Source organism: Ovis canadensis, chromosome 16 (assembly GCF_042477335.2).
Source record: "Ovis canadensis isolate MfBH-ARS-UI-01 breed Bighorn chromosome 16, ARS-UI_OviCan_v2, whole genome shotgun sequence".
NCBI lineage: Eukaryota > Metazoa > Chordata > Mammalia > Artiodactyla > Bovidae > Ovis > Ovis canadensis.
In genome coordinates this window covers 23,606,879-23,678,967 of record NC_091260.1, presented here as the reverse complement: position 1 = coordinate 23,678,967, position 72,089 = coordinate 23,606,879, and the positions used below count along the sequence as shown (strand labels likewise).

Genomic DNA, 72,089 nt, shown 5'->3' with positions numbered 1-72,089 from the left:
TATTTTTGAAAGTGTAACTCAAAATCCATTAGAGGACGCTGAATTATATGTTTTTAATGAAATAAACTAGAATAGTGTAAAGTAGAAAATACTAAATTGTGTTATATACATAATCCATTTCTACTTCAGATATTATGTGTGTGGAAATATATGCTAATAATAATAAACTTATTATTTGCAAACACTCATACAATGCTTGATTTGTACCAGGGAGTATACCAGAGGAATTTACATGCATAAACTCATTTAATCTTCAAGATCATCAGATGAGATAGGACTATTTTTTACCCCAGTTTTACAGTTGAATAAACTAAGGCACAGAGAATTTAGGTGATGTACTCATGACGGTCCAGCTAGCAAGCAGCAGACAGGATTTGGACCTAAGTAACCCCACCCTGGAGAAGGAGATGGCAGCCCACTCCAGTACTCTTACCTGGGGAAGTCCTGTTGACAGAGGAGCCTTGGTAGGCCTCAGTTCATGGGGCTGCAAAAGAGTCAGACACAAAGACTAAAAACAGCAACAACAAACTCTGCCCTCGAGTCTTTGGCCTTCATACAGCCAGTGCAGTGGTAAAGGACTCGCCTGCCGAGGCAAGAGACAGAAGAGACTCAGGCTCATTCCCTGGACTGGAAGGATCCCCTGGAATAGGGAATGGCCACTCACTCCAGTATTCTTGCCTGGGAAATTCCATGGACAGTGGAACCCAGGAGGCAAAAGCCTGTGAGGTTACAAAGAGTCAGACATGACTGAGCACAGCACGTGTGCACACGCGCACACACACACACACACACACATACACACACACACACACACGGCATCAGCCTGCCTCTCCTAAATATATTTCTTGATATAGGTTTTAGTTGTTTTTTTTAATTTGATAAACAACAGTTTAAGGGGATTATGTATTATATAATTCCTAGGTTAGTTCCAATTTCAAACATTCTATACAATAGTCCTTATACCATAGGTCATATGATCTAATATTTTGCTCAAGAAATTTGGTCTTTATGTCATATATTCCAGTATCACAGATGACACCACTCTTGCCACCAATTAGAAACCAGAGAATTTCTGCCTTTGTTATCCAGTCCCTGGGATAGCTCTTATGTTCAAACCCCATGGTTTTGAACATAACCAAACCCCATGGTTAATAAAAAGAGAGAGAGAGAGAGAGAGAGAGAGAAAACACAGCTGTTTATATTCTGGCAAAACTATTATACCATAAGCAGTGAAACTTAAAAGTTTTGATAGGCCACTCAGCCTTGGGGTGGGAGAAGCTATAGAATTAAGTCATTAAAGCTATAAAATTACATCAAAAAATAACTACTGCGAAGTTTATTTTCCTTGTCCTAGCTTACAGAGAACTAACGATAAGGGGACCATATAATCCAAGGAAAACATCCTTAAACTTCCAGTCACAAAATCTGACCTCTGATCCATCAATATTATATAATTCAGGCAAACTGCTGATTCACAACAGCCAACCTTATTTAGGATTTTCTACTCTCCAGAGGATTTTCTACTCTTTAGACTGAGGCTGAAGCTGAAACTCCAATACCTTGGCCACCTGATGCAAAAAGCTGACTCATTAGAAAAGACCCTGATGCTGGGAAAGATTGAAGGCAGGAAGAGAAGGGGACAACAGAGAATGAGATGGTTGGACAGCATCACCAACTCAATGGACATGAGTTTGAGCAAGCTCTGGGAGCTGATGATGGACAGGGAAGCTTGGCATGCTGCAGCCCATGGTATTGCAAATTGTCAGACACAACTAAGTGACTGAACAACTCTCCAGAGCTAGTAAGCACTCCCTGAGGAAGGCAGAGATGGCTGTTGTAGAGGGGGCCTTCCACCCTCCTTGATGCATCTACCCTCTGCCGACCTCCCATCTTTCCCTCCCATCCATAGCGCTCCTTTCCCCAGAAGACGAGAAAGAGCAGGGCCTTCACCAAGGATGTTTCACCAGCAGGGAGAGGGAGGTCAGCACCCTGTGAGAGTCACTCTCTCACTTCCTGCACCTGTGCGGGGAGCCCAGCTCAGTTTTTAGATCCTTAGTCATGTCCTAAGGTTTGGGGTTTTTTAAATATCCTCTCCTCTCTTGCTCTCCAAGAAGATGCTATGAGAGCTCCACCCAGATCCCCTAGAAGCCCCTGTACCAGTTCTGTGCACCATCCTCCAGCTTCTGGGTGCTGCTTTGCCCCTCATGACCCAGGCTGGGTCCTTCTTCAGAGGATTAGCCAGTAACCACTTCACCTGGATGTACTTAGAGCTGTGGGTGCCCAGGAGTTCTTGACCCCTGCCTCTCCCCCCACCACAACCCCAACCTCAGGTGACTGAGGCATCAGCTTTACGTGGAGTGCCCCACAACATCTGGAGTCTGGGGTCCTCCTGGGATGGTTGCCTCGCTGGGCTGCATCTTCCCTGTTCTCTCTGCCCATTCCCTTGCAGCTTCCCCTGAGGGCACTTCACTAGCATCTGTATAACAGCCTCAGGGTCTGCTTCTGGGAACCCAAACTGAACTCTCCCTGTTGTGGGCCCAGGCCTGTCTGAGGAGATGAGCCTGACCAGGTTTTTTCTCTCTTTCTATGTGGGCTTCTTCTTACCTGACACTGGGCTGAGCCATGCCTGTTCCTCAGAGTGGCAGCCGTCTAGATTGAAGGAGGGCCTGGAAGCTTCCCATCAACCTCCAGGCCTTAGCTGGATTCCCCAACTCAGTTTCTATCTGAGCCACGCTTGGGTGGTCAGTACTCACTGGTCAGCTAATAATATCAATTTAGCTACTGTTCTTAAACTTCTGCCTGGAGGAGTGGTAAGCGATTCAACTATTCCTGGTCCCCTAGCCCTAAAACCGTCACAATAGCAACGGAAACCTCACCTCCAGTTTCCTTCAACTGTGTTAGCAGCCTTTTTAGACGGTAAAAGTCAACTCACGTAGCTTAAGAACTGGAAGAAACCTTTGAGATCTATCCCTTAGTAAACAGATGAAAGAACTAAAGACAAGACCAGGCATTTTCCCAAGGTCACATCATTTACAGTAAAGGTTTTCACTGAATTTAAGTCTCTGGATTCAGAGTAGGGTGGTGGGTATTGAACCAGGCTGCAGAGTGAGAAAAGGGCAGGGTAGGTGAGTTGCCTGCTGTCCGCCCAAATCCCACCCCCGAAAGAATCGCTGGATATCTCTAAACACATTCATGACAATTGATTGGTTTGAACTGCTTGATCTTTCCCCCATTAAGATAAACAGCATGAAATGTAGATTAACTCTCCTCACCCACCTTGAAGAAAACATAATCAATAGTTCCTTAAGGAGACTCTTAGTCACATCATGTTCCATCCACCCAGATCAAGCACAATTCCTGTCCTATAAAAAGCACTCAGATCATTTTTTTTAGGAAATTCATTGGACAAAAATTCATAGTGAGCACTCAACGATGGTTGCAATAATCCTCAGATTTATTCATGAGGAGACCTGTGATAGAGTTACAGCAACATATCATGAAAGATTGATATATTTAATTCTACCACACAAATTATAAATAATTTTACTAGCAGTAAAATGTGACTATAAGATACATATTTATATTTCTGCATTCAAGAAACAATAGTGCCATAAACTTTTAAGATATTACTTTTCAGGTTTGAGTTTTCTACTGTTTTTGCTTACTTTACTCACAAGCTAGTCCTTATTACCAGTGAAGCAAATTAATCCAATACAAGAAAAATTTTAATTGAAAAAATAATCCATTCATTAATTCACTTTTTCTTAAAAGCAGGATAACAATCACTATTATTTGACTTTTCCTTGAACCAATGGTCCTATTCATATAGCAACATTGTTCCTTAAGAACATTAGTTTGAAATTACCACAATAATGCAATCTTCCCAAGAATAAATTCCAGCACAGATTAGAATTAAGCAATCTTAAAACAGACAACTGAATCAAGATCTGGCCCAGACACATTTAACTGTTATTGATTTCAAAGTAGGGAAATTTCCATAGTCATAAACACATGGAAATGTTGAAATAAGAAACACTAAAAACTCAAGCAATGTTGACAAATTCAGGAATAGTAGATTAGACTGAGTTCTCTGTAGACAATAAACTTGCAAAACATCAAAAACAGGACCTATACAGTATATTCATGAATAGTGTGACTGATTACTCTCTAAGTGTTTTCAAACTTTAGATGTAATTCTATATGTGTCAGGAGGAAAGCAAAGTGTCTAACAGCACAAGTGAAGAGTTTAAAGGGAAGAAATTCTGGTATCTAGACTTTTCCCTTTATTGAGATGGTGCCCAAGGTCAGGCATGGGAGATTAGGAAGGGAAGAAGTCCAAGCTATGATACAATGGGAAGGTAACCCAACCCTGAGGGCAAGCTGTGCAGGGCCAAGGAAGTTGATTCAAGTTCAGTGGGCAATAACTGTCTCCCTTGTGTCAAGCTGGGTGCTACGTGCTGAAACTAAAGAGATGAATAAAACACTACCCCTGCCCCGATTCAAAACTAAATTGAATAACATTAAGAGCACTTAGAGGAGAGAAGGCATAATAGAAGTATAAGTGGGAGGCCCTTGAAAAGCCAGATGGGCATCCCTAGGCTTTATCTTGGTGGTGGGTAGGAAAGGAAGACGATCTGATTATGCTTCAACAAAAGGCTAGTCCTCAAGCTCACTTGCGCCAGCTGACAGAGCCACTGCTTTCCATGGTCTTCTACCACGTCATTAGTTAGCAGCCATTCCATGGAGCAGTATGAGGAGCAAGACCACGGACAAAATCACAGGCTATAAGAAAGTACTGCATTTCTGTGAGTCGTCGTCAGTTTCCTCTATCAATATTTTATAGTTCTCAGCATATAGATCTTTCACTTCCTTGGTTAGGTTTATTCCTAAGTTTTTTTATTTGTTGGTTTTTATGATACAATCTTAGCAGGATTCTTTTTTTTTTTTTTTTTTTTTTTGCTTTCATTTTCTGGCATTTCATTGTTAGTGTAAGAAATGCAACTGATTTCTCTATGTTAATCTTGCATTCTGCTACCTTGCTAAATCCATTTATCAGTCTGAGTAGTTTTTGTGTGGAGTCTTCAGAGTTTTGTATATATAGTATCATGTCATCTGAATATAATGACAGTTTTACCTCTTCCTTTCCAAGCTGGATACCTTTTATTTCTTTTTCTTGTTTGATTTCTGTGGCTAGGAGTTCCAATACTATGTTGAATAGAAGTGGTGAGAGTGGGCATCCTTGTCTTTTTCAAGATTTTAGCAGAAAGGCTTTTAGCATTGGGTACTGTATTGGCTGTGAGATTGTCATAAATAGCTTTTATTTATTGAGGTATGTTCCCTCTATCCATTTTGGTAAGAATTTTTATTATGAATGGATGTTGGATTTTATCAAATGCTTCTTTTGCATCTGTTAAGACTGCAAGGAGATCCAACCAGTCCATTCTGAAGGAGATCAACCCTGGGATTTCTTCGGAAGGAATGATGCTAAAGCTGAAACTCCAGTACTTTGGCCACCTCATGTGAAGAGTTGACTCATTGGAAAAGACTCTGATGCTGGGAGGGATTAGGGGCAGGAGGAGAAGGGGATGACAGAGGATGAGATGGCTGGATGGCATCACTGACTCGACGAACATGAGTCTGAGTGAACTCCAGGAGTTGGTGATGGACAGGGAGGCCTGGCGTGCTGCAATTCATGGGGTCGCAAATAGTCGGACACGGCTGAGCGATTGAACTGAACTGAACTGAAGATGATCATGTCTTTTTTTTTTTTTTTTTTGTCTTTCCTTTTGTTGACGTGGTGTATTACATTGATTGACTTGCAGTGTTGAACCATCCTTGTGACCCTGGGATGAATCCAGTTTAATCACAGTGTATGATCTCTTTTATGTGCTATTGAATTTGGTTTGCTAATATTTTGTTGAGAATTTTCGCCTCTGTATTCATCAAAGATATTAGCCTGTAATTTTCTTTTTTGGTAGAGTCTTTGTCTTCTTTTGCTATCAGGATGATGGTGGCTTCATAAAACGACTGAGAGTATTTCATCCTCTTCAAACTTTTGGAATCTCTGGGAAAATATCCCATGCTCTTGGACTAGAAGAACTAATATTGTTTAAATGATCATACTACCCAAAACAATGTACAAATTTAATGAGATCCCTATCAAACTCTCCATGATATTTTTCACAGAACTAGAATAATTCTAAAATTTATATGGAACCAGAAAAGAGCCAGAATTGCCAAAGCAAATCTGCAGAAAAAGAACAAAGTTGGAGGCATTACCTTTCCAGACTTTAGACAATACTAAAAAGCTACAATTAACAAAACAGCACGGTATTGGCACAAAAAGAGATATATGGGTCAACGTAGCAGACTAAAGAGCCCAGAAATAAACCCATGCACCTATGGTCAATTAATCTTCAACAAAGAAGACAAGAATAATGCAATGGAAAAAAGACAGTCTCTTTTAGCAAGTGGGAAAACTGGACAGCCACATGTAAATCAATGAAGTTAGAACACACCCTCACACCATATACAAAAATAAATGCAAAATGGCTTAAAGATTTAAAGACATGACACTATAAAACTCCAAGAACAGAACATAGGCAAAACATTCTTTGACATAAATCATAGCAACATTTTCTTACATCAGTCTCCCAGTTCAGTTCAGTCACTTAGTCGTGTCCAACTCTTTGCGACCCCATGAATTGCAGCACGCCAGGCCTCCCTGTCCATCACCAACTCCCGGAGTTCACTCAGACTCACGTCCATCAAGTCCGTGATGCCATCCAGCCATCTCATCCTTGGTCGTCCCCTTCTCCTCCTGCCCCCAATCCCTCCCAGCATCAGAGTCTTTTCCAATGAGTCAACTCTTCGCATGAGGTGGCCAAAGTACTGGAGCTTCAGCTTTAGCATCATTCCTTCCAAAGAAATCCCAGGGTTGATCTCCTTCAGAATGGAAGCCTCGGTAGCGTAGCGGTTAGACGGGCAGGTAGGCAGGCAGGCTAGGGTCTGTAGGTCAGGAGTTCAAGTCCCGCGTCAGTCTCCCAAGGCGATGGAAATAAAAGCAAAAACAAATGATACAAAAGCTTATATTCCAACATATAAGCTTTTGCACAGCAAAGGCAACCATAAGTAAAATGAAAAGACAACCTATGTACTGGGAGAAAATATTTACAAACAATATGACTAACAAAAGCTTAATTTCTAAAATATACAGACAGCTCATATAATTCAATAAAAACAAACAACCCAATCAAAAAATGGGCAGAAAACCTAAACAGACATTTCTCCAAAGAAGACATACAGATGATCAAAGGGCATGTGAAAAGATGCTCAACTTCATTAATTACTGCTGCTGCTGCTGCTAAGTCGCTTCAGTTGTGTCCAACTCTGTGCGACCCCATAGATGGCAGCCCACCAGGCTCCCCGTCCCTGGGATTCTCCAGGCAAGAACACTGGAGTGGGTTGCCATTTCCTTCTCCAATGTGTGAAAGTGAAAAGTGAAAGTGAAGTCGCTCAGTCGTGCCTGACTCTTAGCGACCCCATGGACTGCAGCCTACCAGGCTCCTCCGTCCATGGGATTTTCCAGGCAAGAGTACTGGAGTGGGGTGCCATTGCCTTCTCTGTCACTAATTACTAGAGAAATGCAAATCAAAACTATAATGAGATACCACCTCATACCAGTCAGAATGGCCATCATTTTAGATTATAATATGAGCTAAGTATGTATTTTTACCCAAAAAAGTTCACTAATTGTCCCAGTATTCATTAAATATTTTTCAATATATACCAATAGCTATTTATATCAGATGTTAAATTCGTTAACACCATAGAGATTCTTGCATATCCATGTGGTCATGTTGAACTGAATACTAATCTTGAGCCATGACTCTGCTACTATAACTTTATAATAACGGTTTGGGGACGTTTTTTACTACAGTAAAATATGTGTAACATTATAAAATTTATTTTAACTATTTAAGTGTACCATTCAGTGGCATTGAGCACGTTCACAATGTTGTACAACCCTAACCATCCTCCATCTCCAAATCGTTTTCAACTTCCCAAACTGAAATCCTGTACTCATTAAACTTCCTCTCCCTCCAGCTCCTGGCAATCACTGTTCTATTTTCTGCCTCTATGAATGTGACAGTTCTAGGTACCTCATGTTAAGTGGAATCATACAACATTTGTCCTTTTATATCCACCTTATTTTATCAAGGTTCATCCATATTGTAGCATGTATTGGAATTTCATTCCTTTTTTTTTTTTTTTTTTTTGGCTGATCCAGGTCTTAGTTGCAGCACACAGTATTTTTTTTTTTTTTCAGTTGCAGCATGCAAACTCTTAGCTGTGGCACATGGATCTAGTTCCCCGACCAGCAAGGATAGAACCCCAGGCCCCCTGCTTGGGAACATGGAGTCTTAGCTACTGGACCACTGGGGTAGTCCCTTCATTTCTTTTCAAGACTGAATGATATTCCCTTGGATGTATATACCACATTTTGTTTATTCATTCATCTTCTGATAACATTTGGGTTGTCTTGACCTTTTGGCTATTATGAATAATGCTGCTATGAACACTGGTGTACAAGTATTTGAGTCCCTACGTTCAATTCTTTTGTGTATACATCCAGAAGTGAAATTGCTAGATCAAATGATAATTTTATGTTTAATCTTTGAGGCGCTGCCATATTGTTTTCCATAGCTGCAACATCTGACATTCCCACCAGCAATCAACAAGGATTCTAATGTCTCTACAAGCACACTAACTCTTGTTTTCTTTCTTGATACTAGCCACCCTCCTGATGTGAAGTACTGTATTACATTTTAATACATGATAGTACAAGTATTCTCTCATTATGATTCTTTATCAAAGAAATCTTTGACCATTCTTTATTTTCCCTCCCAGAACAATTTTGGAATAATTTCTATGCCCCCAAAATATCTTACATGAATATAATTAGGATTCTAGTAAACTCATTTCAAAACAGCATAATTCATCTCTTTAAGATATCTAACCCCACCCCTACAAAGGAATAAAATCTTCTCTTATTTCCTTTAAAAATTTTAGTTTTCTTCATATTGAAACTAAACATTTCTTGTTAAGATTATCCCTATGTAATTCATGCTGCTGCTGCTGCTGCTAAGTTGCTTCAGTCGTGTCCGACTCTGTGCGACCCCAGAGACGGCAGCCCACCAGGCTCTGCTGTCCCTGGGATTCTCCAGGCAAGAACACTGGAGTGGGTCACCGTTTCCTTCTCCAATGCATTAAGGTGAAAAGTGAAAGTGAAGTCGCTCAGTCGTGTCCGACTCTTAGCGACCCCATGGACTGCAGCCCACCAGGCTCCTTTGTCCATGGGATTCTCCAGGCAAGAGTACTGGAGTGGGTTGCCATTGCCTTCTCCAGTGTAATTCATACTTTTGTGCTATTATGAATGGAATAATCAGCCTCCTTTTAGGAGATAATTTTTAGAGGAAGAAGAAGCCCCATAATTGACAATAACTCATTTTTGAAATACCTACTATTTTAAGATCAGTAATAAAGGTCAACAGTGCCTGTCTTCTACATGGAAACCTACTGTAACAGAAAAAGGAAACACTGGTTAAAACTACATTGGATTGCCTCTTTTAAAGGCCCAGAGCATCACTCCCAAGGAGGCATGTAAGTCAGTCCTACGTAGGCAAGAGAAATTGTGGGGAATTTAATGTTTAATCAATGTTTATAACAGCTATCTTTAATCTGGGGTCAAATTCATGATGCCTGAGTTGTTTCTGTGTTGTACGTGTACTTGACATTCATTGGCTGCTCCTTGGGGATTTAAACCCATTTTATTACTTCATTAATTTGCTATTTAAATTATTTCTGAAGTTTACTCCTGTGTCTCACCTCTACAATATACTTATATCTCTGTGATTTATTTGCTATCAACTCTTCAGTCAGAAAGATAATATTTAATATTACTATGGCTCCTAGGAGGAAATATGATACACTTTATAAAAGTTTAAGACATTCTACTCTACTATGCAGTTACCTGGCTTATTGCATAGAGAAGCTCCTATTGATAAAATTCTTCCCTTGCTAAGGGAAAATGTCAACTCTGTTCTGGGTGCTGAGTGCACCTAATAATAATACACATCAAAAATACATGGTTTATGAAATTGAATATCCATAGCCTGATCCCCTAGTAATGCATGAGTTTTCCTGTCCCCTTTCAGAAAAGGCCTACAAAGAACAAAGACACCACCTAATAAATCTTCCTCCCTGACGTTTTTTCCTTGACAAGGGAAGAATTTTGTCAACAGAAGCAAACATCACTTGGCGTCCTGATGAAGTAACACAGCAGCCTTGTTTACCCTCATCTTCCGCTCAGCATCACCATTTCATGGTCCATGGAAAGTACATGGTTTGTGGCTTCTCTAGTTTTTAAGATTCATACACTGAGCCAATAAAGAGGAACAAAGGGTATTTTTATATTAGAGGAAAAAAGAAAAGGAAACAGAAACCTACCCTGGTGAACAATGGACTTCAGTCAAGTCATTATAAACCCTCTGCCTCATGATACCTATTTTAATATACCTGCTCTCCTTCCCCAACCAATACTCTACTCTCTTTCCAAGCCTTTATTTATACACACAAAAAGGTCAAGTCACATAACTACTGTGGATGATTCATAGCATTTTTTTCCATGCTGCTACTGGGTCTCTTCTAACTATTAAAATCTCCATCTTGGGGAATATATTCCAATTTAGGACTGGCATATATTTTATCAGATATAACAGTACTATTATTTATTCTTCTGAGGAAGCAGATAGTATCAGTTATTATTGATTAGGGCAAGGAAAAAAGATTCAAATCAACTATTAACTTGCTTTTAGTGCTCAACTCTTTATAAAAATAGCTACCAAAGTTATATCTATTTTTGGCTTTGGGTTTGGAAAGGCAGTCTCAAACTAAGGACTACTCAATGGCATAAACGAGGGAGAAAAGTCATCTAAAAGAAGTGAACCCATCTCCTTAACTTCCAACAATTCTAGTTAACAGGAAATCTTATGTCTCCACTAAATGGCCTCAATGGTCTGTTTTTGCAACGTAAATCTAACCAGAGTATTTTCATGAAGTGATCTTAGCACTATATAATTTGATTTGTCTGGATCGTTTAAAAAGCAAGAGAGTTCCAGAAAAACATCTATTTCTGCTTTATTGACTATGCCAAAGCCTTTGACTGTGTGGACCACAATAAACTGTGGAAAATTCTTCAAGAGATGGGAATACCAGACCACCTGACCTGCCTCTTGAGAAACCTATATGCAGGTCAGGAAGCAACAGTTAGAAATGGACATGGAACAGCAGACTTGTTCCAAATAGGAAAGAGAATATGTCAAGGCTGTATATTGTCACCCTGCTTGTTTAACTTATGTGCAGAGTACATCATAAGAAACGCTGGACTGGAAGAAACACAAGCTGGAATCAAGATTGCCAGGAGAAATATCAGTACCCTCAGATATGCAGATGACACCACCCTTATGGCAGAAAGAGGAACTAAAAAGCCTCTTGATGAAAGAGGAGAGGGAAAAAGTTGGCTTAAAGCTCAACATTCATAAAACGAAGATCATGGCATCTGGTCCCATCACTTCATGGGAAATAGATGGGGAAACAGTGGAAACAGTGTCAGACTTTATTTTGGGGGGCTTCAAAATCACTGGAGATGGTGACTGCAGCCATGAAATTAAAAGACGCTTACTCCTTGGAAAGAAAGTTATGACCAACCTAGATAGCATATTCAAAAGCAGAGATATTACTTTGCCAACAAAGGTCCATCTGGTCAAGGCTATGGTTTTTCCAGTGGTCATGTATGGATGTGAGAGCTGGACTGTGAAGAAGGCTGAGCGCCGAAGAATTGATGCTTTTGAACTGTGGTGTTGGAGAAGACTCTCAAGAGTCCCTTGGACTGCAAGGAGATCCAACCAGTCCATTCTGAAGGAGATCAGTCCTGGGATTTCTTTAGAAGGAATGATGCTAAAGCTGAAGCTCCAGTACTTTGGCCACCTCATGCGAAGAGTTGACTCATTGGAAAAGACCCTGATGCTGGGAGGGACTGGGGGCAGGAGGAGAAGGGGACAACAGAGGATGAGATGGCTGGGTGGCATCACCACCTTGATGGACATGGGTTTGAGTGAACTCCAGGAGTTGGAGATGGACAGGGAGGCCTGGTGTTCTGCAATTCATGGGGTCGCAAAGAGTCAGACACAACTGAGCGACTGAACTAACTAACTAACTAAAGCATAAATTAAATAGCAAAAAAGAAAAAAAAAAAACCCTTGACTTCTAAAGAGAGAATGGCTGTTGTATAAGAACTAGCAAACAGCATAAATAAACCTTAAGGCTTAGGATCCCCCATGAGTTGTAACCACTTTTAAGTTAACGTATCTCTTACTTAACATTTTACACAGCCAAGGCCTCTTTCAAGTATCTTGCAACATTTCTGTATCAATCAGGATAGTCTAAGATCTGCTGAGGTAACAAGTAATCCCCACAATCTCAATGGCTGAAAAATATAAATTAATTTCTTACTCACACTGTATGCCTATCATGGGTCAGCTGCAGCTCTGCTCCCCGCTGTCTTCATAATGGGATCAAGGCTGACAGAACAGCCTTCACTTGAAACATTATTTCTTGTTGGGGAAACAAAGGCATTACAAGCCATTACTTTACAAACAGGGAAAGGAACTGGTTTTCAAAGCTTCTGCCCTAAAGTGACGTGTGTCACTTTGGACCATTTTTCATTGGCCAAAGCAAGTCACATAATGTCACCTGGGTTAAAGAGGACAAGGGTATATAATCATCTTCATATGGATGGCTGGTCTCCTTATCTCTAATCTACTTCCCATCAGAGCCATCTCCCCCATTGTTCCCTGGAGCCCTCTTCCAATCTGCCACATTTCTCCTATGCCCAGAAATTTCTACAGCTGTGCGTCTCCTGTTGTTGCATGTATCAGTACTGGAGTGTGTGGCAACAGGCCCAGGGAGTTCTGAGTAAACATTGTGACTTTTCCAGAATGCTGGTTTTACTTGTAGATTTAGAAATACATTTTTAATTAAAATAAACGAGTATATTATTGAGAAAATAAAAATCAGTAAGAGTCTCAAAAGTATAGGTGCTTGACCCAGTTGAAAAATAGGCGGAAAACCAACGGAAAAAAAAACAGGCAGAAGACCTATATAGACATTTCTCCAAAGAAGACATAAGATGTCCAATAAGAACATGAAAAGATGTTCAACTTCACTAATTATTAGAGAAATGCATACCAAAACTGCAATGAGGTATCACCTCACACCAGCCAGGATGGACGTTATGAAAAACTCTACAAATAATAAAAGCTGGAGAGGACATGAAGAAAAGGCCTACACTGGTGGTGGGAATAGAAATTGGTGCAACCATTATAGAACACAGTAGGGAGGTTCTTTACAAACCTAAAATTAGAGTTACCATGTGATCCAGAAATCCCACGCCTGGGCATATATTCAGAAAAATTCAGGGCATATAATTCAAAAAGGCACACATACCCTGGGAGTTTCCTGGTGGTCCAGTGTTTAAGAATCTGCCTTCCAATGCAAGGGACACAGATCTGATCCCTGATCAGAGAAATAAGATTCCATATGTCATAGGGCAACTAGAGAGCCCATGCTCTACAACAAGAGAAGCCCAAACCCTATACAGAGAAGGCCCACGTGCCACATCAAAGAGCCTACATGCCACAAACAAAGACCCAGGGCAGCCAAAAAACAGGGTACACACATCCCAAAGTTCACTGCAGCACTGTTCACAATAGCCAAGGTATGAAGTCCAAGCTGGAATCAAGACTGCCGGGAGAAATATCAGTAACCTCAGATATGCAGATGACACCACCCTTATGGCAGAAAGTGAAGAGGAACTAAAAAGTCTCTTGATGAAAGAGGAGAGGGAAAAAGTTGGCTTAAAGCTCAACATTCAGAAGACGAAGATCATGGCATCTGGTCCCATCACTTCATGGGAAATAGATGGGGAAACAGTGGAAACAGTGTCAGACTTTATTTTGGGGGGCTCCAAAATCACTGCAGATGGTGATTGCAGCCATGAAATTAAAAGACGCTACTCCTTGGAAAGAAAGTTATGACCAACCTAGATAGCATATTCAAAAGCAGAAAAACATTACTTTGCCAACAAAGGTCTGTCTAGTCAAGGCTGTGGTCTTTCCAGTGTCAGGTATGGATATGAGAGCTGGACTGTGAAGAAGGCTGAGTGCCGAAGAACTGATGCTTTTGAACTGTGGTGTTGGAGAAGACTCCTGAGAGTCCCTTGGACTGCAAGGAGATCCAACCAGCCCATTCTGAAGGAGATCAACCCTGGGATTTCTTTAGAAGGAATGATGCTAAAGCTGAAACTCCAGTACTTTGGCCACCTCATGCGAAGAGCTGACTCATTGGAAAAGACTCTAATGTTGGGAGGGATTGGGGGCAGGAGGAGAAGGGGACGACAGAGGATGAGTTGGCTGGATGGTATCACCAACTCGATAGACCTGAGTTTGAGTGAACTCTGGGAGTTGGTGATGGACAGGGAGGCCTGGCGTGCTGCGATTCATGGGGTTGCAAAGAGTCGGACACGGCTGAGTGACTGAACTGAACTGAACTGAAGGTATGAAAGCAAACTAAATGTCCATCAACAGATGAATAGATGAAGATGTGGTACTGTATCCATAAACAATGGAATATTATTCAGCCATAGAAAGAATGAAATAATGCCATTTGCAGCAAATGGATGAACCTATAGCTTATCATAATCAGAGAAAGAAAAATATCATATGATATCACTTATGTGCAAAATCTAAAAACTGACCCAAATGAACTTATTTATAAAATAGAAACAGACTCACAGACATAGAAAACAAATTTATGGTTACCAAAGGGGAAAGTGACTTGTGGAAGGGATAAATATGAGTTTGGGATTAGCAGATACAAACTATCATTTATAACATAGATTAACAGCAAGGGGACTATATTATATTCAACTTCTTTTTTAAAAAACTATAATGAAAAAGAATGTGTTTGTATGTGTGTGTATTGTTGGTATTGTTTAGTCAGTAAGTCGTGTCTGACTCTTTGCAACCCCATGGACTATAGCTTGTCAGACTTCTCTGTTCATAGGATTTCCCAGGCAAGAATACTGGAGTGGGTTGCCATTTCCTTCTCCAGGGGATCTTTCCAACTCAGGGAGTCATCTCCCTTCATCTCTACTGGCAGGAAGATTCTTTACTGCTGAGTCACTAGGGAAGCCCATAAGTTATATATATATATAACTTAATCATTTTGCTGTACACCAGAAACTAATACAACATTGTAAATTAACTCCTCTGTCCATGGAATTCTTCAGGCAAGAATACTGGAGTGGGTAGCCATTCCCTTCTCCAGGGGATCTTGCTGACCCAGGGATTGAGCCTGTGTCTCCCACACTGCAGGCAGATTCTTTATCATCTGAGCCACCAGAGAAGCCCCAAATTAACTACACTTCAATAGGTCAAATGAGAATAACATTTTTTTTAATGTTGGTATTTGAATTGGGTCTCATTGGGCTACCCCATGTCTCCTGTTGCACGGGTGCAGATTCATCCACTCTCAAGTGTTCTTCAGTGGAAGAGGCTGAGAAGTACCAGGACCTACGTTTGCTGGCACGTCCTGCCTCTCTAGAGTGGCACAGCCCATTGTGCTAACCAATGACTACATGAAGCTACTGAGAACTTGCCTCGCGGCTAACGTGACTGAGCAGGGTGAGCATGGCCCTTAGCAGGCAGCCATTGCTGTGCCTCGTTACCCGGCACCCTGTTACTAGGCAACAGGCCTTACTCAGCCATTGCTCAGTGCCTCAGTGGGCCCCGCCCACAAGCAACAAACCCTCAATGAGCAGCTGTTAGCTGTCCTGCTCGGCTACTGTTCAGCACCGCAGTGGGCCTTGCCTACGGTACCTGTCAGTGAGGGACCACTGGGGAAGTGATTCAGTCAAGGGTCGGTGGTATGGTGGTCATCAGGTGGAGAGTGAAATAAGAGGCAGATTCAGGCCTTCCCCGGGAGGCCCTCCAGCTTACCCAGCCTTGGGCCAGTGGGTGAGCTGGAGAGATGAGGGACTATCTCCTGCAGGGCTCCAGAGCCCTCACTAAGGCCCTCTATAGCCATGGCCCAGGCCTTGAGGAGCAGTGAACCTCTCCCCCATCCCTGTCTCTGCAACCCGCTAGGAGTGGCTGGCTGGCTGGTCACAGTCTATGAAACCTGGTCTCCCCATTTGGGCAGTCTGAGGAGACGGAGGGCCAGTTGAATTGGATGCCTGTCTCCCTTAGAGATGACTGAGCAGGATACGGGAACCTGGCCCTGAAAGAGCTGCCAGCTGAGATCTGCCTCATCTTAGCCAGGACTGGAACCTTGGAGGGTGAAAGTTGTACCTTGGGACTTGGCCCTTTCTGGTCAGGATAAAGAATAACATTCACCTGGTAGAGATTTACAGGAACATTGTTACCTAACTGACTGGACCTCAAGAACAAAGGATCTGATCCCGAGAAGTCTGCAACAATTAACCATGCCCATCCCTCACCTTTTGCTTTTAAAGGGACTTGCTGAAAGCTTTCAGTAACTTTGGGGTTTTTAGGGCATGAGCCACCCATCTCTTTGTATGAACTTGTAATAAACTTTCTCTGTTCCAAACTGTAATGTTTAGTATTGATGGACATGACTGTGTGTCAGGCACACGGACTTGTGATTTCGGTAACAGAACTAGACATTTTTCTTTTAATTAAATTTAAACAGCCACATGTGGCTAGCGGCTACGGGATTAGACAGCATTGACGCTGAACATTTCCATCATTGGTAGACAGAATAATGGCCTTCCAAAGATGCCCGTGTCTGCATCCCCAGAATATGTGCCTATGGCAAAGAATTAAGCTTGCTAATCAGTTGACCTGAAAATAGGAAAATAGTCCTGGATTACCCATATGAGCCCACTCTTCTCTGGGTCCCGGTCCAGAACCAATATTATTTTCTTGTTTCCCTTAGTACAATGGAGGTAAGCAGTTGGATTCAAACAGCATTTATTTTTTTAAAAAAATCTAAAGAGCTGGGGGAAATGAGTAAAGAAAATGCACATAGGATCAATCAGTTATATAAAGGAATCTTACCCCAAGATTCTCAACAAAAGTATGAACCCACATCTCCTCTCCTCCAGTTAACTGTTCTTGAACCACAGACCACTTAGTGCAATGTACCCTCATATTACTTACTTAGGGTTCTTCTCTATGGATTCCCCTGCCCCTGGATCAAAATTATAGCTTATTAGTATTCTTCATAATATGAGGGCTGTCTGTAGAGCTACATCACGTACATCTGGGTTATAAACCACAAGAACAAACCCAGTTCTGAGTTTCTCTCCCAGGATCTTTGCAACCTAAGGAATGATCCTATACCCTCTGGCCAGTTATTATCCCCACCCACTCACTCATTCGGCCCTGTGACTCAACCCTTAGGTCTTTACCACCCTCCGCCCCAATGGCCCCTGCTTCAGGAAACGGGTCTTTTATAATTAGAGTTTAATATTTAAAATTAGCTTATGCATTCAGTGACACATAACACAAATAGGGTGTAGTAGGTTATGCTCTCCCAAGGCCTTTCCTGGGTATTTATACAAGTCTTCCTAATATAGCAGGCTATTTAATAAGAGTGATCCAAATATGTTTTAACTCTTTAGGACCTACAAGTGTGCCTCATACAGCCAAATACATACTCTTACCCTTTATCTGTAGACACCTAACTGGCATTACTCCAAATGGAAAAAAAAAAAACCTTTAGCAAAAGCCAATAGCTAAATGTCATTAAGAACTATTCTTATCTTTCATATAAAAATGTTTATTTCACTTTTCTATTCCAAATTGACTAGTTTTCCTCCATAATGAGAAACATCAGACTATTAAATCATATAGATCTGACATGACTGGACTTAGAACACATAATTTTTAAAAGAACTGATAATACATACTGACCCTTAATGTCAAAGATTGAAATTCCCTGGGAACACATGTATCCATTAAGCAGCACTCATTCTCAATTATTAAGAAGCAAAGATCTGTATTCTTTATAGAAATTAGAAATGGCAGCAAATAACATCAACATTCATAACTGCTACAATTAGGACCAATAAAATTTTTAAATCAAATTAAAATCAGAGTGATGATAATAAGAGTAATGAAATTTATGTAGCACCATGTGGCTCTCTTTCCTCAAAGAAACCCCTGAGTCCATTATTTTACAGGATGAAGAAATCAGTAGTTACTACTCACATTTTCCAGTACCACTAGACTAAAGATTCATGTGTACCAACAGGGAAACACATCAAATATCATGGAACACCATGCCCTTGGCTACTGCCTCTCCAGCTCCACCAGAGCACCAGCCCCTCAGTTTCACCCTAATTGTTTGGTTCTGCCAGGACAGGTTGAGCCTAGGAAATGCCTGCCTTGCTACTGGTTCCTTATTTCCCCTGCATTCATTTGGCTCTCTTGGGTTCCTATTCTGAGTAACCTGAAACCAAAGGGAACAAGAGTAGGAGGAGGCTTTAGAAACAGTCAACCTTCTATAGTTTAGCACATCTGTGGTGGCTGCAAATATTTGTTTGTAAAGACTTAGTGAAGATCCCACCCTGTCCACATAATACACCTTTCTCATAATCCTAAATTCCAAAATCAGTAATGGTTACAGTAGTGGGCTTCCCAGGTGGCACTAATGGTAAAGAACCCACCTGCTAATGCAGGAGACATAAGAGACACAGGTTCGATCCCTGGGTCGGGAAGATTCCCTGGAGAAGGAAATGGCAACTCACTGTAGTATTCTTGCCTGGAAAATTCCATGGACAGAGAAGCCTGGCGAGCTGCAGTCCAAAGGGTCGCACAGTCAAAAATGACTGAAGTGATTTAGCATGCATGTGCGCTTACCCTTACCCTCTAACCCATTTAAGACCATAATCAGGCTTCCCTGGTAGGTCAGCTGGTAAAGAGTGTGCAAAATCTGCCTGCAATGCAGGAGACCCCAGTTTGATTCCTGGGTTAGGAAGATCCCCTGGAGAAGGGATAGGCTACCCACTCCAGTATTCTTGGGCTTCCCTGGTGGTTCAGTCGGTAAAGAAAGAACCCCCCCACAAAGTGGGAGACCTGGGTTTGATCCCTAGGTTGGGAAGATCCCCCAGAGGAGGCCATGGCAAGCCACCACAGTGTTCTTACTTGGAGAATCCCGTGGACAGAGGAGCATGGAAGGCTGCAGTCCATGGGGTTGCAAAGAGTCAGATATGACTGAGCAGCTAAGCACAGCACAAGGCCAGAATCACCACGAAAATCTAGTAGCTGCCTCAAACCTTCTATCCAAAAAGTGTGTTCAAAATTTGCTCTAATTTTTTTTTTCATTCAATTTCAAGAGGTATGCAAACCTATCAAAGCCCAGCCAGACCCTTAGTGGACCTACAAACTAATTTCAGACTAAAAAACCTGCTTTAAGGTCTTTTTGCTTTTCCTTGATGCTCAAGATTAACATTAATTGGCTTCTCAGGAATACAAATACTGTATGAGCTCACATATGTGTAGAATCTGAAATAGCTGAACTCATAGAAGCAGTGGATTGAATGGTGGCTGCCAGGGGTCGGAGGAAGAGCAACAGGGAGGTGATGGTCAAAGGTACAAGTTTCAGTTACACAAGATAAATTCTAGAGACCTACTATTCAGCACAGTGCCTCTAGCTAACAATTCTGTATTGTATATTTAAAATTTGCTAAAAGGATTGATTTTATGTTAAGCATTCTTACTGCCAAAAAAACTAATAAAAAGTGGGAGGAAACGTTGAGAGGAGAGGGATATGTTTATGACCTTGAAGATAGTGATGGTTTTCCTAGTATACACTTAACCCCAGATTCATCAGGTTGGATACACTGGATACATATGGCTTTTCACATGTCAATCCTACATCAATAAAATGGTTTTTTTTTTCCCTTCCATAGTTTAAGTGCTAAATCAATATAGGGTGTTGCTTATTAATGTTACTGTGTATACTGGGCAGGACAGATGGACACCTGGACCCTGGTATGAGTATCATTCTTGGGCAGTTATGAGCTTGATAAGAAATAATATAGTTCCATGGAATTATCACTAGTTCAGTTCAGTCACTCAGTCACATTCAGTTCTTTGTGACCCCATGAATCGCAGCACTCCAGGCCTCCCTGTCCACCAGCAACTCTCGGACTTCACTCAAACTCATGTCCATCGAGTCGGTGATGCCATCCAGCCATCTCATCCTCTGTCATCCCCTTCTCCTCCTGCCCCCAATCCCTCCCAGCATCAGGGTCTTTTCCAGTGAGTCAACTCTTGGCATGAGGTGGCCAAAGTATTGGAGTTTCAGCTTTAGCATCAGTCCTTCCAATGAACACCCAGGACTGATCTCCTTTAGGATGGACTGGTTGGATCTCCTTACACTAGACTCCTTATCACTAGACTGGGCATCTAGGTCTTACTCTGATGAACTAGTCTGTCCTGTCTCCTGTCCCTGTGCTGATAACGTGTCTTAAGCACAGCTGGCAGGGAGAGGCGACTCATATATCAAGAACCCAAGCTTTGGGTGCCCCTCCCCTAAGAACAGGGTGCACGGTTAGGGTATCTCCCCAAGGTTGTAGATGTCATAGGTGTTTAAAACACATTTTTAAGCCATATCTAATTTGACTGTTTAAGCACAAAGGAAATGGGTTTGTTTAATTGCACCTGAGGGTCATAGAGTCAAAGTGTACTCATCACACAAGGTGGGACTTCTCACCTTTAACCTTCTTCAGCATCAAAAACCATGGAAATCCATGAAAGGATTCTCCCTTCCTTTAGGGCCTTTGTTTCAGACCCTTTGTTTCAACTTTAAGCAGTTGACTTAGGTGTTTCTCCTCTTTCTGACTTAGATTTAAGTCAAATATGAAGAAATCATGGGTGATGAGGTCAGAGAAGCATAGAGGAAGAATTTGGGACTATGGTGCCCATTCCCTGCAGCGCTTTCTCGGCCCAGGATAAAATTACGCGGAGAGAGTGACAGCTTCCTCGGGGAAGCATCTGCACTGCGCGCTCAGTTGCTTCACTCGTGTCCAGCTCTTTGCAGCCCCACCGACCTCCGCCCGCCAGGCTCCTCTGTCCGTGGGATTCCCAGACAAGAATACTGGAGTGAATTACCACTCCCTTCTCCAGGGGATCTTCCCGACCCAGGAATTGCACCCACATCTCCTGCACTGCAGGCAGATTCTTCTCCTGTGAGCCACTGGGGAAGCCCCAGGAAAAGCATAGTTATCACCAACAAAATTCTTTACTATTATAACCACAGTAACATTTCCCTCCCACCTCTCTTTTCAGCTGTCAGATCTCTCTAAATGACTCTGGTTATTTGCATTATATTTTTATGGTATTTCAAGCCATTTGCAAGGAAACATTAGATAGACAGTCAAGAAATAAGATCTAAGCATAGAACAAGAGAAAAGGGGCAATAAGGGAGCCTAAAGGAAACAAGAAAGTGAAACTAACAGGTGTGCTGGAAGGAACCTGTCCTCCTAAGTCCATGAAGCATCAGAAAGTCCTGTGAATACTGCTTTGAGGGTGGAATTTAAAGTGAAGCCATTTGTGAAAGTGTAAGGCTTTGATGAGTCCCTGCCCAGAGTGGATAACCATTATATATGAACTCCAATTATTTCAAGGCTTTATACTAAGTTCCATTCCAAATTATTTAACTTTAAGAATTCATTTAAAAAGCTTCACATACACTCCATTAGGTGGTTATCATAAAAAATAAACCAAAAGATTTTAAAATCTAATCTATAAAGCAGTCAGCAGTTCTCAACCCTGGCTACAGTTGGAATCTCCTGGGATCTACTTTTCAAAAGTTTTATTTTGATGCCTGATACCCAGGCATCAGTATTATTTGTTTGAGAAACTCAGTTCGGGAAGTTTTGATAAAAAATGATTGCAGCCATGAAACTAAAAAACGCTTGTTCCTTGGAAGGAAAATTATGACCAACCTAGTCAGCATATTAAAAAGCAGAGACATTACTTTGCCAACAAAAGTCCGTCTATGGACTATTTGTCAAGGCTATGGTTTTTCCAATAGTCATGTATGGATGTGAGAGTTGGACTACAAAGAAAGCTGAGCGTAGAAGAACTGATGCTTTTGAACTGTGGTGTTGGAGAAGACTCTCGAGAGTCCCTTGGACTGCAAGGAGATCCATCCTAAAGGAAATCAGTCCTGAATATTCATTGGAAGGACTGATGCCAAAGCTGAAACTCCAATACTTTGGCCACCTGATGCGAAGAACTGACTCATTTGAAAATACCCTGATGTTGGGAAAGATTGAAGGCGAGAGAAGGGGATGACAGAGGATGAGATGGTTGTACGGCATCACTGACTCAATGGACATGAATTTGAGTGAGTTCTGGGTGTTGGTGATGGACAGGGAGGCCTGGCATGCTGCAGTTCATGGGGCTGCAAAGAGTCTGAGCGACTGAACTGAACGGATGTACATAAATGTATCCTTTTTAATTTCCCAAGGACCGTCCCCACATCTCTTTGCTCTTGACTTCTAACTTAAGGTTTCTGCATCCTAGAGTGATCAGGATGAGAGAAAAAAGTGAGTCTCTTGCTGGAAGCAGAATGTTTCCCACAGTGGTAGCAAGAGGCCTCACTGAGGCAAGGATGAGACACAAGGTCTGATTCCTCCCCAGTCTTACATCCCTGCTCACACCTGCTCATAGTCTCAAAAAAGTAAAAGGGATATGCCAAAACTCACTTACATCCCCCTTATTCCTGCTTTATCACTGTAAATGACATTTTTCTTTAATTACCTAAAAAGAGATGAAGACAAGAGAAGACTAAAAAGGCTAATGCAACATTCCAGAAGAATCACTAGAGCAGAGCATGGGATGGTCTTGTTAACTTCACTGTGGTTGATGTGTTATTGTATCAAATGCAAATTGCAGAAGGGGGCAGTAATTTGTTAATAAATATGCTAATTAGGCAGTGTAAATGCCATAATGCATGGAGCATGGGGAAAAAAGTCACTGAATGTAAACTCCATGCACAGCAGATTTCAGAGGGCAAAATGTAGTTAATAAAACTACCTTTATGTTTTATATTGCTGCTCCTTAGCATAAATAGCTAATAACCAATTTCCATTAATGGCGTGGGCACAGATGTAAATTAGCCCCTTTTTGGTTTACATTACTGTGATGGAATCCTAATGCTAAAGTGTTGCTTTTGGCGATTTCATTAAGGGGAACGATCTGAGAACCCAATACAGTCCTAAAGCCTGCTTCAAGGAATTGGAACATGAAACCAAAATTACACTGCACATCCTTGTTCACCACGTGGGAGTTTCCAGAAAGGGCTCTGCTATCAAATATTTTCCCCATCCTCGTCTATGTCCACAACCCCGGGGCTCCTGTGGGTGTTCAAAGTGTCCTGCTTGCCAAGAAAGGCCTCCCGAGCCTGAGGCTGCAACAATATGGCCTTGTGCCACCGCAGCCTGGACTTCGGCTTGACTTGCTTTGCTTGCCGACCGGTAGCAGCCCTGACTTGACAACCAACAAAGAGCCCCTTGTATCAGATGGACTTTCACGGGTCCAGGTGGCTGGAGGAAGGAAGAGAAAGGGACCTTCAGGGCCTTCTGAGTCTCTGTTCCCACTAGCCACAAAGACGGAATGCAAATGCGAACAACACGCATTTGTGCTGCCTGCACCGGTGGAAGTTTTCCATTTCTAGCCTCATTCATCTGCGACCTCTCCTGCTCACAGGGTCTTTCTTCAGTCATGCTGTGCAAGCAGCTACTGTATAGACCCAAAGTTAATTTTACTACACACTTCAGTGTGTCGCTGGAGGTGCAATAAATCACGAACCAATTTCCAATTTTGTTATGCCCTACTTGATAAGGACATGAAGCATTCTCTCCCCCAATATACATGTTTTTAAAACATAAGGATTAGAAGCAGGAACATGTCTCCTGATGCACGCTGAAACTATAACCTTACTTTTCAAGAGAAGTTGACCCCTGCAGGTCCTATTAGAATAAAATATCAACTTAAGCCTATTTGAGTTTGGATCTTGGGTCCAGAAGATACCGACAGGCCTTTCTGCTGTTGAACACCTCTGAAGATAAGTTTGTTTTTCTTTTTAACAACTTCAGCAAATAAATTCTTTCTGATGAAGTACAAGTTGTTGGAACAGTGTTATGCTGAACTATGCTGTGCTTTTTTTTTTAAGGTACAGAATAATAGACACATATCTTTAAATTCTCATACAGTCATATTCTTGAAGATGCAAAAAGAGACTTTAGTACCCCTTCTCCGACTTTTAGTCTTAATTTGAATATTTTCAGCATTAGCCCATTGCTATGGTGGATTAATCTAATTCCAGTAGATTGGGTTGTCTGATTTTAGGGATTTTTTTTGTATATTGAGTCAGGATTCAGAGGTTAGATGATAACAAATAGCCCTTCATGGTCACCAATTCCCCTTACTGCTTTGTTTATTCTCATAATGTTAATAATAGAGTGCATTTCTTGAGGTCTACATAAGAGTTTACATCACTAATTGGCAACCACTACAGTAATAACTGTTTTAGGCGGGAATCATCGATGAGATTAAAACTAGCAGGTGATAGTTGGGTGAGAAACAGAGTGTGGCATGGTCTCAAGGAATGTCTTCACAGGAAACTGGAAGGATGGCTACCCACATTTCATGGTAGTTAGTCTGAGGAGCAAATGAGTATGGGGTGCCAAGATTTGGATGGGGGACCTGTATTACTTGAGCCTCCAAAAAGTGGTATTAAGGTTTAGGAGGAGGAGGGAAAGGAGGAAGAGAAGAAGAAACATGGCATTGCAGCAAAGACTAAAGGAAACCAAAGAACTAGGTTCTTCATTACCACCCCATGAACACAGTACAGCCCAAGCTACCCACAGACTCATCTTCACGTTTAGGCTCAGATTTCTGCCATCGCAAGACATACATGCAAGGAGGTTATGTACCTCAGGTAAAGAGGAGACAGGACATAAAGCAACAGGAAGTGCACAGGTTTGAGATAGAAGTCCTAGCTTTAAATCTCAGCCCATCCTCTTGCTGAAAACACACATCCAGAAAAGAAACGGACGTCGATGAGTAAAGCAATACAATTCTAAAACCTATTGATTGCCTATTATATATATATACAACCCTGGGACAAGTTCTTTTTATTATTTAAAAATAAATGTTAAAAGGATACAGCCACTTTAAAAGGATATAGCCACTTTGAAGAACTATCTGGCAATATTTAGAAAAGTTTAAAATATGCATTTCCCATGACTGAGCAGTTTCATGCCAGGATATACATCAATGCCTTAGAGAAACTCACACAATTACATGAGGAGGCATGTACAAGATTGCTCATGATAGTCTGTGGTGACAAGAACTGAAAACAATCTATACATCAGAAAGAGAACTAATGTGCACATATGATATATTCATATAATGGAATATCAGACAGCTATGACAACGAATAAACTATAGTTATATGTATCCATATGAATGATTTTTACAAAACTGAGTGAAAACTCAGGACAGAAAAGCCTAGATGATATGATTTCACAAACATACCGTTTAAAAGCATTACTATGTCTTGCTTAGGATACATAAATATAATCATAAAGGTATAAAAAGTGGGCATGGGAACTAAATTTAGAAGAGCAGTTACCTCTTAGAAGGAGATGCAGTCCGGAGGAAGTATTAAAATACTTGCATGACGAGAGTAGTAAGAGGAAAGGTGCATAAGTATAAAGGGCGTTTATACTTATTCACTTTATTAAACTGAAGGGTGGGAACACGTATCTTTGTGACATTATTCATAAATGATATACTTTTTGTATGTCTTATTAATTACCTAATTACTAATTGCTTAATTTCAAACAAACGATCTACGTATATACAAATATACACATTGGAAATTTATGGACAGAATCAACAGAAACTATTGACAGCGTGTAACTTTGGAGAGTGGAACTGGGGGTGTGGGTGAGGGAGTAAGTTTTGCCTTTCACTACTGCTCCATTTCATTATTGCACAATTTCAATTGTACTGCTTGAAATTATGCCACGCGTAAATGCCATTCTCAGAACACTTTTTCTAACAACTTAACAAACATGGGTTAATTGGTACTACCTACACACAGCTTTTAGAGTTTCCCTGGTAGCTCAGCTGGTAAAGAACCCACCTGCAATGCAAGAGACCCTGGTTCAATTCCTGGGTCAGAAGATCCCCTGGAGAAGGGATAGGCTACCCACTCCAGTATTCTTGGGCTTCCCTAGTGGCTCAGACAGTAAAGAATCCACCTGCAATGCAGGAGACCTGGGTTCAATCCCTGGGTTAGGAAGATTCCCCCAGGAGGAGGGCATGGCAACCCACTCCAGTATTCTTGCCTGGAAAATCCCATGGACAGAGGAGCCTGGCAGGCTGCAGTCCACGGGGTCACAAAGAGTCGGACACAACTGAGCAACACAGCACAGCACACATAGCTTTTGCATTAACACTGGCCTAACTCATTGCTATGTGTGTTTAAGCAGTAGACAAGCTCAGCTCCCCTTCACAGGAAATGTGACATTACCCCTGTAGCATAAGTGCCACAGGTGTCATAAACTCAAGCCACACCATTACAGATTTCATTCTATGAGTGATGTTTCGTAATCCCTCCATTAAACCCTGTGTGTGATCTTATGAACCTTCAGGATAGTGGAAGAAATAGTCTCCATATATCACTTTGTGATAATGACAGTTGATATTTTGGGCCATGAAATAAAGCTTAGTGCCACTACAAATTCTGTTCAACTCAATTCAAGAAATGTTTATTGAATTCCTACTATGTTAGAGGTTACAGCAGAAATGTGAATAAGACGTAAGTTCACATTATTGAGGATGGAAACATATTCTAATGAAGTACAATTGACTCTGTTGTTTTTCAGTTGCTAAGTTGTGTCTGACATCTTTTGACTCCGTGGACTGTAGCCCGCCAGGCTCCTCTGTTCATAAAGTTCTCCAGGCAAGAATACTGGACTGTATTGCCATTTTCTCCTCCAGAGGACTTTCCTGGACCAGGGATTGAACCAACATGTCTTATGTCTAACCTGCATTGGCAGGCGGGAGCCACCAGGGAAGCCCCACAATTGGCCTTAGTTTATCTTTAAAATGAATCATCTAGACTTGTGGGGTTTGGGAGCAGATACTAATCATCTTTGCTTGCTTTCTCTCTTCCCTCAACCCGTCAGTGACTCGCAAGTGTCTTGCAATGGTAACTCCATTGTCCTCAAGGTGTGAGGAAACGTCCATACTCTGTGAGCAACTCACAGAGACTCAGCAGATGGGCACGGTGATTAGTATTGGAATTGAATAAATCTTACAACCAAGTTGAGCTGGCACATGTTTGATGATATGCATAATCATTATCATGCAGGCTGGTAATTAAGAATAATTGGTAAATAATTCATTTAAATTATTGTAATTGATATAGCTCTGCAGATAAGCCAAGATTTTTAGGGTCATCTAAGTGGAGAAAGAAGAATTAAGTTGCCTCAACTGAAAGCCCCCTAATCAGCTAGCACAGAGGAACCCCAGCCTTTTCTTGCCCTCTTGGAGTCATCCACTCTCTTTTGTTCCCCAGGAGCCCCAAGCAGACAGCCAAACTCACCCCAACCCCTGCAAGAATTCCAATTCTGACACTGCTGAGGTTTACCGTCATACTTGGTTTCCTTCAGGGATTGGGGTTTTCTTCCATTTACAGAGGAAAATAACAAAGGTCAACAAAATTAGCTCAGGCCTCAGGCTTTGGACCAGAAGCTTATGAAAGCGGAAGGAAGCAAGACTAACCCCTTCCTTCACCACTGAAGGGACGAGAAGTGGGTGTGTGAAGGACTGTGGCCTTAGCTGTCCTTTACCACTCCCTTCTTAAGGCCAGACCAAATTGAGGGAAAACATCAAGAGATGTGATTCCAGAAAAAGCCGCCTGCCTAAAGGTTCTTCCCTGAAATTCTCCTAATCAGAGGGGCATGCAGACTGAGAGTGCAGCGCAGGCTCTGAACCCTTGGCATCATCCATCTCTGCATGGTTTTGTTTACTCAGCTTGGTTTCCCTTACCTGGCTAAGGATACAGAAAACTCTGATGGGGTAGGGATCATAAATGAGAAATGATCAGTGGAACAAAGGAATATGGGTGAAAACAGGACCCAGGAATGGGCAATTGGTCACTGGGTACCTTAGCAGCAGAGAATCCAAAAGACAGAAGAGGAACTAAAACTTCACACAAGCTTCATTAAAAGAATAAAAGAATATACTGATACACACAGGCAGTGATAGAGCAGGACTTCTTGTGGCCCAAGCTCATTTCGCTTCTCAGTTCATTATGTAATAAAAAAGTCTATGAGTTTCCTGTTTGCTGAACTTAGAGCCTGAGTCCTTGATTTCTAGCAGTGATGAAGCTACTGTAGGTTTCTCGGGCCTATACTAGCACTCAGCTCTAATCTTGGTTACTATCCCAGATTTGGTCAGTCTCTCTGTACGGGTGTAACAGTCATGTGCACATTCAAGGAGTGCTCTCTAGGAATAGACCTCAAGTGCTTTGTGCCTCGGGGCTCCTTGCATTGATAATGCCAAGTGATTTGCCCATGTTCTTGATGCCTAATGGAGGTATCAAAGTCACCTAGAAGTCCCTGGGAAGCACTAAGGAAAGGATAAGCATTTCAGAAACATTGGAAAGCACAGATAACATTAGAAAGGTTGTGGGGAATGGAGACACGGAAGAGTTAAGATCTATAGGACAGAAATCAGAATTGTCCCTCTGTGAGAAGTCACCAGAACCTGCTTTTATGATTTCCTAGGCATGGACAATAATGGGTCCTCACAGAGCTACTAACGATTTCCTCAAGCGCATCGCCAGAACACGAGTTCCGTGGACTCTTGGTAGAGTCAGTGATCAAATAAATTTTGGACTCTTTGGTTTAAGTAAATGTAAACATATTCTCCTATTACAGGACTTCTCAGAGTCTTTGATATGTTACTATATACTGTAGAAATCCAAGAAAGTTTCCCAAACTTACAAGATGCCTCTGTAGAATGCAAGTCCCTATTTTCTCCCTATCTTTTCCCTTTTCCCTTCTGCATCAGAGGGAAAAGCAGGTTCTACTCTTTCCTGCCTCAGGAAAGAACCGTGGCAGTGTTTCTTGATTCTATTTCCAAATCCAACAGGATTAGAGGAAAGAGAGGTTTAGGGATCCCAAGAGCTAGAACACATGATCACTATTCCCTCCCAGCCCCCAGTGTCGGAGAGTTGAGTTTCCCACCTCATCAAAGACCCCATGCCCCAAGCACAGTACAGCAGCAGCCCAGATCCCATCTGAAGAGATGGTGATGGTTGGGGCAGCAGGCACCACTATCCCAGACATCACCGAATTCTGATATAACTCCTGGAAAGGAGAAGAGGAAAGAACTCCTTTATTATTAACTCCAAGTATTAATCTGTCCAAGTTACAATTTCCTATCAATCTGGAGGGATGGCAGATAAGAGTCAAAATCAAATTGATTCACAGCAAATAAGGAATTGCAATTTATTTCACCATACAACCAAGTATACACACTAAGATTCCTATCTGCAATACGTGCTTGCCCTTGGAGCCCCTTTTTTGTCGAGTATCTTACAGGGCTCGTTTTTGCAGAATACACATAAGAAGACACAAGGGTAGGTTATCCCATTTTATAAAAGAGAGTGAAAGTGTTAGTTGCTCAGCTGTATCCGACTTTTTGTGATCTCATGGACTTTAGCCAGCCAGGCTTCTCCATGCATGGGATTTGCCAGGCAAGAATACTGGAGTGGGTTGCCATTTCCTTCTCCAGGATATCTTCCCGACCCAGGGATCAAACCCAGGTCTCCTGCATTGCAGGCGAATTCCTTACCATCCGCATGCGAATTCTTTACCGTCTGAGCTGCCAGGGAAGCACCTTAGAAGAGATTACCCCAATAATCCTGACTCAAGAACTGCTGGCTTCATGGTCTTCAAATACATCCAACAGAGAATCTTCAGACCCCTTCAGTTAATATCCAGAGTGCTCAGAGAGCTATAAGCCCTTTCAAAAAATATATTTGTGGGAATGGTGATGTTCAAAACTCTGTTCTTTGAAAAAATAAGTCTGAATAGCTTGTGACCAGCTAGAATTTTTAGAAAAGTCCTAGGAACCCCCAAGCAGGTGCACACTAGAACAGAAGGAAATCTTCAGGGGCAAAAGCCAATTCCCCTAATAGCTCCCCGACCCAGCTCCCTGCCAGGGAATGAGCAACACAGGGAACAGAACCTGCTCCCTACATGCACTGGGAAACTTGACTTGGCTTCTCCCTCCCTCGGGAGTGTGGGAAAATCAAAGGAGATGAACCTCAGAAGGCATTTAGCAGGGTACCAGGCCTTGGCAAGTACATAGAGCCATGGGGCTGTGGTGGTGCTTGTGGAACCATGTATAACTGAAAGGATACACTTCCTCTTGCAGCAAAGTTCCTAGGGGAACCCAGTTGTAATTTAGGTACATTGAACTTGGAGTGTTGTTAAAGTTATAGGAAGAGAAGCAAGGCATATCTGGGCTGGCAGCTCACCAGCCCAATTCAGTCCCCTAACCACAGAAGGGAGTGCATCTAATTTCTATCTTCCAAGATGTGTTTCAGAGTGTTAGACTATCACTGCTAATGACGTTAGATATTATCACTCATTTGTCAGAAATAAATCTTTGAGCACCTGGAAACTGCATATGGAGAAGAGATTCTAATGAGATGAATTTCTATGTTTTTGGATGACTTCTCAAGCCTGCATGAGATATGACAGCATAAACATCTCTGACCCAGTGGCTATAGAGCTGATACTATTTTCAAATTAATTTCTTAATCTTTAGCATCTTTCAAAAGTACAGCAATATCTTTCCCTTTTCCAGATTCAAATTACTCCTGTAAAATAACCCTTTTATGACCATCAAACTACTTAGTATTAATATTTTTAACAGGCATAATCCCCAATTTTCCACCACCTACTCCCCACAATGGGTTTGTTCTTTCTTTCTTTCTTTTTTTGCCATAATGAACCACCATTACTTGCTCATTTCCACACAGGGCAGCCACCTGGAATGAAGCAGTGAAGAAAGATATTGCTCGATCAGAAATCTCCCTCCTGCACGAGGTAAGTGAATGCAGAACTGGTATTTTTTAGCTTTTAAGTCTTTTTATCAGAAATCTCTCATTATCTAACTCATCTGTTCTAAGAGACATGCAGCCACATCAATAATTTTATGGCTTTTCCTTTGGAACTCAAAATAAGTTTAAAACCCATTAATTTTCTTCTATGACCACCTCTCCTCAAAGTTGACAGCCTGAGTCCCATACAAATTGTCTACAAAGCAGTTCAACTAATGACTCTTTCTTTGTATAGTATCTCAGCTACAGTGTTGGCTTTAATATCATCCAGCATTTGTCCCCTTGAATGACAGTCACTTGGTTGAAAATCAAACACGTAAGTAGGTGTTAGATGATCCTTTACCAAAGGATACAAAGCGCTGTGGTCAAGAAATCAGACCAAGTCTGGTCATATCCCAGCCCTGCCATCTACCAACTGGAAGATCTGACCAAGTTACCTTATTTCTTTTGTTTCTTTATCTATTAAAAAGCAATGTCAACTCACTTCAAAGAGGACTTCCCAGGTGGTGCTCGTGGTAAAGAACTCATCTACAATCCAAGAGACATAAGAGATATAGATTCAGTCCCTAGGTTGGGAAGATCCCCTGGAGGAGGGCATGGCAACCCACTCTAGTAGTCCTTCCTGGATAATCCCATGTGCAGAGAAGCCTGGCATGGGGTTGCAAAGAGTCTATGACTGAAGTGAGTTAGCACGCACCTCAAAGAATTGCTATGTACATTTTAAATGTGCTAAATAAAACACTTAAATCAATTCCTGACACATAGCAAATACTCATATTTTAACTCAAGCGTGGATTTAGAAAAGGCAGAGGAACTAGAGAACAAATTGCTAACATCCATTAGGTCATAGAAAAAGCAAAGGAGTTCCCCAAAATCCTCTACTTTTGCTTCACTACTACGCTAAACCCTTTAACTGTGTGGATCTCAACAAACTGTGGAAAATTCTTAAAGAGATGGGATACCGGATCACTTTACCTGCCTCCTGTGAAACCTGTATACAGGACAAGAAGCAACAAGAACACAACATGGAACAACAGACTGGTTCCAAACTGGGAAAGGGGTACACCAAGGCTATATATTGTCACCCTGCTTATTTAACTTACACACAGAACAAACACATCATGCAAAATTCCAGGCTTGATAAAGCACAAGGTGGAATCAAGATTGCCGGGAGAATTATCAATAACCTCAGATATGCAGATGACACCACCCTTATGGCAGGAGGCAAAGAAGAACTAAAGAGCCTCTTGATGAAAGTGAAAGAGGAGAATGAAAAAACTGGCTTAAAACTCAACATTCAAAAAACTAAGATCATCACATCTGGTCCCATCACTTCACAGCAAATAGATGGGGAAACAGGGGAAACAGTGACAGACTTTATTTTCTTGGGCTCCAAACCCACTGCAGATAGTGACTGTAGCCATGAAATTAAAAGACACTTGCTCCTTGGAAGAAAAGCAATGACAAACCTAGACAGAGAATTAAAAAGCAGAGACATCACATTACTAACTTTTTGCTAAGGTTTTTCCAATAGTCATGTACAGATGGGAGAGATAGACCATAAAGAAGGCTGAGCACCGAAGAATTGGTGCTTTCAAACTGTGGTGCTGGAGAAGACTCTTGAGAGACCCTTGGACAGCAAGGAGATCAAGCCAGTCAATCCTACAGGAAATCAACCCCGAATATTCATTCGAAGAACTGATGCTAAAGCTGAAGCTCCTATACTTTGGCCTGTAGCCTGCCAGGCCAGGCTCCTCTCTCTATGGGATTCTTGAGGCAAGAATACTGAGGTGGGTTGCCATTTCCTTCTCCAGAGAGTTTGGCCACCTGATGCAAAGAGCACACTCATTGGAAAAGCCCCTGATGCTACGAAAGATTGAGGGCAGGAGCAGAAGGGGTGACACAGGATGAGATGGTTGGACAGCATCATCGACTCAATGGACATGAGTTTGAGCAAATTCCAGGAAATAGTGAAGGACAGGGAATCCTAGCATGCTGCATTCCGTCAGGTCACAAAGAGTCAGACATGACTGAGTGACTGAACACAGCAACATTAATATTCATAATGTTGACTGTAGCTATAATATTGATTTCAATATTATCATCCCCCCAGAATGCATATAGCCAAAGCTAGTCTATGGATGACTATGAATCACTGTTCTTCACACATACAGTTGCTAATTTTCATTTTGTGTGTTGTTGCTGCAGCACACATTGATTCTGCTTGAGAAATTCAAGAATACTGGAGTGGGTTGCCATTTCCTTCTCCAGGGAATCTTCCCAACCCAGGGATCGAACTCATGTCTCGTGCATTGGCAGGCAGGTTCTTTACCAGTGAGCCACCAGGGAAGTCCAGAGACAGGCCAGTTTCCATCCACACAAATATGTATGTGAGAACAGCAAATGCCAGTGCAGCTTTACAATCACTCAGCACAGGTTTTGTCACTGGCTTTAGGACCTATTTCCTGATGATGCATTGTCTCTCATAGCAGAGTTACTGTGTTCACTATTAACACAATATAACAATCAACACAATGGATGCACCTCTACGACATTCACGCTAAGGCTGTCTAGTAGATTGCTTAGCATAAGACAAAGAAAAGCAATCTCAGTGGAGTTGACCTACTAGTCCTATTTCTGAGAATAAGAAAATAATTAGAAGGTTTCCCTAGGGACTCAGTGGTAAAGAATCTGCCTGCCAATGCAGGGATGCAGGTTTCATCCCTGGTCCAGGAAGATCCCATGTGCTGGGGATCAACTAACCTGTGCACCACAGCTACTGAACCTGCACTCTAGGGCCCATGAGGCACAAGTACTGAGTCCACCCGCCACCGCTACTGAAGCCCGCATGCCCAGAGCACGTGCTCCAAAGAATAGTCCCCACTTACTACAGCTAGAGAAAGCCTGAGAACAGGAACAAAGACCCAGAGCAGCCATAAATAAGAACATATTTTTAAAAAGGAGACAGGGTAAACACACACACACACATATATACGTTTACATATATATAAACATGTTGCCTATGCAACCAGCAATAGGGACATAATTAGATAAATGATGATGTATCAACTTAATAGAACAGTATGGTGTAATTTAAAAATAATTGTGACTGTATAACAACATTTTTGCTGTGATTAGTCGCTCAGTCATGTCCGACTCTTTGAATCCCATGGACTGCAGCCCGCCAGGCTCCTCTGTCCATGGGGATTCTCCAGGCAAGAATACTGGAGTCAGTTGCCATGCCCTCCTCCAGGGGATCTTCCCAACCCAGGGACTGAACCCAGGTCTCCCATATTGCAGGCAGATTCTTTATCATCTGAGCCACCAGGGAAGCCCAACAATACTGGAGTGGGTAGTCTATCCCTTCTCCAGGGAATCTTCCTGACCCAGAAATCCAATGGTGTCTCCTGCATTGCAGGCAGATTCTTTACCAGCTGAGCGACCAGGGAAAGAAAGAACAGAACACAAAATGTTATCCAGTTCTTTACCACCTGGTTTGTAAAAGAAACAATGGGAAATCTAAATGCTACCAATAGTTAAATACATGGTGATACACACATGCTAGCAAAATTATGCAGCCCCCTGAAAAAGAATAAGGAAGATCTAAACGCACTGACAGGAGCCGGTCTCCAAGACATTTGTTAGGTAGACGATACAAGCCATAGAACAATATATGAAATAATACCCCCATTAAATCCAGCTGGAGTACGTGTGTGTGTGCATATATGAGTCTATACAGAGTGTGTGTATGGAATCAAAGGTCTGAAAGGTTACACACTTAACGTGGATAGGGGTTCGGTCTGGGGAGGAGAAGAACATGAAGGTGAAGGAAAACTAAAGTCCATTCTATATCCTTCTATGTCGTTAGAACTTTTCAAAATTAGCATTATTACCTTTATATTTTCAATGACTTTAAGACTTTATACTATTATTATACCTAGGTTTAAAAACTGATCACACATGGATTGGAGAAAAAGCAATTTATTAATTTTGGAGTGTGAGACTGTCCATTTTTTTCTATTTTGGCTTGTTTCCTCTATAACTAATATATTATTGGGTGGGAAATAAATCAAAATTTGAGAATAGTAATGGCCACTATTAATATTATTTGCATACTGCAGGGGATGCTTCCATTCCCCCATTTCTGTGACTGTCAGCAGAAAGCTCACAGCTGTCTCCTTCTCCCAGGAGCTGCTTCAGTGTCTTCACACCACCCTAGGAGCAGAGCTCATGAACTGACTAACGGGAATATAAAGGCTAGCCTCTGACCTCAAGGTGGGGCCAACTCTGTGGTATAATTATGCTCCGGAACTCCCCATGGGATCCTGCTGAGGCTGATGTCCACTGAGACTACATCTTTGCTTAACCTTCCCCACAATGTATTAGTCAGGGCTCTCCAGGCAGCAGAGAGAAAGAAATTTTTTACTATAAGGACTTGGCTCACACAACTGTGGAAGCTGAGATGTCCCAAGCTCTGCATTTGCCAAGCTGGAAAGCCAGTAGATCCAGTGGTTCACTCAGGAGATCCAAGTGCTTTACTCAATATGCCAGTACATTTGAAAAACTCAGCTGTGGCCACAGGACTGGAAAAGGTCAGTTTTCATATCAATCTCAAAGAAGGGCAATGCCACAGAATGTTCAAACTACTGCATAATTGCATTCATTTCATATGCTAGCAAAGTAATGCTCAAAATTCTCCAAGCTAGGCTTCAATAGTAAGTGAACCGAGATCTTCTAGATGTTCAAGCTGGATTTAGAAAAGGCAGAGGAACCAGAGATCAAATTGCCAACATCTGCTGGATCATAGAAAAAGCAAGAGAACTCCAGAAAAAAACATCTACTTTTGCTTCTTTGACTACGTCAAAGTCTTTGACTGTGTGGATCACAATAAACTGTGGAAAATTCTTAAAGAAATGGGAATACCAGACTACCTTACTTGACTCTTGTGAAATGTGTATGCAGGTCAAGAAGCAACAGTTAGAACCAGAACAACAGACTGGTTCCAGATTGGGAAAGGAGTACGTCTTTTCTTATGTGTATTGTCACCTGTTTATTTAATTTATATGCAGAGTACATCATGCGAAATGCCAGACTGGATGAAGCACAAGCTGGAATCAAGAATGCTGGGAGAAATATCAATAACCTCAGATATGCACATGACACCACCCTTACGGCAGAAAGTGAAGAACTAAAGAACTTCTTGATGAAAGTGAAAGAGGAAAGTGAAAAAGCCGGTTATAATTCAACATTCAGCAAATTAAGATCATTGCATCCAGTCCCATCACTTCATGACAAATAGATGGGGAAATAATGAATATAGAGACAGACTTTATTTTCTCGGGCTCCAAAATCACTGCAGATGGTGACTAAAGCCATGAAATTGAAAGACGTTTGCTCCTTGGAAGAAAAGCTATGACTAACCTAGACAGCATATTAAAAAGCAGAGACATTACTATGCTGATAAAGGTCCATCTAATCAAAGCTATGGTTTTTCCAGTAGTCATGTATGGATGTGAGAGTTGGACCATAAAGAAAGCTGAGCACCAAAGAATTGATGCTTTTGAACTGTGGTGTTGGAGAAGACTCTTGAGAGTCCCGTGGAAAGTAAGGAAATCCAACCACCCAAATTGGAAGGACTGATGCTAAAGCTGAAGTTCCAATACTTTGGCCATCTGATGCTTAGAGCCGCTTCATTAGAAAAGACCCTGATGCTGGGAAAGATCAAAGGCAGAATAAGAAGGGGAGGACAGAGGACAGATTGTTGGATGGCATCACCAACTCAACAGACATGAGTATAAGCAAGCTCTGGGACAGGGAAGCCTAGTGTGCTACAGTCCATGGGGTCACAAAGAGTCAGACACGACTGAGCAACTGAACAGCAAAAACTTAATTGATTTGTTGGGAGGACTCAACTAGCCCCTCCATAAATATTTGTTGAGTGAATGGAAGGAGATAATGCATCACCATGTTCACATATCAGCGTCGGGTACAGAGTAAAAGCTTAATAAATATTGTCTACCAGTAAGACCTATGAAAATCCAAAGTTCTCACCAGCTTTCTGCAAGTTCCCAAGGGCTCCCATTCTCATCTGTCTCCTGGGCACCTGTGTCATCTCACTGGTCCAGACCCCCTCCACTTGCATAATACACCCACATCCTAACTTCCATGAAACACTAGTGAATATAGCCAACATTATCAAAAATTGAGCCAGGAGCAGCGGAAGGCAAGTAGACCAGCTGAGAACATGGAAAATAGAGACTTTCACAGCTTCACACACACACCAGCTTAAAAGTCAGGGAGCACCCTGGTTCTTAACACACCCTCTGGCCCTCCACCTCCTGTGCCAGAGCCCCCTTGCCACTGCACCAGCCTCACTGCTTTCCTGCCTCCCTCCTTCCTCTTGTCTCCTCTCACCTCTTGCCTTTCTTCTCTCCTAGCCCCATTCTTCCCCCTCTTTTGAAAACAAATGCTTCTTTCACTTCTCCGCCAATTCCAATTCCTAGGCTTTGACAACCCAAGGCACTAGCAAAACAAGGGGCTTCCCTTTAACCAGACTCACCCTCCTTGGAAAGGAGCTTCCATTTAAAAAATGAAATTTCAGTGCCTATAACACTACATGTGTGAATCCAATGATAATGAATTTTTAACCTCATTTTATATATGAGGAATTGAGACTGAAAAAGACTAGATTCCTTGCGCAAGTCAAAGGGTAAAACTAGGATTTGAACTCAGGTCTGCTTCATTTCATGGCCAGCCCTCTCAAATGCGACTACAAAAAGAGTACCAGGAGGCTACCTGGCAATATTCAGGTCTGTGACAACAGTCTATGCTTTAATTTTAGCCAGCTGTCCCTCGGAGATATGCCAGTGCTTTCAAGGGGCTTGGGTAAAATAGCATGAATTTTTCAGCACAAACTATCAGTCCCATTATGGAAACAATGCAATGAACATAAATCCTCCATCTTCTGTGAAGAGTGATTTTCATATTCACTTGCGATGTGCTATTCTTTTCATTTTATTTCTATAGGTAAGTGGTTTGTGTATATAAGCTCTTAAAGTTTCTTTTCCTTGGAATGATAGAACATAATAACCCAGTGAATGACAAAATATGCGTTTGATGCGTATTTGATGATTAACTAAATGAATGGCAGTGACAATGTTTTGGGAGTGTCCAGTACAGGCTGGGTGGAAGGAGGTGCTGACGTTGAAGGGATTTTATTCCCAATTTCACATGAGCCTGAAAGAAGTGAATTCATTCTTCATTACTTAATAATAATCCTATAGACCCAAACAGAAGCTCATTTCACCATGATTCTGTGAGAACTAATTTATTCCAAAAGACAAAACATTTTTCTTTCCTATTTTTTTAGTGAAAATTTTTAGTTACTGAGTTATTTCAGGCCCTAACCAAAAAAAAAAAAAAAAAACAAGGACTGCTCAAGTGACAGTGAGTTAAAGGCTTCAACAGTGTTAACCTAAAATAAGATTTGAAAAAATAAAATAAGATCTGAGGGTCAACATCAATTTTTTACTTCACATCTGCATTCTCTTTCAAAGCAAACACCACAATTCTGCAAACATTTGCAAAGAGAGAACTACTCAGTGGCCAAATTTTTCATTTTGCGACTCCAGAGTACACAGGGACCTTCCTATAAGGCCAGTGGTCACTGTATATCCTCACTGCTCATCAGACCCTTTGGTGAATTTCCTGAGAAGTACAAGAACCTTTTAGATGGCTACTGACTTTAAAGAATTTTCCCATGACGTTCAGCCCATTTTCATCTCAAATGTGCCACAGATCGGCAATGTGGCTTTGAATAAGTCGTTAAATGACTGTAAGCCTTAGTCTCCTCCTGGGTGAAATGAGAGACTGGCACGCGTGCTCTCTAGAGCTCCTAGCGCTGATATGTCATGATCCAATCAAACTCAAGAGAAGGAGATGACAAACTGCGATCACCCAGGAATGGCATTAGGTATAAAGGCACATTTCTGGAAGCTAGAGCTGTTGGTTGTGGGGCCCCCAGACCCCCATCTCTGAACTCAGCTTTCCCCCTACACTGTACAAGGTAGGTCCCATACGTGAAGAGCAGAGGCTGCCATCCCCGCCTTGTGTGTGCACAGAGGGTGCAGTATCCCCGTCCCCCCATGCCCAAAGTGGCCTCTTCTTAATGCACTCAAAGGAATGTTCTGGGCTCCTTTGAAAGGAAAAGCGAAGTTTAACAACAATGTACCTTTGGGTACCAGCCTATCTGCTAAGAGAATGTCAAGCCCAGATACAAGAGGATCTATAATTTCCTATTCATCTCTCTCATCTGAATGATAGCAGCAAAGCCAACTTCAACAAAAAAGGAAAGAATTTCCCCCTTAGAAAGATTTTGTGAGAGAAATCAATGTAGGATATAAAGGACAGTTATTGATGAACAGGTCTCCGAAGATACTGAAAACGGTTCAGATATACATCCATCATTTCAAGTTTTTCTGAGGTGTGTCAGGCCTTTTGAATATCCAGCCCCCACAGGCTCTCCCACCAGCCAGGGAGTCACTCGTTCCTCTTCCTGTTGTAAGCCTCTTAACCCGGTGCCTCAGATGAACCTGGGAACACCTAGGAGAAGTCCACACCACACAGTGAGTGAGCCAAGCCCGACACACCTTGGACTAGGGGTGTGGAGAAGCCAGGTAACTGAAGACGGGCAATGGCTGGCGGCAGGGCACGGCCATTTCCTCCATCACTCCACTGTGCAGCATCTGGGGCCACATCCGGGACAGCCAGGACTTCCAGCTCCTCTCTAGGATGTGAGGGAAGGTCTCTTGAGGAGGTGATATTGAAGCTGAAGCCTAAGTGATGAGGAATCAGGCCTGGGACCTACAGGACACCATATGCAAAGAAGCCCAGAATGTTTAGGAAACGTAAAGAAGAGCCATGGGGTCTGAGAACAGTTTGTGGGTTCTAGTGGCTCCAGAGGGAGAAGTGGGCAGAGACCAGAGCAAACAAGATCTTTGGCTCATGCTGAGTCCTCCTGAATCAGGCCATAGCAAGGATCTGAATGCAAGTTGTTTTGTGTAGGAATCATGCTCAGGGAGCGGGAAAGGGAGACAGGAAGGGAAGAGAGGCAGAATAGGGTGCCTGAAGGAGCAGTTTACTGCTGTGGGCAACCAGACCAGGTTCCGGGGCTCGAGGGTGGGGGTAGTGAGAAATCGGGGCAGAGATCCTCCGAAGCCTGCAGAGCACACCTCAGAGTTCCACGAGCTGAGGACCAGGAGAGTCGGGGTATTTATGCACCAACTCTTGTCCATTACCGGTTGAGACCTAGGGCATTAACTCCCAGGAGCATTCTGCCCAGCCAACTGCAGTCCAAAACAAAACCTCAAATAGAGTTGCAAGTGACTGCAGAAGAAAACTGCCCCAGTTCAGATACACAACTGCCCCAGTTCACAGAATGAGTCCCAAGGAGGTAAGGGGAGGGCACCGAAAATAACTGCTACAGCCTTGCAGACAAAGGTGAAGACTTCAGATTATATTTAAGTGTAATAAAAAAAAACCCTGAAAGGGGTTAAAAGCGAGGGGTTACCACTTTCCAGGGTACACTGAAGATGGCTGTTCTTGCTGCAGGAGAATGGGGGAAGCGGGGTACAGCACAGAGGGGAGGGGTCATTCATTCTAAAGCCCAACGTAGCTCAAGATTAAATAATTCTCCCACACCTTGCTCATAGAGACTGATCCCAAGCACCTCCTGACCTTATCCACCCTTTCAACAGTCCCTTCCTAAAGTCTCCCTTCCATTCTCTTTCCCACAGATGCTTAATTCCCTCAGCTCTCACCGTTCAGATTTAGGTTCTTCCAGAAAGACATTTGGCCCAAGCTTTTTCCTCACCTAACTGACCCACAGTTTGTCATTTATGCAAGGATTAGGTCCTACCTTGCCTCATGGCAACAACTCTACACCCACCAGCAAGTGAGAACAAAAAACAAAGATTAGACTTTCCAAAAGCAAGTGAAGCAGTATTAAGCCAGGTAGCCTGGGTTTGGAGAAGGGAATGGCACCCCACTCCAGTACTCTTGCCTGGAAAATCCCATGGATGGAGGAACCTGGTGGGCTGCAGTCCATGGGGTCGCTGAGAATCAGACATGACTGAGCGACTTGACTTTCACTTTTCACTTTCATGCATTGGAGAAGGAAATGGCAACCCACTCCAGTGTTCTTGCCTGGAGAATCCCAGGGATGGGGGAGCCTGGTGGGCTGCCGTCTATAGGGTCGCACAGAGTCAGACATGACTGAAGGGACTTAGCAGCAGCAACAGTAGCCTGGGTTTGAAGCCCAGCTCTCCTACTTACTCCCCACAGAAACTGTGACAAACTACTCCACTGAGTCTGCAAAGTATGGATAAAACTTCTTCTACCAAGAGTGGTGAGAAATACATGAGATCTATAGACACAAGTCCATGCAAATCCTGGTACCTAGTAAGTGATCAGTAAGCATCCAGTACTATCATTATGCTAGTGTATAGTGAACATTCAATTGTACCCTCACCACAGTGTCAGAAAGAAAATAAAAGTGAAATACACACACACACACACACACACACACACACACTCCTTTTTTATTTTGATGATCTGTCTGGCTAGAAGGAACCCAGGCCAAGGTTTTCATCCATTATCCTGAAAAATTATGCATTTGGCTGTTTGCACTGTTCCCTGAACATCTAAGAAATCACCTGACTTATTATTGCCTGGGCACTTCAGAATGTCAGCATGAAGCACGCCAAGCAAAATTTAAGGAATATTAAGTAAACACCTGATATTCCTAGTGCTGAAGGGAAAGAGAAGCACTTTGTTCCTATTTTAAAGCTACTTCAGAGGGAGAAAATAGTGATTGGGCCTGGAAACTCAAGTGTTATGAGCAAAACCTATAAATATGATGTGAAGGATGGGGTCCCACCCACTCTTCCCCCATGGAAGTGAAGAGCATGACTATGGCAGCAATTAAAAGCTAAGGGCTTGCCAATGGTGAGTTCTTCCATCAAAAAGATAAATTAGAGATTTTGTGGGGCTTGTTTGGTTTTGACTTCACCCATTCCCCAGTGACCACAACTAAAAATGGGCCAAACATCTTGTTCCCCATTTATACAAACAAAGGTGGAAAATTACGGTATGACCTGTGTATAGATTGACCTTTTTAACAGGTATGATATTTGAAAAACTAGGGGTGAAGACAGAGCTTCTTATTTGATGACTCTCCTTTTCCCTGCCACGCCCCGTGATTACTAAACTCGCAGACTGTGCGGAGACACTTCCATTAGGGAGTAGTTTAAAGAATCTTGAAGTTGGAGCCAGGCAGTTCCATCTTTGGACTTCAATTTTGTCATCTGTAAAATGAAAATGTTGCACTACCGTATGCCAAGAGATCTTAGGATTTAAATATTTTATGCTGTGAGGTGCTGCTAAGGGAACTCAACCGAGGCCATCCCCCTAAAAGGTAAAGGGGGTTTCTAACCTTTTCTAGAAAGGAATAAAAGGGATGGAGAAGGAGTAGGAGCGGGGCATGGAGGGAGAAGGGCACAGGAGCCAGTCTCACTATGAAGCTCTTAGGAAGTCACTATGAAGGAACTAGGCTTGATATTTTGCAAACACCCATTAGGAAAAAGAAGAATCTGGTAAGTCAACTATGCTTCAACCAGAAAAAAAAAAAAAAAGTCCAGAAAATTTTAATAAATACATAAAAGAAGTTACACAGAATAAGTGAGGAGTCACTCAGGTGACACAGCCTCCCACCCTCTATGGGAGAGATGAAGAGAAAGGTTCATCTTCTCCACAACTCTAAAATATCCAAGCTTTACATCACAGATTTAAGTTTCAAAGTACTTTCAAAGTCGTTTCAATACTTGTCAACATGCTCAGATTCCTTCTGAATATCTAATAAATTTTAGCATCTTCCTGCAGAGTTTGTATGTCGGAGCACAACACTTTCCTGAGTGTTTTATTTCAGACTGCTCTGTGTCTGCACACTCCAACAGTACAAGGACTGTGGAGATCTGGGATTGTCCTTGACACTTTCTTCTTCTAGTTCCATGTTCGTGCAGACCCATTACCAAACTGTCAATTCTATCCCCTGCACCAAAGAACAAAAACAAAAAGCAGACTGTTGTAAAAGTTCAGAAGGATGATCACCATTAGCAAATTCCTTTTGCCATTCTCATCTCAACAAATGGCCAAGGACAGAAGAGATATAGAGGTATAACCAATAAATGCCCGAGCTCAAGCTGTCAGGCACACTGCAGAAACGATTGCGCCTGTTGCCCCACAGGGGCTTTATTCCTGGCAACTTGAAGTTAATATAGGGCAGTGGTTCTCAAACTTGAGTATGCATCCAAATCACCTGAAGACTTCTTAAAATATAGATTGCTGCCCTCCACTCACCCCCCAAGGTTTCTGACTCAGGCCCCCTAGGGTGGGGCCTGAGAATGTGTACTTCTCACAGGTCTGTCTGCACCTCTGAGGCTCAGGGTCCAGAAAGCACACTTTGAGAGTCACAGGCATGGGGAAACCTATGAGCATCGGTGAAGCTGGAGCCTGCTCATCCGTGAGATTGAAAGAAGTCAGAGAAGGAAATCTGGGCTCATTTTACTTCTTTAAATTCAGATCCACTTAGCATTTACTGAGTTATATGAGACAGGGGGGTTAAGTGCTTTCAAGCACTTTTAATTCTCCCAATGCCCTATGCTATTGTCATCCTTATTTTAAAGAGAAGCAAACTGAGAGATTTGCTGCAGAAGGATTAAGAAACTTGCCTGACCTCAGAGCTAGTAAGTAGACGAGCCAGAATTCAAGCTCAGGTCTTCTGCCTCCAAGTCTGTCGGGTGACCTCAGTGATGCTGTACGTCCTCCGTCTCTAGGAGGCTGCCAGAGGACTCGGGGCAGAGGTTGTGAACCACATTGATGGAGGATTTTATAGGGACTCTTGCCATGCACATCTGGCTCAGTGGGCAGACAGACCAACTCTCTTCCCCATATCTCAGCTCTGCCAACTGTGAAACTGAAGACCAAAATAGTTGCCACCTACCCCCCAGCTTGTTCCCAAGAATGAGATACGAGCTCTCAGCTATTATATAAGAAGCATTTTTTTTTCTTTCCAATTCCTCTGCTTGCTGAGTAGGCTGAAAGTCTCCAGATCTTATAAATGATGGGATTCACCTTTACTCTCTTGAACCCTTTGCAATGGTCACCCTGTTCTCCCATCCTGACTCCCATCTCCCCCATAGCCTTAACATCCACAAGCCAGGAACTCCAAGTTCAAAACATGTGCCTAAAATGACGTGCATTTCAGATGCTCCATTTGTTCCTGCAGAGTGACTGGTGGAGAATTGTTCTGACAGCTCCGCTGGACACATTTTTAGGTGTTCCTCAGAGCCGCCCTCACGCTGTACCTCATGGGTCCTACATATGCTGTAGGCTCTGCCTGCTGAGAAGCTGGCAGGAGATATGCTGCACCTACTTTGTAAGCTTAGAAGCACTGTGCCAAGAGCCTTATCCTCTTAGAATGAAGACTCCTTGGTGGTGCTTCGCTGGTCTCGTCTATTGAACTGAGAGAAACATCCTAATTCCACATTGAGAGTCAAAGGCTGAACGTTCCAGAGAATACATAAGTATTCTGGAGCCCAAGTGAGCAAATAAAAGATTGATTTCTTTTCATTTCATTTTCTTGGCTTTGTGTCTCAAAAGGACGGCCAGCCTCCCTCTTCCTCAATCTCTTCTTGTGGGTGTTTGTTTATTAGTGGAGCAGAATGAGATCCTGAAAGCCTTCCCCTTGCTCTGATGTTCTGACTGTAATGGAAACAGTCTCCAGGGGGTGAAGTGTCACTGTGGTTATCTAATGATCAAGGACAGCATGCCTGAGAGAGAGAGAGCAGCCAGGGTCCCTGGCTGTCACCACACGGCTTATTCTCCCCCTCCTCTCTCTTGCCCCGCCAGTGACTAATTGATTTATGAAAGCCCTTGGAGGTGCTCTGAGGGAGAAAGACACTTTATATCTGCTTACAACAAATCCTCAGGGGAACAAAAAAATCCATTTCATGCACAAATTTCCCTGCTTGACTCTTTCCTCCATTCAATTCCCAGTCAGCTAAATCTTCAGCACCTAAAGAATTCAGTAGACAAAAAAAAAAAAAAGAAAGAAAAATCTTCTGATGGCTGGTTCCTGCCAAACAAAGAGATTCGCACATGAAGGAGAGAAAGCAGAATCAATAATAAAAATGAGGGACAGAAAAGTAGGCAGTAAAGAAGGAAAGTAGTTCTGTGTCCTTGAGGCACTAATTTAAAACAATCACTAGATCCCAAAGTCAACAAGTTCTGTTTCTAACACTGGCCACTAGTGAGTAGGACTCACGAAAAGCCAGAATCTTACAGTGCAGCCTCTTGGCAACTCCATTTATCATAAGTAAGTTCTAATAGACTGATTCTTTTTTTAACCTCTGGCAACCAATCTAATGTTTCTATAGATAGACTCAAAAGTGCTGTCAACCTTTTGTATATCCATCCTACCAAAATGTACCAAAGGGTTGATTTGGGATGTCTTGCTGCCCAACTGGGACTGAACCTTGCATTCTGACTTTCTGATTCAGCTTCTGCCTACAGTGCATTTGCTTTTCAAAAGGAGATTGCCAGGGCTCCAGAAAGAGTTGAAGGAATATTAATAAGAGAACTGAGCTTTTATCAAAAGCGGCTTCTTGTAAGTGAACTTGGCCCAATTCGGAGTTCTTCCCCTGTTGCTGACGGATCCCAGGGACCCTTCAGTAAAAGCCAGAAAAGTCATTCATGGGGCTTTCTCCCATGCAGATGTTAAGCTCTTTGGACAGCTGGAATAAGGTTAAATTCATTCATTTATTCACTGAGTATTTATTAAGTACCTGAAATGTGCCTGACTGGTAAGTAGAATTTATTTATTTTTTGTTTTGTTTCAATTGTTTATTAACCAGATTACAAAAATAATCCTGGTAGATACCTTAGTTCATCCTTCTAATAAGTCTGTTGATCTGGTCTTCCCTGTTGCCAGCATCTCCACCTTCTACAAAATGGGTGGTCTTTTTCTTCATTCCACCTCGTGGAGAAGACAATTTAAAGGGCCACAGGAAGTTGTTTGCTTCTTTGAAATGTTTTCCAACGGTATAGATCTCATGAATCAGATCCTCCATGCAGATGATTCCATATTTCCCAAGAGATCGAGCAATCAATGCATTGTCTGTCAGGGAAATTCGCTTTTTGTTGATTTTGCCATAACCACGCTTGTAGATCAATTCATTTACAGACTTCAGATTGGGGTACCCCCATGCAATGTATGGCTCCACAGTTCTCAGCATATTAATTGATGCCTTGTTGAGCTTCACAAAGGTGCTGTTGAAGATCTGCCGGAGGCGAGGGAGCTGCAGCACCTTTCGAACCTTTGGGCTCACAGCGTTGAGACCTCTGATCCTGATGACAAACGCCAATTTGGGTTCCACAGGTACATAGAAGTTGCTGGCTTTTCGTGCCATCCTAGCCATTCGAATTTCAGTTCTGTACATCTGCCTGTATTCCTTGTGGTAATGCTTAGCTTTTTCATAGATAAGCTTCCTCCTTGCCTTTCGAAGCATCTTTTGGGCAAACTTCTTTCTCAGTCGCTTGATCTTAAGCTCTGCGAAATTCTTCTGTTTTTTCTTAAGGGTTTCTGGCACAGCAGGAACCTTCTTTTTCTTCTCTTCTGCACCCTCCATGGTTCCAGCCGGGAAAGAGCAGAATTTATTTTTTAATCATTAATTATAACGTTTGATCCAGAAAGGCAATGGCACCCCACTCCAGTACTCTTGCCTGGAAAATCCCATAGACGGAGGAGCCTGGTGGGCTGCAGTCCATGGGGTCACAAAGAGTCGGACACGACTGAGTGACTTCCCTTTCAGTTTTCACTTTCATGCATTGGAGAAGGAAATGGCAACCCACTCCAGTGTTCTTGCCTGGAGAATCCCAGGGACGGCAAGCCTGGTGGGCTGCCATCTATGGGGTCACACAGAGTTGAACATGACTGAAGCGACTTAGCAGCAGCAGCAGCATAACATTTGATCTGCAGAAATAATCAGTCCAGTGTTTGGAAGAAGTATACCAAGAGACAATGGGTAGGGAGAGAAAAAAGAGGAAACTACTTTGCTCCCTTCTTCACAGCCCCTCGGCTAAGTTCCATGGGGAGGAGAGTTCTGAAGCACCGAGCCACTTTCAAGTTGCGAGCTACAGTGAATTACTTTGGCAAGTTCTATTTCATTGGTTTAAATCTGGTATAACATAGAATAACACATAGCTTCCTAGAACTGTCTATATCCAGAACCTATGTCAGTTGCTTAGAACGTTTTCTAAAATCCATCTACATGGAAGAAAAGTTTTTAAATGAATTTTAAACACACCCCAAGGTTATCCTTCCTCCACTTCAGGGTTTGTTCAATGGCTGCAGGCAACCAAGCAAATGCCAAATCAGACATAGACCAGAATAACATGGCTGCCCTTTTAATCTTTTGCAAATTCAGTCAAACAGCAGTCATTCTTATTCTATAAAATGGGTATTTTTTGTCCAGCTTCACAAGATTCAAACTTATCCTTCATTGCTGCATAGAAAAATAATGTAATTATAAGTTTTTTAAATTGCATTTGTACAGTCCTTTGCTATTGCTAAGTCACTTCAGTCGTGTCCAACTCTGTGTGACCCCATAGACGGCAGCCCACCAGGCTCCCCCATCCCTGGGATTCTCCAGGCAAGAACATTGGAGTGGGTTGTCATTTCCTTCTCCAATGCATGAAAGTGAAAAGTCAAAGTGAAGTCGCTCAGTCGTCTCCGACTCTTAGCGACCCCATGGACTGTAGCCCACCAGGCTTCTCCATCCATGGGATTTTCCAGGCAAGAGTACTGGGGTGGGGTGCCATTGCCTTCTCCTGTACAGTCCTTACTAATTCATAAAACATCTTATGGTTTATAAAAGGATTTTCTCATTGAATCATATGATTTTAATATTCAGTCAACAAACAATTATTGACCTAATAGATCTCTCTGGTGCCTAGCTTAGGGCTTAGTGGATGAAGAATAAAATATGGTCTTTGCCCTTATGTATGGCAAAACCAATACAGTATTGTAAAGCAAAATAAAGTAAAAATAAAAATTAAACAAAAAAAAAAAGAATTGATATCATATCCTGGTATAGTTCCAACTCCCAACTATCCTGGAAACATCTCTCGTCCTAGCCAGACAGTCCATTGGTTCACCATAGAGCCAATATACACACAACCACACCAAACAACCACCACAAAATATTAGTAGTGACCAACTACGTGGTAACAAGTCATGTGCTAAAGAACGGACAACCAGTGGCCACTCAGAGGTGAACCACATGCCTAGAAAGCAAAAAGGAAACCCTTTGCTCACACCTGCCTTAGATTAGTTGAGCACCATTCGCATGAACAGGAGAGGCAACAATCATTTTGAGGAGGGTGAAAAAGCCAAGCAAGGAAGGAAGAAACCAAACACGGATTGAAAGCACATGACACAAGCCCCTGGCTCGTGGAGCCTCACAAGAAAAAGCATGAAGTAAGCGTCTTGCAGCAGGGCGACTATCAGAAAGACAAAATGGTTGTAATCAATCCTAACAAAAGCCAACAAAAGAAAATGTTGGACAGCTTGTTAGATAAATATTCAATAAGACTGATCCACCTCACTGCATTGTTGTAAAGACCAGCTAATAAAAAAAGGTTGTCAAGGACACTGCAAACACAGAAGAACTAACCAATAATAAGAACATTAATAATAAGGGAGGGCCTAGGAATAAAACCAGTTCCATCAAGACCAAAGATGTTGAGCAACCAGCACAGAAATAAAGAAAACAGATACAACTGCCTGGAGGTTGTCCAAACAAACAAGAACCAAATACTTTTTTTGCTCTTAATTTTGAAAAAGAAGACAAGTTTACAGGGTATAAGACTATAAATAAATATTGGCCAATGGGTTCTTGCTTTTCCCTGGAGGCAGCTCCCTTTGAAATGACTTCCTGGACAGAAGGGGTGGGAGGGAGTTGAAGGCTCCTACCCTCCTCCCTAGAACTCAATCTGCGACAGGAAGGCTTCTCTCCCTAGTCTTGATGATTTGGGGTTGGGGAAAAAAAAAAAAAGACACTGGAAGGAATCCAAAGCTGTGGTTCATTTCATTCTTTCATTTCCTGCCTTTGCCAAATGCTGACAATTACAAACAAATGTTGTCTTCACAACAACTTTCTTCTAGATGAACATTCTGCTTATTTCGGTTGCTTTTGTGTATGTGACTTGAGAAACACTTTCTAAATCCCCAAGGTGACAGGAGTTCCACCTAATGATAATGATTATTTAATGTCATCATCACGATGGGCTGCCTGGGCGAATGAAAAGCTGGCTGGGTCTAAAGCATTCACTCAAGTGAGGTAAATTAACACTTTCCAGGGTACCAGATTTCCCATCGGGACCCTAAAGAAAGCAATTCATTACCCAGGCATTCTTCACCTTCAACATTGCTATCCACCAGCAAGTTCTTCCATTGCTTAAACTGTCAGACTTCTCAAACAGTGAGGGGAAGACCAGGAGAGATAAGAACATACTGAGAAGAGCCAGGCTGGGTGGATAATTTTAGTCATCTGAAGATAGTCCAGGGGTGATAATCATCACCATCATCACAGCCCACGTGAATGCAGTCCATGTTACTTTTCAAAGCACTTTCATCACACAAATCATCCCTTTGATCCTCACAACAATCCCTGAGGTATGCAAAGTAGGTATTCTAGTCTGCACCTGGGTATGGCAGCAAGATGTGCACAGCTGGCATGGAGATTAGCCTAGACAACACAGGGAAGAAAGAAAGGCTGAAGCAGGAAGAGAGGCAAGTTCCCAAATCAGTAGCATCAAAAGCACAGAGGGTCTGGGACCAGGGGCCATGCAAAGGGAGGACATAGGATGGCACACACAAGCAGAAACATGAAGGAGTGTGGGTGTTTGATTGGATGGATGAGGTTTAAAAGACTCCTGGTTATCTGCTGAGTCAAAGATCAGTATTTCTAAAGCCAAAATCAAGAAATATGACAGCTAAAATGGACAAAGTATCTACTATAGTAATTCCCTTGCATTCAAGCCTTCAAGCTGAGAACTCTCAAGATGCAGAAGCTACAACAAGGAACCAGAACCTGTGCCATTAATGTCAAACATGAGTGAAATTGCAGCTTGCCAAGCTGACAGTCCTTCAGCTCCACCATCTCCCACTTCCTCTCCCTCCTCCAGTCAGTAACTCTTCTTGCCTGTTCACTCAATGCCAGCCCCCGTGTGCCAGCTGTTGTACTGTACTACTACACTTTTCAAGGTACTATAAGATTAAAAACGTATAGTTTTTATGTTTGTTTTTTATGCATTATTTGTCTGAAAACTATTACAAACCTATTACAGTGAAAGTCGCTCAGTCGTGTCCGACTCTTTGCAACCTCATGGACTACGCAGTCCATGGAATTCTCTAGGCCAGAATACTAGAGTGGGTAGCCTTTCCCTTCTCCAGGGGATCTTCCCAACCCAGGGAGTGAACCCAGGTCTCCTGCATTGCAGGCATATTCTTTACCAGCTGAGCCACAAGGGAAGCCCAAGAATATTGGAATGGGTAAACTATTCCTTCTTCAGGGGATCTTCCCAATCCAGGAACTGAACCGGGGTCTCCTGCATTGTAGGCGGATTCTTTACCAACTGAGCTATCAGGGAAGCCCATTACAGTACAGTCCTATATAGCCAATTGTGTTAGTTGGGTACCTAGGCTAACTTTGTTGGACTTAGAAATGAATTGGACTTACGAATGTGCTCTTGGAAGGAAACTCGATCATATGTAGGGAACTTATTGTATTTGCCAATTGTGTTCCTGAAAGATATTAACAGATTTAACCTTCACAACCAATCTATGCAAGATAGACATCATCAACCCTTTATTTTTTTGACCATGCTGTGCACCTTTCAGGATCTCAGTTCCCCAACCAGGGATTGAACTGGGATTAGGTTCAGGCTGAGGGAAGGGCAGAGATGGTAGAAGCAGAATGCTCAGAGCCAATGAGACTTAAGAGGGCCTTGGGAAAGTGAAAAGGAACTCTATGATTTCTCTGCCATGGAACCTGGGACAAGACACTTCTCTGAACTTCATCAGTAAAAAAGAATCAACAAAATCCACCTCACAGTAATTCTATGAGGATTGAATTTTATACACACACACATATACATATATATGTAGTTCTTCAGCATTTGCAAGATTTCATGTTGAGATAGATGGTCTCTGTGGAGGGTAAAGTGACAAGCAAGAATAGCATTTGGAACGATCCCTTCTTTGCATGTAATAAAATATTTCCATTGAAAACCTACTTTCCCCAATCCTCGTGAATTCAAGCTACATCATAAGTGAGATTTTTTTGATTCTAAGAAGCACATAGAAAGCCATTTCAGTGATCTTTTCCTTCTGTGAGACTTATTTAACATGTTTCTTATGACCCACTATGAACCCTTCTGCTTTAAGTAAAGAAGATTCTTGCTGGAGGAAGAATGAATCAAGGGCAATAACATCCTGCCTGACCCTGATTAGCATGTCAGAGTCACGTGCAGTAACAGCCCATAAAGACTCAACAAGATTGCCCTCAGTTTCTCTAAAAGATTTGCCCAAGAGAGCCCATCCACGTTCAACTCTGCAGTGACTCTGGACATCAAAAACATTCCCAAGGAGAGGTGGCAACAGTGAGCCATGTCATTTGTACAGTTCCCTGCAAAGGTGCTTAGAAATTTCAGCTTTCAAAAACGGAATAATTCAGGGAATTTTAGAGTTTGCAAGAAACCCATTGCCCACCTGATCTCACCCCCAACTCTAAGCCCACTGGTCAGTGTCTTCCTGTATAAGGAAGCTGACACAGGGTTTCCTTATACAGACCTGGGTCTGGGGAAGTTATTTCTAGAAAGTGCCCAGAGGACAGTTGGATATAAACACAATAGTATCAGGAGCCACTAAATGGCTCATTCAGAATGTCTTCAGTTTCTCTAATCCTCTCATTCTATTATGACTTGTCAATGTCCACATTTTATATTAATGTACTCTTATAAAATGCACAAAACCAGAGCACGGTCATAAGCAGCTTATCCCCCTGAACCGTCAGCAAACCCTCTTGTCCGTCTCTCTCTCCACCGGGCCCTCTTCTCAGGCCAAAACACCAGCTCATCTTCAAGATACAAATGCATTGTGGGCTGAGGACATTGGCCACAGAGATGGCCTTTCCATGCCCCCCTGTCACTCTCCAAGGGGGACATGACTGGGCTGAAGTCTTAAAACCAGACTAGCTGAACCTGAACTTAGCCCTGGCCCTGCCCTTCAGTCCCATCACCCCAACTGGAACCGGGCCTTGTGCATGCACACTAGTAGACTTTGAACTTGAGATGGAAGGCTGCCTGGCTGCTGGGATCTAGGAGGAAAGAGGACCCCTCGCAGGTTGTAACCAGCCTGCAGCAAAGCCTGAGAGCCTGAAAGGGGCTACAGAAGGGAACTTTGACCGCCCGGCTTTCCAGTCGAACATGTGAAGCCTGGTGTTTCCATCATGAGGTTAGGAGAGCCTGTGTGATTCTGTTACAGTGAGAAGCTGGTCTTGCGCCCTAAGTCCATTTGATAGGTTAGCCAGGAAAATGTCACAACAAACATTCAGTGGAATTTGTTTTGAGATTCCCAGTCAGGGCCGCCAGCTATTAAAATGAAACAAAGTCATAGCTTGCTCTTTAGTAAGTCTTGTCTTTGTGTCGCCTCAGGATTTCCCATGATAGGAGGCTAAGGCTTATGTAACATTGGCTTCAGGTGACTTAGTCATCATCACCAGTGAAGACGGGGGTGGGGGGAACCTTACTGGGCTATCTCTGCCTAAATGCCCCAAAGCAGCCACCACTTGGCTGGACTTAACTAAAGCAGCAAGGGGTTTTTTCTTTTCCTTTTTTTTTCTTTCAGGAGGAGCTGCTCTTCACTCTAGAAACGGGGAAGGACTACTCGAGAGTAGGGGGTAGCACCAAGGCAGCTGAGAACTCTGCAGCAGAAACCATCCTCCCAGGGCTTAGTTGCTCAGTCTTGCCCAACTCTTCACAACCCCATGGACTGTAAGCCACCAGGCTCCTCTGTCCATGGGATTTCCCAGGCAAGAACACTGGAGTGGGGAGCCATTCCCTTCTCCAGGGGATCTTTCTGACCCAGGGATCGAACCTAGGTCTCCTGCGTTGCAGGTGGATTCTTTACCGTCTGAGAGCTACCGGGAAAGCCCATCCTCCCAGACTGCACCACAGAAGAGAAGCAGCACCGTAGAACATCAGCACACAGCCTTACACAGAACAAACTGTGGGACCTACAGGCTGCAGGGCACTGGAGAGGCTGGCTGGAGGTCTCCCCTGCAGCCCGCGCAGAGTCCCTGTGGGTCACCAGCGGTTCTTTCCTGCCCCCCAGTGCCCTTGACTGCCCAAGTCCCTGACATCCTTTCTCCAAGTCAGCTTCTTCTGTGCCTTACTCCCTCAGGCAAAGCACTGCATTTTCCAAGGTAACACCTAGCTAATCTAATACAATCTAATCTGAAAGCGTTAGTGAGTATTATTGGATTAATGCGCTATTACTCCTAGAAAATACAATTTGCATTCCAGAGACACAGGGCCTCAAACCGAAGGAGTGGGAATTTCCATTACACTGGCAGGCTAGGAAGGAGGCAATTTTGCAAGGGGTGGGAATTTCAAGACCAAATTTAAAACCTTAAAAACAGCCTTGCCTATTCCTACAGCTGGGAAGGTTTGGAGTTTCATGTTTTAAAAGCTACCACGTAATCTCCCTTCTAACTTTTTCCCCACCTCCTCACTACTGATGTGCTCAGCAACCTTGAACTTTCTTTTAACCTCAGGTGAGCCTGGGCTCTACCTTATCAGTGGGGGTTTCAGCGCATCTTTAAAAAAAAAAGAAAAGAAACCTACCTCCCCAGTTATTTAAAGTAATCATGCCTAATACTTCATTCTTTTTACTTTGGTCTATTCTTGGTAAACCTAATAAGGTACTTCAGAGATACACAAGAACTCTTAGAAGAGCTACCATTTGGTGTATAAGTGCTATACGTCTGCCTATGTTCCAAACCAGTTATATACATTGTCTCCCTCCTCATAACAATCCAGTAAACTAGACGCTATTATCCCCATTTTTAAAATGAGAAAACTGAGGTACATAAAATTTAAATAAATTAGCCAAGTTCACATAGTTGATAGTGTTGGAGGAGGAATCCCAGCAAGATTCTCTGAATCCAAACTTGCCCTAACCCTAACCCTATCTTCTCCTAGCAGATTTAAAGCAACAATATTCCTACCATTTTGAGTTTTACCGCCTCACAGTGCTGAATAAGTCTTAACGCATGGTCCCCAGACCAACAGCAGCAGCATCCCTCAGGAAACTTGCTGAAAATTGCAAAATTGGGGTCTTGACTTGAAAGAATCAGAAACTGTAGGGGCAGAGCCCAGCAGTTACATTTCAACAAGCTCTCTGTGTGATTGTGGGGCACACTCAAGACTGAGAACCACCAAACCAAGCCATCAGCCCAGATTCTTAAAGTTTTGATAACAGGTCAGTAGTAGCTGCTTTTTAATAACTTCCATTCCTGAAATAATTCCTTTTCAGTGAGAAACTTCCATGTGATTTCACTAATTCTAGGGCGATGTGGACATATGAACATTGTTGGCACCTGCTTGACAGGTGTGCAACATTGGGAATGAAAATGAGGGAATCGCTGCAGAAGATAGTTTCTCAAAATCCTGCACAGGGCTGAGTGTAAAAGCCATGTAAGGAGTATTCTTGCATTTAAAGTGCGGGGGAAGGGGAAGGTTATCTAAGCTGCGGCCGCTCGTCGGCTCCTGGTGCATGCCTACCTGCTCAGTTTCTGCAGTCGCGTCCTATTCTTTGCAACCCCATAGACTGTAGCCCGCCAGGCTTCTCTGTCCATGGGATTCTCCAGACAAGAATACAGAGTGGGCTGCCATGCCCTTATCCAGGGGATCTTCCCAATCCAGGGATCGAACCCACGTCTCTCACATCTCCTGAACTGGCAGCCAGGTTCTTTACCACTAGCACCACCTGGGAAGCCTCCGTCTGCTCCATACTTGTGCAAAATCACAGAGAATGCCATGAAAAGCCCCTGGGGGATTCACCTGACCGGCATCTGAACAGCTTGCCTCCCTTTTTTTGTTTTTCATCCTATGCCGCTAAACTTTCTTAAAACAAGACTGAGGCACCCAATTTGGCCTAGAAAAAGCCCATTAGGCTGAGGTTGCCCCGCTCCCTCCCTCAGCTGGAAAACCTGTGCCCGGAGGACAGGAACACAGCTGTGGGGACGTCTGTGCCTCACAACTTGGGGCTGAGAATAGCCCATTTTTCAGTAATCAAGTTCCAGCGCTCAGTTTCTCAAACCCCATGTGTCTTGGAGCTGGTTCAATATTAGCCTAGGTGTGCCTACAGAAAAGAACAGAGAAATTCGTGGCCATCATTCTGCCTTGATCTGAAGAAGAAAAGTGATTTGAGTTGATTTTCAAATGGGGCCAGAGGCTAGAAATAGGGGGACCCTTCCTCACTGAAGCTGGGTCAGGAACCTCAACCTTCTCAAACCAGAGTCAAGCAGTCCCTGCAGGGCAGGCAGGGGGCTGTTCTGGTGGAAAGCAAAGCTTGGATTCTGTGTCACGTTGGCCCAGCTGCACAGTCCCAGCCAGGGAACTTGCTAGCTCCTGCGTGGCCATTCCTAGCTGTGTGACTCTGGGAAGCACACCTCATCCTCTTGAGCCTTGGTTTCCTGAACTGCTTTGGAAAGGAGGATGTGGGGAGTCCAAGAGTCAGGAATGATGACCATCAGGTGGGAATGAAGAGAAACAGGGCCTCGTAGCCTAACTAGGCTCCACCTACCACAGGAGCTGCTCAGTGAATGCAGGCTCTCTTCCTGGTCCCCTCTGAAGTGCCCAGGTGGATGCTCACCTGCCTGATGGGAGCCCCAGCCTTCAAGAACCAACACCAGGGGTTATATAAACAGGGCTTGATATCCAGGGGTTACATGCCCTGTTAACAGGTCTCACAGGCATGGTCCAGCGATCCCAACATAGCAGTGAGGGGTTTCTAACCTTGAAATACTGAACAAGACCGGGCTGCCTCATATCCTAAAGCAGGAAAAAGCTATAATCCCCTAGTCTGGGTCAGATCACCAGCCTTCCCCTAAATCCCCTTGGGAACCCACTTCCTCCCCACAGCTCTTCACTCATAAACACACTCTGAAAACTGACAAAGGCAGATTCAGTTAATCCCTAAATATTCAGGGGTATGACACACCATTCAACTACAGAGCAGAGAAACACCACACTGTGTCTGGGTATTAATTATGCTTAAAACCTTTCCCGCAGACATTTATTTTTTCCCTAAAGGAGAGCGCCCTCTACTGGCGAATTAGCATGCTGCTGGGGAAGGGCATCTGTGTTAGAGGACATTAGGGACGTTGCTGCTGCTGGGGCTGCTAAGTCGCTTTAGTCGTGTTCGACTCTGTGCGACCCCATAGACGGCAGCCCACCAGGCTCCCCCGTCCCTGGGATTCTCCAGGCAAGAACATTGGAGTGGGTTGCCATTTCCTTCTCCAATGCATGAAAGTGAAAAGTGAAAGTGGACGTTAGGGCCCCCTTTTAGGGTAGCAAAAGGTGTCAGTTATTTTCAAATAGCTAAGTTTTCATCCTTACTGGGAACAAATGCGGGTATGAACTAATGAAGGTTGATGTTTAAAACCCCAAACCCCTGAAACCCTCTCAGCTGACCTGGTTACAATTTACTACAGCAAACGGGCTAAAGAGGTACAAGAAACTTTTCTCCTCCCTAATACATGGATAATCTTCTAGTAATATTTCACACAGAGACAGGGCTCCACCCAATATTTAGGCTGTAAAGGTGTCCCATCAGACATTTTTAAAGTGATTACAAATAACCTAAATATCCATCACTGCACATTTAAACAATGGAATATTATGCAGCTTAAGAAAAGTGAGAAAGCTTGTCCTATCCCTGTATGGAAAGAGTTCCAAATCTTGTAGTTTAAGAGGAAAAGCAAAATACAAATGGATAGCCAACAAGGGCCTACTGTATAGCATGTGGAACTCTGCTCAATGATATGCAGCAGCCTGGATAGGTGGGGAGTTTGGAGGAGAAAGGATACATAAGTGTGTATGGCTGAGTCCCTTGGCAGTCCACCTGAAACTATCACAACATTGTTAACTGGCTATACTCCAGTATAAAATAAAAAGTTTAAAAAAATCAAAAACAAAAAAGCAAAGTATGGAAACCATATATATAATACACTACCATTTGTGTAAAATTAAAAGTAGATTTATATTTGCTTCTACATGCAGAAAGTAAAATATTTCTGGAAGTCTGAACAATAAACTAGTAACCATGGTTAGACTTTATAGGCATCCAAGAACTATAGGAATGGCAGACAGGAGTGAGGAGAAACTTTACTTTGTTACATATTTTGACCTCCGATGTGAATAAACCTGTTAACTAGTCAGAACATTAAATGGATGGTTTTTCGAACAACAGCCTGAACGGGCATGCAGATTTCCTTTACTCAACATTTCAATACTAGTCATCTTTTGTTTAACACTTGTTATGTGCCATGCACTGTACTAAACATGTTACAAGTATTAACTTATTTATTTAACCCTCCCAATCCCTCTGTGCAGTTTTGTAATCCATATTCTAGAGAAGAGGAAACTAAGGAATGGAAAGGTTAAGCTACTTTCCCAAGTTCACACAGAAAAGGCTCCAGCAAGGCTGATACCAGAGTTTCTGCACTCAACACTGCTACTCAGCTGCCAGGGAGAAAATTTCTCCAACACAGCAAAACTGGCAGCAGAGAGGGTTGTAAGTTAAAACCTTGGGAGACCCAAGTAAAAGTCTGGAGAAGCCCTTTACTAGCGGTCTCAACGTGAGATTTTGACTGGACAAACACACACACCCTTACACACACACACACACTCACACCTTCTCATACATAGTCACACACACAAACATACTCTCGTATTCTCATAGTCACATATGTTAATATATTCTTACACACTCCTGTACATAGAATCTTCCATTCTCATAAATATATATTTCCACACACTGATAAACTTTTTCACACTCACACACATATCAGTAGCTTTCTCTGGCTCCAGCCTGACCTCTCCATGCTCTCTCTGGCACAGCCCCCAGTGTGGGCCCTGTGACATTCCAGCCAAGGATCCTTGGACCTCTCAGGCCTGCTCACCCTTGCCCATTCACAGGACCTCCTCTCTAGGCACACACCTTTCCCAAATGAAATATGGGGACTTATATTTCTACCTCATCCAACCCATTCTTGCTCCTAAATATGCTCCGCGCTGTCCAACTCAGTCTTTCATTGAGTCCCCCTCAGGACAAAGATTTTCTCTTCCTCCAGACCTCAAGAAGGAAAAAATGTTTTTTCATTATACTTATGCTTCCAGCCTCTCTGCTTACCCAGTGAATAAAGAATCTCATGCAATTTGATTTTTGACTAGAAAGAGGTATAATCTTCCATCTACCTGGGAGAGCAGGCACCCTCTAAGCATGAGTATAAACACATTTCTTCGTCAGCCCCGGAGGACACAGAACCACTGTGAGACTGACATTTGGGGCTGCCAACAAGACGTTTAGTGTCCCTGGAGCTCTGACCTGCAAATATTCTAGATGAAAGACATTTCAAAAGGAGAGTGAGATACAGTGTTTGACGTGTACTCTTCACTCCTTTTTGGGTCTGCCCCCACTTTAGAACACAACAGTTCTGAAACATTCTACTGCTGCCCCCCAACTCCTTGTTGCCGTAATGTTTTAAATACTGGGGGACAAGATACTTTTCTATCTATGAGGTAAATTGTCAGTAACTGTAAAATGAAATAAAAATTCCAGTCACTCTTCTGAAGTTTGCATTTGTAATAATAACATTAGAGAGTCCTTCAAAGTCATTATTCCATTTAATCCTCAGTGACAGTGATACGATTCTTCTTCCCATTTTGCAGATGAGGAAACTGGTGTCATTGGAGTGCAAGTAACTGGTCCAAGTTTATATAGCTAGGAATTAGCAGAACTAGGAGCTGAGGCCAGATCTATTTCATTATAAGTCCACACCACACTTAACTGCCCTTGGGAGCCCGACTCAACTTCTACGTCTTGGTCCAAGCTCTTGCAAACTAAAACAAAGCAATCGATATTTTTTAGAATCACCTCTCTGCACAGCATGACAGCGTGTGCAGCTGCTCATTCCATACCTCTGGGTTCAATTACTGCTCGGTATTATTATCTTTCATATACAGTCACATAAACTCTAAATGTTAATCAAATTATTAACTATTTACAGAGCATGCCTTTTCCATCTTTATACCCAGGCCTACCTAGAAGAGTTTTTGTACATTTTGGGCTTGCTGACAGTGGCTTTATACTCCCTAGGTTTTTCTAGAAAATATCTGCCTCTCTGCCTGTAAAATACATGGACTAAAATATGTTTCTCACAATATGTTGTGACAAACATGTTTCTCACAACATCCTCTCTCTATAAGAACAAATAGGAAGCAACCCAAATATCCCACAAGGGAAGAAGTTATATAAACTATGGGGCAACTGCATGAGAGACTGTTACACAACTCTTAAAAATCATGTTTTCAGAGATGATTGACTAAAATAAGAAAATACTGACCAAATATTATGATATAGTTTACCTTTATAGCAAAGAAAAAACCTTAGAGAAGATTCACCAAAATGTCAATTTTTTTAATCTCTAGAAAAGGAGATGAAACTACAGAGAACTTTTATCTTTTCTTTCAGAACATCAACTCCTTTTCTGGTAATCCTAGGGGCCTCTCATTTCAATCTGGTGAGCTTCATTTTTATCTCTAAGATAGGAGTAGTATCAATTTCCTCACAAGGCTCTTATAAATAGTTAAAAATTTTCCAATAAGAAGTGCTTTATAAATGAGTAACAATGGTATTAAGTTATACAGTAAATGATTATATGATTTTTATGCAGTTTTCATAGCAATGATTTTAGAAGGAATGATACCTTGTCAACAAATAGTTGAAATTTTAGTGGAATTTATATCTTTTAAAACTCTAAAAATCTCTTCTTTCTTTAAGAAAATAAACTAAGCCAATGTTTATCTTACATTCAGTGAATTATTATGATGATTCAAGAAAAAAAGAAACCTATCTACATCAATAACTTAAATAGTCCAGCTTTTCTTTTTAAGAGAAATGAGAACTAAGTTTATCAAAATAATAACCTCAAGGCGCCTCGTGCTTCGCTAGTTACTCAGTCACTGTGGCGCAGAAAGGCAGGCATGACAAGGGACTCCTAATCTGGCTGCTGAGGTACCACTCCGGCTCTACGTGGGCAGGGGTAGGTCACACAGGCATGGTTAGTCTTCTTCACATGCAGCCAGTCTCCTTGCCTACAGAAAGAACCTCTAGGGTCAAAATGCCACACGAAACCGCCCTTACCAGGGGAGCGGGGGCTCCTGTGAACAGGTTCCATTTCAGAGACTTAGCTTAGAACCTGGTCCTGACCAAGCTCCCCAAGCTGCCGTTTCCCCCTCCATCCTCAACCATCCTCCGTCACACTCAGCTCCAAGTATGACGGCCAAAGCACTGGATGAAAGTCTGTCTTAAAAAGAAACTCCCTTCATTTCACACATATGCGTTCAACCCATTCCAAGCCCAGAACCAGGCACCTCCACACTTTCTTTCAAACTGGAGTAATTTTCACATCTGCTTTCCCTACTCTCCACCCCATCTCCTTGCTCCTTTCCATCCAAACCAACGATGTCATTGTCAGGGGCCAATATCTGCATATCTCACCAGATTTAAGCTCTGGAAACCAGGAGGAGAAGAACCAGTCTGACCTAGTAAGACTTCAGCCACTCAGAATCCCTTCAGAAAAGCCAAACTTGATACATGATTGCAAGTCCTAGTCCTTTAAGCTTCAGAACTTTTTAGGACACTCATGGTTTTGAATGGAAATCATTCTCCATTACAGTCTATGCTCTCTGCCTTCTTAAACAGATTACACTGAATTGAACATCTTCTTGATGACGCATCTTCACGCACATCACTGCCCCCCTCCATGGGGACTGTTGCATTGCCACACTTCTTTCTTCTGAGGTTTTAGTTTTTCTGTTTCTTTTATTTGAGAAGCTCAGTGTTTCTGCTTTCCTCCAGCCTTCCCAGATCCCTTTTCTAATCCGTTGCTACTGATCAAAATTTGTTAGCTTCTGTACCTTAGTAAGCATAGGGTTTGAGAGCTTCGCCCATGAATAAAATGCCCACACCTCAGCTCATCAATTTGCTGCTGCCTCTATCGGCTGCTCTGAGCTTTATGGGCCCCCTTCCTGGTTCTGTGTTCTGAACAGATGGTTCAAAACAGACGTTTCAGAAAGTTGAAGCTTTCACTGCATTTCAGTTCATACCTTGGAACTATAATTAGTAACTTTCCTAATAAATGCTGGAAAATGTGTAGAGAAAAGGGAACCCTCCTACACTGTTGGCTGGGACATAAATTGGTACAACCACTATGGAGAACAATATGGAGATTTCTTAAGACGCTAAAACCAGAGTTGCCACATGATCCTGCAATCCCACTCCTGGACATGTATCTGGAGAAAACTCTAACTTGAAAAGATACGTGCATCCCAATGTTCATAATGTTCATAACAGCACTATTTACAATAGCCAAGACATGGAAGCAATCTAAATATCCATCAATAGATGACTAGATAAAGAAAATATCACACATACACACACACACTGGAATATTACTCAGCCATAAAAAAGAATGAAATAATGCTATTTGCAGCAATATGGATGGACCTAGATATTGTCATACTAAGTGAAGTTTGCCAAAGACAAAATATCATATGATATCACTTATATGTGGAATCTAAAATTGTTACAAATGAACTTATTTACAAGATAGAAATAGACTCACAGACATAGAAAACAAATGTATGGTTACCACAGAGGATGGGGGAAGATAAATTAGGACTTTGCAATTCACATATACACATCACTATATATAAAATAGATAAACAAGTTCCTATTGCATAACCCAGAGAACTATGTTCAATATTTTATAATAACCTATAATGGAAGAGTCTAAAAAATTATATATATATATATTTATATATATATATAACTGAATCACTTAGTGGTACACATGAAGCTAATACCTTATAAATAAACTATATATCAATAAAAAATTAATAACCTTGCAATAACCTTTTGAGGAATAAGTAGGTGAGTTGAGAGGACTGGAAAGAAAAGATTGGAAATTTTTGTTAATAGAGAGAGAAAGAGAGCAAGAGGAAGATTTTTATATTTTCTTGTCTTCCCTAGCTGACTGGTTGCTCTAAATTTTTAAGTATTTACCTCTTCACTTCAACCCTGTTCCATAACCTCAATCAGAGGGTTAAAAAAAAAAAAAGACTATCCAAGTACATAATGGAAAATTGGAAAAGTTCATTTGGAGCTAATGTAATAAAAGGAGATAAAGATGATTCCAGACATAAGAGTGGGCATAATGTATTCTGAACTCATTCAATCATAAAAATAAAATTTTATTTTGTTTCAGGGCTAAACGGAATAAAAGGGCAAGACTTGTTGCTATGAAACATGCTCCCAGGCTTTCAAGCTTTACAAACTCTTCTTTAGGGACAAAGTTGTGTTTCCCAGGTGTCTCCTCAGACTTCAGAGCCATTTGTTTTCCCTTCCATCTTAACAAAATGCCTGGCCCTTTGTTCATATAGTGGCGCTTACCCACATTTACCAGGTCCTCCTACCTGCCTGGCATTTCCTGGGGTGTGGTCACAGCAGCCCTTCCCTCAGCTTTCTCTTTCTGACTGAAGATAATCAAAGGGTCTTTAGAAAGTTTCTTAACATTTTTTCTCTTGGTTCACAAACTGGCCCCCATACATGGAGGGCAAGGAGAGACCAAGGAGATAGGCAGACCACTCCAGACTGGTAGGTGGCAGATTTAATAGGCAAAGGAACTTGCTTAGAGGCTTGTCTTGTAGGAGGCTGTAAGATAAGTAGATTTTCACACACACCTGCCAGGATCTTAAAAGTGTATAGAGAGGCCTTTATCAGGGTTCAGTCATGGATTCAGTCTAGATGGTCTCAACAATATCTACTCTCTCAAGCCTGAATCTGAAGCTATGGGAATGGTGGGCAGACAGGGGACGGGGGAGGAGCCTCCAACTGCCTGGTGCCGGGTCAGGGGTCAACCAGTAGTCACATCCTCTCAATGACCTCCTCCAACACTAACAAATGAACAAAAACATATGTATAAGTGTGTTTACTTCAGTATCATTTGAAGGAGCAGAACAGAAAGAATCTAAACACAGCTAATTGATAGAAAGGCCCATAGTTATTGACCCAGAAACAGATTCACCTTACATTAATAAATGAGAAAAAATAGGGACTTTCCTTGTGGCTCAGTGGTAAAGAATCTGCCTTGCAATGCAGAGGACACAGGTTTGATCCCTGGCTGGGGAACTAAGATCCTACATGCTGCAGAGCACCTGAGCCCATGCACTGTAACTACTGAGCCCACATCACAACTAGAGAGCCCGGGAGCCACAGCTACTGAAGTCCACGTGCTCCAGAGCCCGCATGCCAAAAGTATTGAGCCCAACATGCCGCAACTAGAGAGGCTGTGCACTGCCTCAGAAAAAAAGATTCCACATGGTACAACAAAGATCTCACATATCGCAACTAAGACTCAACACAGCCAAATAAATAAAATTTTAAATAAATGAGAAATATACATACCTCAAAGACTGATAACCACAGCATCACCACTTTTATAGTAGTATATCATTTACAAGCGTATAGACACATTTGAGGACCTAAAAGAATATACACCCCAAAATGGGTGACAAAATTGTGAATTACTTTGCTTTCATTTTGCTTTGTCTGTATTTTCTAATGTTTTCCTAAATGATTACGGTATATGTGAAATCAACAAAAAAAATTGTGAAACAATTTCCTCTATCAAAAGAACCAGTTCCATTCATTGTCTTATTAGTCACTGAAAATCTTACTAAAGTTTGAGAGCACCTCTTCCAAAAACCAAATACATGAAATCCAAGGGATAGAGACAGAGGCCCCAAGACTGAACAGTCTGTCCCTTTATACCACTATGCTATACTGACACATAAAACATGAATGGTTGATGCATAGAGCTATCCAGATTTAAACAACGAAAGAAGGATTTTTGGAGAGTGATTGCAAATGTTACCAGAGAGCAGACTATGAATGCACTGAATGATACCCTAAAGGGATTCAGCCATCAACTTCCAGCTGTAGAACAATGAGACCGCAAAAGACCAGAACCTCCCAGAGAAGATGATACTAGCTGAAAAGGATCTGCATTCTTCAGAAACCTCAAAAATGCTAACCTAGAAAGTAAAGCACAGATAGGTGACTGAATGTAATTGACATCTATCAGCTGACTGTTTCTGTCCTACATCTTAAATAAATATTTTAAGCCTATATAAGTATACAAGTTACAAGAAAAAGTTATAAAGACTTTAGAGGAGTAGTTGGTAAATAAAATAACAAACACTAATTTCCAGTCAAGATGATGTAAAGAGTTTATGCTTTGATAAACCCCTTTATGCTCCTAATATATAGTAACACATGATAAAATATAAAAAGAGAAAAAAAGTTTCAGATTTGAAAACAAGAGAAACATTTCCACTGAACAGATATATGCAAAGTAGAGAGGCAGGCTGAAGCTGTCTGGGCTAACCAGGAGCTCAGCTGTTCAGGAGCCAGAGTTTGAAAAGCTCCACAGAAGTTCTACACAACCATTTTTAAAAAGAACAAAATAATGCCATTTGCAGCAACATCGATGTAACTAGAGAGTATCATACTAATTGAGTCAGAAAGAGAAAGACAAATACGATGTGATATCACTTGATGTGGAATCTAAAAGACACAAATGAACCTATCTACGAGTCAGAAACAGAATCACAGACATAGAGAACAGGCTGGTGGTTGCCAAGGAAAAGAGGTTTGGGGCGGTGGGGGATGAAGTGGAAAACTGGGGTTAGCAGTTGTAAGCTTTTATATACAGAATGGATGATCAACAAGGTCCTATTATATGGCACAAAGAACTATATTCAACAACCTATGATAAACCATAATGGAGAAGAATTTTTAAGAAAGAATGCATATATTGATATATACATATATGAAAGTAGAGCTGAATCACTCTGCTCTATATCAATAATCAATACAGCACTGTAAATCAACTATACTTCAATAAATAAAGAAATAGCTCTATAGATGATGGGGAATAAGGCTCACTAAGAGCCTCAACAAAACGTAGCTGACTTCTGCCTAGAGCTGTAATCATGTTTGTCAACTTATTTTTCATCATTATCCCCCCTAATGAAAAAAATTTTTGGTGTTTTTTTTGAGGGGGGGCAGCACCTTGCAGCATGTGAGATCTAAGTTCCCCAACCAAGGATCAAGCCTGTGCCCCCGCAATGGAAGCACAGAGTCTTAATGGCTGGACTGCCAGGGAAGTCCCAAGAAAATCTGAATTTAAATTTTAAAGAGAAAAATTAAATGCTAAGGAATAAGGGTTGAGTTTTGAAGGGCCGCTGTAATATCTAACAGTTTTCACCTTATTGAGGGCAAATGCATGAGCTGTAGTTTTAAATCCCACTGCCTTACCAAGAGAACTGGGCCATACTGCTAACCGACCATCTGACTGGCTCTCGGTGCTCCACCATCACTATGTGGAAGGAGCCCCAATGAGAAATTTAAAGCCTGACTACGGATGAGAGATGTGAAGAATGTTTGCAGTGGAGGGGATTGCCAAAATGCTGGACACAGAGGCACATGGAGAAAAACGGGAGAAAGAAAAGTGAAAAACAAAAATGTCTCTTCTAAAATTGCTGGTAAAGCAAAATTCCAAAACAGTAATTGGCTGCTAAGAAAGAAAATTAACACAAATAACAATCAGGTATTCATTCTGGAAAATTAATTTCACAGACAGCTTCACAAAGACTTTAAATTAGAAACATTGAGCGCTTCAAAAAAAAAAAAAGAGAGAGAGAGAAAGATAATGCAGCATAACCTCCACTTTGTAAAGTGGATGAATACAAAGTTGTTCAACAAAAACACATAAAAATGATAAAACAACAGTAGGTGTTAAAGAAGCAACTAGAAATTAAGAAAGGAAATACAGAGTGATTGAGTTGAAATACAGTAAACAGGACTGGGTTGTTCTCCATTCTAGATAGAGATACATTTAGTTATTTCTTTGCAGGTAGTTTTGCCTTTTGGGTTATTTTCTCAAGCTTTATATTGAGATACAGTTGACAAATAAAATGCATATACTTAAAGTATACAGTGTTATGATTTGATATACATGTACCTTGTGAAGGACTGCCACGATCAAGTTAATCAATACATCTATCATCTCACACAGTTACTCTGTGTGTGTGTGTGTGTCTGTGTGTGTGTGTCTGTGTGTGGCTAGAACAGTTAAGAAATACTTCTCTAGCAAATTTCAAGTACACAGTACAGTACTATTAACCATGCTGTAATAATCACCATGTTGTACTATTTTTAATTTCTAAAATAGGTATTTCTCTTTTTAATTTTTTGAGGAAGCTCCATACTGTTTTCTATATGTTACGTATATGAACTTAATCAAATAACTCACCTCTTTAGATCTTTTTTCTCCATATGAAAAAGGAAGAAGAGATAATATCTAATTTCTATTCCAGCTTTAAATTCCTACTATTCGAATACTTATTAGACTAATCTAAATATATGCCATTATGTTCAGAACGTGGCAAGAAGAGATAAAAACTCTTCTCAGTTTAAGTGGCTGATGTTCTTACATAAGCAAATCAGGCATAAAGTACATGAAACGACATATGTAGTAAAACTTATGAACTTGGACTAATTTCTTAGGGAGTGCTAGATAAGTCAAAATTTGAGAGTTTTTAAAGCAATGATATTTACTCCCTTCAAGGACATACCTGAGTTCAAAGTAGGATGAGGAAAGCGATTATATGTAAATGAGTGCTTATATAAATGTTTGAAAGGGTTTTCCCCTTAAGAAAGTTGAACATACTTCCTCCCACTTCCTGAACACCGTCCAAGAGCCTAGCAAAGTCTCTGAGGGGTGGAAAGAGCTGCAGGCCTTTCAGGCGTGGCACTCTCTCAAGCCCCATCGCTAAGAGCACCTTCAATGTAGGACAGAAATCCCTGCTTGGCCAGAAGTCAGTGCTTTCACAGGGGTAAGATTAATGTCATTTAGTTAAGCAGGAGAGAATGGTTCTGTAAAATAACTCAAGCCCTCACAGGGCAATTCAAATTATCAGCAACCTCATAAATAAATGCAGTCATATCAATATTCAACTGGCAAACCATCAAAAAGTGATGTCTGAACTGATCTTATTATGCCATTAGGCTTCAGCTCTCAGCTTTATGTAAACAGAGACACATTAATTCGTTAATTAGTAATCTTTTAAGGATGGAAGAGTCAATTTGCTATCAATATTAATTTTACTAAAATTTTATCATCCCTTCCATATACAGAAACAACTATATAAATTCAGTTACTAATGGTTCTGGTAAAGAATAAGTTACTAGCTCATGTTGGTTATTTTTTTAATTCCTCTTCCTTCCTACAGTAAAAACATATCTAATGTTGCACCCTTGAATCAGTTGGGCCTCTTCCCTCTCCTTCACCACATATCCATCAGTTCAGTCACTCAGTCATGTCAAACTCTTTGTGACCCCATGGACTGCAGCATGCCAGGCTTCCCTGTCCATCACCAACTCCCAGAGCTTGCTCAAATTCGTGTCCATCCAGTTTGCGATGCCATCCAACCATCTCATTCTCTGTTGTCCTCTTCTCTTCCTGCCTTCAATCTTTCCCAGCATCAGGATCTTTTCTAATGAGTCAACTCTTTGCATCAGGTGGCCAAAGTATTGCAGCTTCAGCATCAGTCCTTCCAATGAATATTCAGGACTGATTTCCTTTAGGGTTAACTGGTTTGATCTCTTTGTAGTCCAAAGGACTCTCAAGAGTCTTCTCCAACACCACAGTTCAAAAGCACCAATTCTTTAGTGCTCAGCTTTCTTTATGGTCCAACTCTCACATCCATACATGACTACTGGAAAAACCATAGCCTTGACTAGACGGACCTTTGTTGGCAAAGTAATGTCTCTGCTTTTAAATATGCTGTCTAGGTTGGTCATAGCTTTTCTTTCAAGGAAAAAGCATCTTTCAATTTCATGGCTGCGGTCACCATCTGCAGTGATTTTGGGGCCCAAGAAAATAAAGTCTGTCACTGTTTCCATTGTTTCCCTGTCTATTTGCCATGAAGTGATGGGACCAGATGCCATGATCTTAGTTGGTTTTTTTTTTTTTATGATCTTAGTTTTTTGAATGTTGAGTTTTAAGCCAGCTTTTTCACTCTCTTCTTTCACTTTCATCAAGACTCTTTAGTTCCTCTTCACTTTCTGCCATAAGGGTTGTATCATCTGTGTATCTGAGGTTACTGATATTTCTCCTGGCAATCTTGATTCCAGATTGTGCTTCATCCAGCCTGGCATTTTGTATGATGTACTCTGCATGTAAGTTAAATAAGCAGGGTGACAATATACAGCCTTGACATACTCCTTTCCCAATTTGGAACCAGTCCATTGTTCCATGTCTGGTTCTAACTGTTGCTTTTTGACCTGCATACAGATTTCTCAAGAGGCACGTCAGGTGGTCTAGTATTCCCATCTCTTTCAGAATTTTCCACAGTTTGTTGTGATCCACACTGTCAAAGGCTTTAGCATAGTCAATAAAGCAGAAGTAGATGTTTTTCTGGAATTCTCTTGCTTTTTTTATGATCCAACAGATGTTGGCAATTTGATCTCATCACATATAACCAGTCACCTATATAAGTCATAAAATCTTGCCACCACTTTCTTTTCAAATATGTCTAGATTCCAACACTTCCCTCTCAAAACCACCATCCTAGGCCACGCCCTCATCAACCCATGCTTGGTTTAGCACAATAGACACACAGAGCATCTACTATGGCTCACCATGTCTTCTAAAACCTACTAATCAATCTGATGTGGCAACCACCTCTTCATCTTCATATCACTGTAAGTCTGACCCAAATTCCTTCTACTCAAGAGGGTTTTCTTAAGCAGGTTCATGAGACAGGGACAAGAACTAAAGTTCTCTCCTGCAAGCATACATGCTAAGTCGCTTCTTTGTGACCCCATGGACTGTAACCTGCCAGGCTCCCCTGTCCATGGGATTCTCTAGGCAAGAATACTGGAGTGGGTAGCATGCCTTCCTCCAGGGGATCTTCCTACAGATCTTCAAATTCCCACTAATCCATTGCTTGACACTACTTTGGTACACACAGTCCTAACCCACCTACCTGTACCTCTCTCCAGCCCACATTCTTCCATATTCCATTTTTCCCATAGAAATGATTTCGTGAAACTACTAGCTAAAGCTCGAGTAACCCAGGGTCTTCCGTGGTGGTCCAGTGGCCAAGACTCCACACTCCCAGTGCAGGGGCCAAGGTTTGATCCCTGCTCAGGGAACTAGATCTCACATGCTGCAACTAAAGATCTCACATGCCACAAGGAAGATCAAAGACCCTACATGCCACAACTAAAGACCCAGAACAGCCTAATAAATAAGTAGTTTTTTAAAAATTTGAGTAACCCATGTCTTCAGCACTTCCCACACCAACTACTCCTGAGTCTCGTGTGCTAGCCCTTTCTTCTACTGACCTATAAAAGATGCATTACCCTAGACTCAGCATTCTTCTCCTTTCTATAGTCACTCCATCTCTAGATGATCTCATCCAATCCCATAAATATCTTTATACTGACAACTCCATAATTTATATCTTCAGCCTCGCTCTTTCCTGAGTTCCTGACTCGAATAGCCAACTGTACACTCAGAATTTTTCTGGGCAATCAAATACAGCATGTTCAAAGGCTTACCCATCTCAATAGAAGATTATCACCATCTGTCTAGTTATTTGAATCAAAAGCTTTGAACTCATTCTTTGCCCTTCCATTCCCTTCCTCCCAACATCCAATCCAATAATATATATCTCTGTCTTTCTGAAATATCTCCCAAATCCAACCTCTGGAACCATCTCTATGGCTGCCACCCTAGTACATGTCATTAACATTTCTCATCTGGATTATTGTCATAGACACCCAAATGACAATGAAATTCTGACATTCCTTCAGAATGATAAGCCTCATCAAAGAAGAAAAGGTCAGCTTGACATAATATACCTTTAATGGAATTCTATTGCTGTTGGAAGTGACCATCTTGTTCCTTCCTTTCCTTACGCACTCTCTGAACTTTCCTCCTTGTGAATCTCCCTCATCTTCTAACTTCTTTTCTTTTACTCTCCCTCTTCTCAATATCTTGTTTCTCTTCCTTTCCCTCTTGCTTAACTGAACAACTAGGCACACATTATAGAGGAAAATGCTAGCAGTTACTTGTAAGCATCTCTTCCTATTGTCTATCATGGTGAAGGAGGTAATTATGACAGTTTATATTTCTGGCCCTCAGCTGCCTCATCTATTAAATAAAGACATTATACTAGATGGCCTCTGAGGTCCCTTAAAGATCTAGAAATCTATTCAAGTTATTTATTGAGTAAAGAGCTATGTTCCATGTTCTTAAAAGTAGGTAGATTCAATATTTTATATTTCCCAGAGGGGAAAAAAGTAAATTAGTTTTTTAACAAGGGCTTCAATTGATCCTTTTCTATCAGGGGTCAATGTCTCTCAATAGAAAAAAAAAATACACTTCTCCCTTGGTATAGTCTGAATGTTCAATACCTCTGTAGTTATTTCTGTCTTTGAGCCCTTCTTGAGACAAATGGTTTCCAAGAAGAGGCCAATAGGTTATTTAATATGAAAGTGAAGTTGCTCTTTGCAACCCCATGGACTGTAGCCCACCAGGCTCCCCTGTCCATGTGATTCTCCAGGCAAGAGTACTGGAGTGGGTTGCCACTTCCTTCTCCAGGGGATCTTCTTGACCCAGGGGTTGAACCCAGGTCTCCCACATTGTAGGCAGATGCTTTTACCATCTGAGCCACCAGGGAATGCTTTCAATATGAAGGCTATCATTTATTAGGCACTTATTGTGTTCCAGGCTCTGTGCTAAGCCATTTTTAATTAAATATCAACACAAGTCTACATAAGGCAAGTATTTTATTATCACTCCTCTTTTACAAAATAAGAAGCTAAGGTGTGAAGAGGTTATCAAATTTGTGTAAGGGCGCACAGCTAACAGATGGTGGAGCCAAAATTTGGACCCAGGTCTATCTGACAGCAGAGGATGAGATGATCAGATATCATCACTGACTCAGTGGACATGAACTTGAGCAAACTCCAGGAGATAGTGAAGGACAGGGAAGCCTGATGTGCTGCAGTCCATGGAGTTGCAAAGAGTCAGGCACAACGTAGAAACTGAACAACAACTATCTGACTTAAAAGTCCATGCTCTGGAAAACATATACATTACCATATGTAAATAGATAGCCAGCGGGGATTTGCTGTATGACTCAGGGAAATCAAGCTGGTGCTCTGTGACAACCTA

General features: G+C 42.0%; 1 pseudogene; it reads right to left on the bottom strand.

Annotated features, from left to right (window-relative positions):
• Nucleotides 1–46,298: 46,298 nt before the first annotated feature.
• Nucleotides 46,299–47,059, bottom strand: LOC138421578 (large ribosomal subunit protein uL30 pseudogene; annotated as a pseudogene).
• Between the last annotated feature and the right edge of the window lie 25,030 nt (nt 47,060–72,089).